Below are 71,470 nucleotides of genomic sequence, written 5' to 3' on the forward strand. Positions count from 1 at the left end.
TATATTGTCTCGTGTATTTACCACATTCAATTGACCTGGATGCTGGTGGTAGGCTGTTTGGTATTTCTGTTGAGATTAATATTTTACACAGATCTATGTTTAGATCCGGTATGTAGTACTATACAGTATAGTGGTGCATGTACGATTCATGGCTGCTGTAACATATGGTCATCTTTTTTTATGTAGGCCCAGAATTCTGCATCAGTTTTCAAAAGTTTTTTTTTTACTTGTGTGTTTGTTTATTTGCTCATTTGTCGGATTACAATAAATCTACAAAACTGATTTCAACTGAACTTTATGGAGAAAACAGATCTGGGAAGAATCCATTAACATGTTTGTGCACTATCCTTAATTTTATTTTATGACAGAATATATTTGAGTTATAGGAACACTTTTTTATTTTATATTTTAGCTTTAAAAAATTGACAACCATGAGTAGGATTGTTTGGCCTTGGTTTAATGTATGAGCTGTCCAGTAGGTGGCAGTGTAGGCTTAGAATTTGCTCTAAATTCCTCACTCAGCTCACAATAGACCTATAGCAGAAATCACCATTTAAACCAGACAAAGACACCATGTTCAACACACACACACACACACACACACACACACAAACACACAAACACACGCACGCACACAGATTTACAGTAAATTATTCATTGGAATACATGGAAATAAATTAACACAATCAAAGAGATTAGCGGCACAGTCAGATTACAGTTTCATTATCAGACACAGATGGATGAAAGCGTTCTCCATGGTGGATGTTTTTCTCTGAGAAACATCTTGCCAGCTGACGATGAATGATGTTGCTGCTCTGGACCCTGAGGATGATGATGGGTACATCTTCATCTCTGTCGTCTTTCATCCTCTTCCTTTTTGTCAAATAAATCAAAACCTACCTCTTTTTTATCCTTGGTTATTTTTTAACACCTAAAGTATCAGAGCTGTGTCACAGAGAAGACAATAACACAATTAACTTGTGACTCTCTTAAATCACAATGTGTTTAATCCATGACAGCAACAAAACAGTCAATTATTAGGAGTTATACAATTACAGAGATATATCATAAGGTCCAAATATGTGGACTTTTGAAGTATATTGACACCAGAACAAAACCACTGTTCACATTTGATTCATACCGCAGAAAATCTCCAGTTATACAGGATAGAAGGATTCTCTCTAGCCCCCGACCATAACCCTGCTCACCCGAACTCCAGAATTCTCTCCAGGCTCATGTCATTATATGTTGCAAAATAAAAAATATATAAATTTGTAAAATAAATGTTATCATACAATATAATTGAATATACAAATATGGTCTAATTCATGATCAATTCAAAAACGACTTCAGTCCTATTTGTCTTCTTCTTGAACTGGGTATACTCCATGGTTCTGAGTAGAAGTCGTCTTTGATTTAAAAGGAATTTGTAATATATTATTGATTGATTAATCTTATGTGTATTGTTATTGATGATTCTCAATAACTTAGTGATTACTCAGTAGGAACTTTTCCAGGCTTCCACTTGGCCTGATCACATTCTTAACCACACTAGCAGCGTGATTCATGATAAAATCAGGTCGTCCATTCACCTGTCACCTCCAATACTTTGGTTTATGACTAAGTTCCTTTCATTCGTTGCCTTCGTTAATAAAAAAATCCAGATCATTAAACGTCGCTCTAAACCGGGAAGCTGAGTCAGCAGCTGGGAAGGAAATGAATCACTTAACCTGCAGGCCACATAAATCAGCCAGACAGAGGATTAGATGCTGTAACATCACAGGCCTTCTCCTTCAAGGCCCCTGAGATCCTGTTCTTTCCTGTCGCATGCTCTCCCTTTTTTTCCTTCCATCCATCTTTTATCATCCTCCCCTTTTTCTGAAATCTCTGTTTTGTAGCCTGTCAGCGAGATGAGAGAACGGGCAGAGCAGGAAGCACGGAGCTCTCTGCAGGGACTGGGCTTCTCAGAGTGATCAAATATAGCTGTGATCTTTTTCTGCAGAATCAACACTCCCTCCTCTCTCTGCCCAGACCCGTGGCATTTTTGCTTTTATTGACGCTGTATTGCTCTTCCCATTTAGGACTTCACAGCGTGTGAAATGCCAGACCGACAGAATGAGACCCCATGGAGTCCTCCAGCCCACCCTCTGCTATTTTATCTGCCCTGTCAGAGGATGATTAAAGGTGTGTTGCAAATCTTTCCAATCATGTTTTCTCTCTGGCGGCGGAGGCCCCTTCATCAGGCACAATGATTGGTTTGCAAATGAAGGCAACTCAGATACAAGGGAGGAGGGAAATTGAAATATTACGAGGGAGAGTGCGGGTGAGCGGGATGATTACCACGATTCACACATTCCCAGTCATCCCCGCAGCAATTCGAGTTAGCGATGGGGTTTCTCGCTGCCATAGTGAGGAGGCAGAGACCTTAATGGGCGTCAGCAACTCCGTAATGACTCGTTAGAAGAGACATTTGAAGCTTTACTGATCCGTTTCCATACCAACTGTCTTTGCTCTGGGGAGGGGGGGGGGGGGGGGGGGTGTAATGGGATTTAAGGAAGCGCTTCTGGGTAGAAACTTAACCCAAATGCACACACAATGCATGACTGTATGTGTGTGTGTGTGTGTGAGTGGTTGTTTTAAGATAATCTTCAAAGCTCTTCCCTTTCCGCAGAAATCCACCATGACAGGCAGAGAGAGAGAGCAGCCTGCAGTGATTTCATTTTTTTGTGAATCTTTCAGAGACGGATTCCTGTCCTTTCCCATGTTTTTTATCCCCCCCCCCCCCCCCACACACACACACACACTCGTTTATTGTTTTCCGGTGCCTTTTGTTCTGGACACGTACACAAGGATGGGAGACGTGCTTGCATTGGGAGCTGGCGGTGGTGGTAAGTGCTGCTGATGCTGGGTTGCCATGACAACCAGGCCTTTGCAAAAAATGAGCGTAATGCCAACTCTGATGCAGTACATCACATGTGTGGCTTTCATTTGTGTGCGTGTATGTGCATGTGTGTATGTGGGGGGGGGGGATATTGGCAGAGGGAAGCGAGCACACATGCTGTATACTGTGTGTGTATAGGGCAGATATTACTTTGATATTGCACCAGTTTGTCCGTGTTGTTTACACACTGAAAGCAATAAATGTGAAATTGGCAACAAAAGAAATCACAAAAAAGGGTTAGGGTTAGGGGTGACACAGTGACAGAGAGGATGATGATGATGATGATGATGTTGATGATGATGATGATGATGATGATGATGATGATGATGGCGAGGATGAGGTAAGAATGAGGGTGTGGATGCGGATTATAATGCCAGTGAGGATGAGTGTAAGGATTAGAATGAAAATTATGCTCAGGATAAGGATTTATAGAAAGATGAGGACGACGAAGAGGAAGAGGAAGAGGAAGAGGAAGAGGAAGAGGGAGAGGGAGAGGGAGAGGGAGAGGGAGAGGGAGAGAAAGAGAAAGAGAAAGAGAAAGAGAAAGAGGAAGCGGAAGAGGACGAGGAAGAGGGAGAGGAAGAGGAAGAGGAAGACAATGACAATGATGCCGATAACGCTGATGGTGGTGACGAAGATGATGAAAATGAGACAAATTGGATCTGGGTTCTAAATAATAAACTGTTATCTCTTAACCGCAACATCAAAGACCTCGACTGGCTTTATAAACTATGAGGATTAAAAAAAAGAAGAAAGTTTAATTTCACAAGTAATCTCCAGCCCTTGGGGCTCGTGGGTAAAACAAAACTGTGCAAAGTATAAATTTGAGATAATCTCTGTTGAACAGCTTCGGGGAATCACAGGGATAAAATATTCACTCTCGTTCCGAGTCTGGTGCTAACATTTGATTCAACGGAGCAGATACACTGAGCATGAACGATGGTTTGTCCCCGCTCGAAAACACAAGAGGAAGAAAAACAACTTCTAATCAGGATCCAAGAGGAAATGAGTCGGAGAGGATGACAGGCTTCTGCATCTACAGGTTGTGAAGAGAAACTGACAGACTGACAGACTGACAGACTGACAGACTGACAGGTGTCCGCTGTTCAGATGATGTCTGTTGTGTGTGGATGAGAAGAGATGTGGCTGATGTTGCATCAAAATACACACACTGCTGATACAGCAGGCAGGAGAGGTGATGGATGGCGAGTGGATGCTTTATATACAATGTACATGGGGGGGGGGGGGGGGGTCTAAGAACTGGACACTATGTACATCATCATCATTCCAAACATCCATCCATGCGTCCATCCATCCATTCATCCATCCGTACATTCATCCATCCATTCATCCATCCATCCATCCATCCATTCATTCATCCATTCATCCATCCATCCATCCATACACACATCTGCTTGTTTTAGGCTCACAGGGGGAGCTGGAGACAATCCCTGCTGACATCCGTAGCATCAATGAGCCGACAAACAGAAACACACATTTACACTAACATTCAAACGTATTGGCCAGTTTCTAAGTACCGTATCAATCTAATCTGAATGTCTTTGGACTGTTCAAGGAAGCCGGGGGTACCCAGCGGAAACACCGGCATCAGTGTTGTGTGATGCCGCTTCCTCCACTGGGTCACCTGTTCGGTGTTGTGATGCCCTCTGCTCGGAGAGCTGTTGCATGTTGGGATGTTTGCAGTCTCCCTCGTCTGCCGGATGACGAATGGGGCGTCTCATGAAGGGCTTGGTCGGATGGATTGAAGCGATCCAGAGTTGAGGTGATCAACGGATGGAGGTGGGTCACTCATTGATTCCTGTCCTGACCTCACAGCTGAACGACAGGAGGGAGAACATTTTAAACGTTGACAGTTCGCAGGCGATTGGCTCAAGGCGAGCATCCAAGGGCGTCATTGGATGAAAACAGAGAATGACCTGAGCATCAAAGAAGTGACACTGATTATGACAATCAATGAAACAAACTTGAAATACTGACTCTAAGATCAACTAGTAAGTCGTATGTGATTATTATTATTTTAAGCCATAATGGCAATACTTGTTAGCTAGCAGCCACAATCGGGTTCATTTCCTGTATGTGTTTTCTGAGTGTGGCAACCGCACTGCGCCTCAGTGTGACTGCATTTCTGGACATCTGGTAAAGCTGGAGAAAAAAAAGCTGAGCCGACGACTTCTCACCAGAAGTTCAGTCCAACTGCTGAGTAGAGACAACCCGTCCTGGCAGCTGCCTCTGGTTTTTGTCTCGAATGAGCTCAAATGCTTCCTCCTGGATCAGCCTCAAACACGACACACACACACACACGCAACTTTGTCAAAAACTATAATCAAAATGTGTGTTTATTGGAAGAGTCTTTTTCATCGTCAGCCAAAATCTTTGCTGTGCTGATAGTGTTTCTCAGCCAAATTTTGTTTTGGACGTTTCCTCACAAAGCTGATTATGTTTTATCAGTTTTACGAACACGAGCTGCAGCAAAATATGGAAACAACTCCATAGTTAGGACAACCTCTTGTAGCTCAGTTTGTTGAAACACTGGACTTTCAAGTCAGAAGTCGGACCTTTGTGATTTAAGATTTAATGGTTTGATTCCATTTCAAACTACTATAAAGCAAATCTTTTAAAAATGTACTTTACATCATCTGCAATAGACACGATGTGGTGTGACTCAACGATAAAACCACTGACTGGGGGAAGTGACCAACATTGATTATCTTGTCACAATGGTACCAGTCAGGGGATCAGACGCAGCCATTAGGCAGCAAGTCAATAATCAGCTGAAGTGTTGGAAGCAGGTAAATTGGGCGAGTGTAGGAATGTGTGCGACTCTGACTAAGGCCAAATTGTGATAGTTAAACTCCAAAACTGTTGTGTGTGGGGTGTTTGTAACTGATGGAATCCAGAGGGTCCCGTGGTGGGGGTGTATGGGGGGGGGGGGGGGGGGGGGTCTCCACTGAGTCTCACGAAAACGGAAGCTGAGATTGACCCTCAAACGTGTCTGTTGAAATATACGTGAGGGAGTAAGACAACAGAGAACAGAAACTTCAGGGTTGTGTGGTGGAAAATCACAAGGTTAGCACACACACACAGTCCTTTCTTGTCCTGACCTAGAGCTACTTTCTTTCAAAGACAAGGTAATTAAACTTGTGACATTTTTTTAAATAGAAGACGACCGCACCCCCACCTCTCATCCGCCTAAAGCAAGATGGCGCCTGCTCCCACCTGGCTGCCGTCCACCTGGAGCATGAACACCTGACTGAACCACAGACTGCTTCAGACACTTTACCTTAACACAGGATTTTACCCACATATAGATTTACAATACATGGCTCCTGTAAAACACATTTTCCTATTCATTCATCTGTCATTTCCGTTTTCACAATCCTTTCTGACCCTGGACTGTACTGACGCTTCTGTGTGCAGTAAGGTATTTAGCCAGTTCAGTCTTTGAAATTAAATTTGTGTTGTTTTTACTCAAATTGTACTTGTAGCCTATAAGTAGAAAGAGGTTTCCCCTAGACAGTTGGGGTTAGGGTTAGGGACGGTAAAGGTTCGGGATGGTAAGGGTGGGGGGCAGGGGACCTCTCAGATATGTAAAGAATTCCAGCTCCCAAAATACATATTTTAGGTATAAAGACACAATCCACAATATATTGCATGCTGTCTTAGCTGGGATTTGAGCCATGGACTCTTATGTCGCAAGCCCGTTGCTGTATCACCCATCCACTCTCATCAGGCTGAGGACAGTGGTGAAAGGTGAGGACAACATTTTGCAGAGTGAAGCATTTAGTTGTGATGGTTAAGTTTAGGGTAAGGGGCTAGGGAATGCATTATGCCATTATGTCCTCACAATTATAGAGACAAGTATGTATGTGTGTGTTTCTGCACTTGTATTATAAAAATACTTGTATTTGAGCCTGGACTTTATGGATGATGCTTAAAATAAGGGTAAGGGGCTAGGGAATGCATGCATTATATGAATGTGTTTAATAGTCCGTATAAGAATGTGTGTGTGTGTGTGTGTGTGTGTGTGTGTGACGGGGAGAGAGGTCCTTGTGGCATCAGGTTTTTGCAGAGATCAACACAATTTCTCTCTCTCTCCCTCTCCCTCTCTCTCTCTCTCTCTCTCTCTCTCTCTCTCTCTCTCTCTCTCTCTCTCTCTCTCTCTCTCTCTCTCTCTCTGTGTTTTCAATCCTGTGTGAGGCGTTCACAGCCCCACCCTTTATCATCCTGTGCGTATACACCATCATCATCACACACCACGTTTCTCCCTCCTCCTCCTCCTCCAGCAGCAGCAGCAGCCTCAGCAGCAGCGGGAGGATAAGCCGCTTCACCTTCCCTCGGACAGTCTGGAGACAGAGATGGGAGCGGGGCTATGACACGGACACACCGGGCAGGAAGGATGGCTCTACGCGGCCGGGAAATGTTGTGCTTGATCGTAACCTGCCTCTGGCTGCCGCTGCTGGCGGAGGTACGTAGTCCTGGAGCCCGTCCTTAAATGCAACCTGATTTATTCTATTGATTTAACGCGTTCTCCCGTGCTGACATGTGCTGGGCTGCATTTCACAAAAATTCCGGTTAAAAATAATTAAATGTGATGATTAGATTGATTAGCCTATAGGCGGGAAACCAAGGCGATGGAGCCAAGCTTTATGGACTGTGCGCTTTTATGCGTTACAATAAATCTACAGCCAAACCTGTCAAACACGTTTAAAGGACGTGGTCCTGTAGCCTGCATTGGAAATGCACGACCATCTGCAGCCATGTCTCCTGAATGGTCTTGACTGGGATCCCTTCTTTATCCAGGACGCATTTGTAAAAAGCAGGTGCAGCTCGTGGGGGTTGGGGGGGAATATAAGGCATCGAACACCTGTAATGGCTCTTTTAAGCCAATCAATGGTGCCATCATTGCGCATTATCCACTTAGGACAACCACTGTCTTGCATGCATGTACACAATCGGGGCACGGATTCAATCACAACCCCTCAACCCCCCTCCTCGACCCCTCCCTCTGGTGGGTATCATGAGAGGAGCCCGTCGGAGGCTGTGTCCCCGCGGGTGCTGTGGGGAAATGAGCCCCTGCACGGGCGGATGAAACTTGTCACCCCGGCTCAGACTGTGGTGAGAGTGAAAAGCGGTGGAGCAGGCGGTTGTTTGTCAGAAACATGGAGCCTTGAGGCCGCCTCACACAAACGATCACCTGCTCCTGCTGACTCTGCATGGCAGACCTGCTGCTGGGTTACAGCAAACCAATCAATCCACAACCAATCAATCATCAGGACTCATTCCTGTTCACTTTTCATATCCTCCTTTGATGCAGTGTGTGTTGAGTTAATGTGCAGCAGATGAGCCTGTGTAGAAATCATTAGTGGAGAACAGTGTGCAGGATTTAATTAGAGCCACTAACACTGGGAGCAGCCGTGCATGCAGCACAAATAGCACCAGGCAGATATGAGTTTCGGCTTTTTTCATTTCAACTTCATTAGACAAATCTTTTCATTGGGAGCATCCTGATTGCAGCGGCTCTGCGTGTTGTCGGAACAAACGTATACAGAAGGTAAACAGGAAGGAGCAAAGCTGTGAGCGGCAATCCTCCATAACCTGCTTTACCAGACTCACATCATTAGTTCTTTTTCTGAGGTGAAGCTGCCAACAGGGCTGAGATTACTGGGAGGCCGACTCAGGCACCATGTGCACTGAAACATCTGTGATATGGCATAAATAGGAATATATCTAATATACCTACATATACCTAATATTCCCTAAAAGAATAATTTTTAGCTTCACCTGTCCATTGGTTAGTTTGTTGGTGAGCAGGATAGTGCAAGGACTAATGATAGGATGGAGCACAACACATGGTGGGGGGGGGGGGGTGGCACATGGGCAAAGAAAGAACCAGATAAACGTCTGTGTGGTTTCTGGATCCAATAATTTCACATTTTCATTATTTTCCCAGGGAGTAATCTGATATTTATGTGTGTCCGTCCTTGTATATCATGCATACACACTGAAAGGGCTTTTATTGGTTGTTTTACTTGTCACAAATTGTACAGAGAGGAAAACGTGATTTATTCCCAAAACCTTACCAGTGACAACCAGTTTGATAAATTCTTTTTTTGAGGATCACTTGGAGAATCTTCTATGTTTTGTTACCCAGTGCAAATCTTCAACACGTCTGTGTGTTTGAGTTTGTGTGAGTGTGTGTGTGTGTGTGTGTCTGGATGTGTTTGCATAGCGATGCACTGGAGGCAGGTGTGAGAGCATCATGAGTGATTAGTGCCGTAATGGAGGTGTGTGATTGATATGACTGGAGATATCAGGACTCATGTCGACCACCACAGGCCACCTGACCCTGGTCTAATATCATAATTACATTAGGTTGAGCAGTGCAATGCTTTCTGGGATGTGTGTGTGTGTGTGTGTGTGTGTGTGTATGTGTGTGTGTGTGTTTGTAGTTTGTGAGAAACAACCAGGCTCGCTTGTATCAAGGTGAAATGTGTTGTATTTCATTACCCTCACTACAGTTATTCCACAGTGGCAGCTGAAGGTGTGTGTGAGTGTGTGAGCGTGTGTGTGTCAGGTGAGTTTGTGTTTCCTCTCCTCTTCTGTCAGGTGCCACGCTGTGTAGAGGTGTGACCTGATTTCTGAAATTGAAACAAACATTCCTCTGTCAGATATCATCTGATGCTGTCAAGTACTATTTATTTATTTGTGTGTGTGTGTGTGTGTGTGTGTTTGTGTGTGTGTGTGTGCGTGTTTGTGTGTTTACTGTACACCTAGTACCTGGCTGGCTCATACTTGTCATTTTCCTTCTCTCTGATTGGTGATCCCTGCAAACAGTGAATGAATCTGGATGATCTTGTGCTGTTTTCTCACATTGGCTCATTCAACATTATCTCGATTTTCTAACAGCAGGAGAAAGTCTGGAGCCTCTCACTTGGACATTCTCACACACTGCCCTTGTGGAGGATGTCAGGAGAGTATCTGGAGTTCAGAGCATTTCTGAAAGCAGCTTGAGAGACTTGTCCCAAAGCCACTCCGGCATTGACTTTGCTGAATGCTTCAGGTGAATCTTAAAGGAGAATCGATGCTCCAGTCTCAAGTCACTTTACTGTGGAGCAATTGCTCTTGAAGGATTCCTCTGATTTCACACTCACCTCATTTCTGACCGGTCTCCCTCTCCCAGCCCCAGAGCACGATGGTGTTAGCCGGGTGATTCAGTACCTGGTGTTTGACAGTGCTTCCACGTCTGCCCACACAGTTAATGTGTGTCACATCAGACCAGAGAATTCTTCCCCTCATGCTTTTAGAGTTAAAAAGCAGTTTGGCAAACTCCAAGCAGGCTGTCACTTGCCTTTTAGTCAAAGTGGCTTCTGTCTACCTACTCAGCCGTAAAGGCCTGACCGAGGGAGTGCTACTGAGATAGTCTTCCTCTGGATAGCACCTCTGAAACTCTCCAGTGACTCCAGTTTGTCCAAACAAGAGTCAATGGTCCTGGTGGTTCCCACACTTCTCCCATTTCACATTTATTCAGGCCACTGTTCCCTGGGAACACTTGGAAACGGTTTTATCACCTTGCCCTGATTTCAGCAGAGGTTATTTTCGAAACCACGTCGAATCAATTCAGTTTGCAACAAGGACACTTGATTCAAGTTCTAGACACGTCTCAAGTATAATGAAAGCAAATGGGATGCAACTGACCAAGATGACCACGATGACCACGAGGCGGAGTGTCACAGGAAAGGTTATGGATTGCTGTATATTGATTGGTTTATCCATTTAAATTAAATGTCCAGGAACAATAACATGCGCAAAATGTGTAGGAGGCTGAATATTGTCTGAAATCACTGTAATGTCTCATTCATGTCACAAAGGATCACGCACCGTGACATTTAATTAAAACGCTGGCATTGACTAAATAACAACACATTCATTTGTTGATTTGTTTTCTCAGAGAAAATCTAGAGTTCCCAAGTCTTAATTATGATTTGGGTATTAACATGAATGCCACATTTTTGAGGTGGAAACTCAGACTTCTTGACACGACTGTGGCATTAACCATAAGTTGTCAGAGAAGAATACAGTCACATGAATAATTCATATCCATAACTGACAAATGATGTCCTGCTGAGGGGGGCCTCATATCAGGAAACACTCACATGGGTTATTTCTTCGGAGGAAAATGACAAACAATGTTTCTTATCATTCAGTGTGGAGGATCTGATTTGTGGCAGCTTGTGTCAAACAGCGACAGCAGTTTCAGAAAAACTGTTCAACACAGGTGACATTTCCTGGGCTTGTGTTAAAAAAATGCTTTTTGAAATGTAGCGATGGATTATAACAGAAACAGGCAAAGCCTATATGGACGTTAAAAGACAGATCTTAAACCAATCACAGGACAGGAGTTACAGTAAGAGCCTGATAATTAAACTGAATTACTGACATGATGATGGTGTAAGTATATTTCCTGTTTGAATGAAGGTTATTTTGGCCTCAGTTTAGCCGACAGAGTGCAAATAAAGTCTGACGCTATCGAGAAAGAATGACCTGAAACCATCTTTGAGAAAATTGTATATTTAAGACCTTTTTGTTTGTTCCATGTCCTATCTGCTAACTCGGAGATGGCAGGGTTTATGATTATCTATTCTGCAGCCAGCCACCAGGGGGCGATCAAGACACTGGCTGTCATGCCGTCCATCTTTACATATGGTCGATGGGTTAGCCCCGCTGCGCTATTAACCTAATGTAAAGGGAATATTGTACTGAACTGAATGTAGCGCCTTCGTCCAGAAGGCGACTGAATCTAGGCGGAGACAGAATGGGAAGTGATGTCCTCACCTACTGAGGAGCCTGTGGAGAGGGACTCGACCTCACGGCCTCAGAACAAAAGGGAACAAGCCACACGGAACGAAATGGCTTGAGTCTGCAGAGCGATTGGTGATTTCCACCCTCTGACAGATGGCTTAATGTGGCTGCTGTCTGCATCAGAGCCCGGCTCATGGGCCGTGCCCGCTGCTGAATCTCTATGAAGGCTGCTGTAGGATTCTGCCAATTAACAAAAGGATCAGATAAGGCAGCCTTCTTCTCTAGCCCTGACAGCAGATATATTTTGCTACAGCTTGTCTAACCCGGTGTGTCTTTGCCTGCAGGTGGTGGCTGAGGACAGTTACCTAAACGAGGTGCAGAACTCAGGTAGGTGGGAGGTGAAACTCCGAACACAGCACTCTCGCTTCCTCCCTCCATCTGTCTTCTCCTCCCACACCATCCCTCCCCTCCTCTCTTGCTCCCCCCCCCCCGCCCCGCTCCAGTTTAACCCACATTCTGATTAAGAAACTCATGAAACCCCCACCTCTTCTTCCCTCCAGTCTGCAACCCCCCTGCGTTTCATCTTCCTCCTCTTTCTTGGAGACCATGAAGATGATGATGATGATGATGATGGGGGGGGGGGTTGGGGTGAGGGACGAAATATCTGTTTTCACAGCCACAAACAAACACAATTACAAACACACCTCTCACCTATCAGCAAAAACAGCTCGTGTCATCACGAGAAACAACCTCGAGGCACTTTTTTTAAACCAGCATGGAGACAAGCATAATAAAAATCCAGCAAATGTTGCAAGAGATATATATGGTTCATCCTCTGTTGCAGAGAATTGCATCAAAATCAGTTTAAATCTAGAAATATCCCCTGATGTCCCTTATTTATATTAACATGTGTGTTTTGTGTAGAGGACGCCGCTCCCACACATCCACCCCCCATGCTGCCAGCCTCCGAGTGTGAACCGTGACAAATACTCATTGTGGCTGGGAAATGGATTATGGTAGCAGGGAGACTGAGCGTTCCCATGGCGATGGGCTGGAGTACCGTTGTCGTGGCAATGAGGAGGGTGTTAGAGGCAGCAAGGGTTTTTTGTGTGTATGGGTGTGTGTGTGTGTGTGCGTTCGCTGCGGGTGTTAAGATGAATTTAAGAACTTGAATGAGACATACAGGAGGCGGATGAGGGAGGAGAAATTTAAAGGTGGTGAAAATCAGACGTGCTGATTTGAAATTGAAATCATTCAAAAAAATTGAAAAGCTTTTTTTCATGAGGCCCTGAAATGATACATTGAAAATGTGGCCTGGCTTAGTTACATAATTCTCTTTTACTTTATTAAAAGTGTATCAAGCCGATATACATTTTTTGTCACCATTACGCAGCTATAAAGCACAAAACACATCACAGACCACAACGTAGTTGTGTAATATCATGAAAACAAAATTGTGAAAATCAGTTTTTAGTCTAGTTACTCTAATGATTCAGGAGTTAGTGTGACACTATTTATCAAGGCCTGGTTAAGTGAGAAATGTTGGTGTCGGGGGACTTTAAACCCAGATGACTGAAAAATAATAAACAGAAACTCAAATGTATGACAACACACCAATTTATTAAGAACACTCTCCCAAACTTAAGGTCACAGAAAATATTGAATGTCCACTTATTAAATGTCCATTAGGTAAATCTAACAAGAAAAAAAAAACTCCTTAGGCAGCTGTCTCAGGCCATGGAAAAGGTCCACACTTCAAAATGCAAATGTATATCTCAGGAAACGCAAAGCATTGCAAAAACAAAACAAAAAAAGAGGAACAAGGGAATATGAGTCCAACAAAGAAAAAAAGGAGTTTGAGAACATGAAACTAGTGGGATTTAAATATAACACGGATATTTTAGTGTCGTGTCTCACTACAGATATTTGCCTGAATACGAGTTCACATTGAACTTAGCTGCAAACATAAAGAGTAGTGTTTGCTTTTACATTTTAGGGCTGTTAAAGCTACTTTTAGATTCAGGTCATTGTTGTTTCCTCATCACTCATCTCAACTGATTCAATGAGTTGTTGAATCATAGTGTGATGGGCTGTGCATCATCACATTTTGATATGGATCCGGTTCAGGGATCGAACCAGTAATCTTTCTTTAACATTGTGTGATATTGACATTTTCACAGTTTTCCTGGGAAACATTTCATAGATCTAGATGAAAAAAAATCATCAAGTTATTTCTAGATATCTATTAGTGTGTAATTTGCTGCTGCTTGATTGGATTAAAGTTTGTAAAAAATATCAGTTCACTACACACACACACACACACACACACACACACACACACGCACACACACACACACACACGCTCAATGGGGAAATATTAGGATTTAAGGATCTAAACAAAATGCAAACAGAAATTTAAAGATGCTTGACAAGACAAAATGTCTTCATTTCATACAAGGTGCTTTTGAAATCTTTTGAAAAATTAACCCACAAATTGTGGTGTCCGTGAGGCCTCCGAACGAGTGACAGGGACGATGACCATCGGATCCAAGTTTGAACCATATTCATTATCACAGGGGTTCAAATATGGATAAAGCTCCTCGGTGAAGAGACAGTCACTAAATGAGTGGATAAGTGTCGCGGTCTGTACGTCATAGAACGATATTTGACCTTTGTCGTAATCCACGAACACGCCCACCCTCTCTACTTTCACCGGGTATACCGTCACACCGGGAGAACTGAAGGTTTCAAACCTGTCTTCCAGAAACCAGATGGCCCACAGTCCAGAGTCAGGACCCCGAGTGAGTACCCGTCTCCTCTGGATCGATGCCGTGGCCACACCCAGACACCACTCTGTCTTCTGACTCACGAGCACCTCGAAGTAAAACCTTTGAGACCAAAAGCCTGTTCGTCCCAGAACTGCGAGATGCGTCGAGAACGAGCTCGGCCTCAGGTCCAGGACGTTCAGCCGACCCGAGCCACGGTGAAATCTCACCTGTTTGCCATCGTCGGACAAGACGAGCAGGGGGTGAGCTGTGTCGGGGTCGAGCAGAACGTTCACTTCATACTGCTGCAGGTCCCTCAGCGTGACATCGTGGAACGCAGCTAGCCTTGTGGTTTCCGTCATCATTTTCTTCAGCAACGTTCGCAGGTGAGACACGGAGCTGCTCAGACATTTCTGCACGTGCCGTAGCTCCATGTGTCTGCTGAAGCTGAACGAGGACAGGTCCGTAGTCTGTGGTAGGAGGACGGATTCTGGGAAGGTTTGGAGGAAACAGAGCTGGTCTTCAGTCTGTTTTATGTCCATCAGCCTCATCTTCGTCCTCTGCAGCTCAGCGAGCTCCTGCTCCAAAACGACAATAAAAACACCCGCTCGTTCTTCTGCTGCTTTCTGCTTCTCCTCCATCACTTTCACGAGCTCCGTCTGGCTCCTCTGAACCTCAGACACCAGCGCCGTTAACTCCCGCACGCACTCAGCTGTCACCTCACTGGTTTCTCTCTTGCTTCCTTTCACCGACTCCTTCATTGCTTCCAGCTTCTGTTTCCTTTCCTGGATCATCTGCTGCACTCTGGCCTCTGTGTCTCCCAGCAGCTCCCTCATCTCTCCGTATGCCTGCTGCACAGGAACAACATCATGGTTCATGTGCTGAGAACGAAAGCAGATGTCACACAGCAGCACTTGATCGCTTAAACAAAACAATCTAAGAGTGTGGTTATGCTCCTTGCAGAGCCTGTCCTGCAGGTTCTCAAGAGGGTCGACCAGTGTGTGTCGCTTCAGTCCGGCAGCTCGGTGATGAGGCTCCAGATGAACGCTGCAGTACGAAGTCAGACACTCAAAGCAGGACTTGACAGCCTGTTGCTGGGCGTCAGCACAAACATCACACAGCACCGCACATTCAGCGCTATTCTTCAATGGGCCCGGGCTCCAGCTGTTAGCATTTGTGACCTGAAGCAACCTGAACTGCGACGCAAGCCCTGAGATGAAGGTGTTGACCTTGAGATCGGGTCTCCTCTCGAACATGTCCTTACAGACCGGGCACTGACAGACACGTTCGTTGTCCCAGTAGGATGAGAGACAGGATAGGCAGAAGTTGTGTCCACATGGTGTGGAGACTGGTTGAGTGAACGTGTCCAGGCAGATCGGACACAGAAGCTGATCCTCCGATAAGAGGCTGAAGCTGGACGCCATTTCTGAAAAAACATAAAACAAAGAAACAAATGTTCTGAAAAAAAATCTGAGTGACGGTCGGGTTCGGTTCATTTTCCCTCTGGCTCGGTCAGGTTCAGACAGGAAACTGAGTCCTGAGCTGCACTTTAACTCAGGGGTCATGCCTTATCTTGGTAACATGGCACATGGAAAACAAATCTCACAACAGGCTATAAGAGCCTCTTCAGTAGAATGAGTTTGCTAAGCTGTCATTAGATTGTATTAAAAAAAAAATCCCCCCTTGGTCTTTCTACCAAAGAAAGAAAGTCTCTGTTTACATCAACACCAACAGCACATTTACTGGTGTGTGTTCTTCAGGGATCTGATCATTTTAGTAAGTCTCCATATAGGGAACCTTTAAAATCAGATTACAGTAAAAGTTGAAGTTCAGCTGTTTAAAAAAACTAAATCGCCACGATGTGAGGAAATGGCTTCATGAGGACAGTGTAACAAAGCTCCAGAAAAACCTCAGAGTTCCTTAAAGTACATTCAGAGGAAAAAATACAATTTCACAACAACTGAGCAACCTCTGTCTGCTGATGATCATGTGATATAGAAGCTCATGCAATGCAGCTTTTATTTTGACAAAGAGACAAATGCATTTGTAACTGTCAGTGAGCTGCAGGGTTTTTAAACAAAGAGCAGCGGGGTGGGGTGAAAACACAACCCACACACTAACACAGATTCCACTCCTGGTTTGTGAGAATATTTTTTCTAAAAAAATCGGAAAGGAGTACTTACTGTGTGTTGGTGTGGATTCTGTGAAGCAGAAACAAAAACTGTGTGGAGGTAGTTTCCCAAGAACTAATTCAACTTTCACTTTCCGAGTGTGTCATGTTACTTAAAGAGACAGACCTGTTTCTGTAGCCGGAAGCTATTATTTAATTTTTTTTTCTTGTAGAGATACGTGAGTGTGTTCTGCATCATTCATGGTCTCAGGATAGATTTCTGTTTTAACTTAGTACATTTCTGCCTGATTTATTTCCTGTATCTCAGAGTTTCCAGGGGCTTGCAGCTCTTCGGCTCTTTCTCTTATCTTCCTCCAAACTTCCTCCAAAGCAGCCACTTGGCCTCAAGTGGCTACTTCTCGGCCCTAAACCTCGGTTAGGCCGAGAAACCTCGGCCTAACCGAGGTTTCTTTATTACCTCGGCCTAACCTTGGCCGAGGTAATAAAGAAATGATTACCTCGGCCAAGGTTAGGTTTTCATTGCTGTTTTTTTGTTTAATATTGAGTAAAAATTATATAACCTATTTCCATGAAACTTGGTGGAAGGTTGCCGAATAAGTCAGAGATACAATTTTATTTGTGGATTCGAATCAGGGGGTGGTTCCAGGACTTTTTTCTTTCACTTTCTTTAACATTACATGTGTGTGTGTGTGCGTTCGCTGCGGGTGTTAAGATGAATTTAAGAACTTGAATGAGACATACAGGAGGCGGATGAGGGAGGAGAAATGTAAAGATGATGAAAATCTGACGTGCTGATTGGAAATTGAAATCAAAACAACAAAATGTAAAGTCTTGTTTCACGAGGCCCTGAGAAGATATATTGAAAATGTGGCCTGGCTTAGTTACATAATTCTCTTTTACTTTATTAAAATTTCATCAAGTCGATATACACTTTTTATCACCATTACGTAGCTATAAAGCTTAAACAGATCACAGACCACAACGTAGTTGTGTAATATCATGAAAACAAAATTGTGAAAATCAGCTTAAGTTTTTAGTCTAGTTACTCTAACGATTCAGGAGCTAGTGTGACACTATTCATCAAGGCCTGGGTGAGAAAATGTTGGTGTCGGGGGACTTTAAACCCAGATGACTGAAAAATAATAAACAGAAACTCAAATGTATGACAACACACCAATTTATTACGAATACTCCCTGAAACTTAAGGTCACAGAAAATATTGAATGTCCACTTATTAAATGTTTATAAGGTAAATCGAACAAGAGAAAATAAACTCTGTAAGCTGCTGCATCAGGCCATCGAAAAGGTCCACAAAATGAAAGAAAAAAATCAGGAAAGGTCTTCCCTTAAAATTGCTAATTTATATCTCAGGAAATGCAAGCATTGCAAAAACAAAATCCCCAAAAAGATCAAACTCGAGGAACAGGTGACTATCAGTCCAACAAGAAGAAATAAACCTTCTGCTCAGTGGGTTTGGTCCTTCACTCGCACTGTATTCTCTTAATTCCTCGTGGGCGAGGTATCCCTATAAAAATGTTGTTCCCCATTCCTCCTCGCTAATGAAACTCCCGTCTCCACCAAACAATTCACCTCTTTGTTCTCCTAAGCCCCGCCCCTTACACCTGTTAACTGGCAGTAGAAATCACCTTTGAGAGGGATGACAGCAGGAAACTACACAGAACAGCCCAGTGACAGCACATGTGATGAGGACAGAGGTTTCACCTCGCAGGGATTCAGCAGCAAACCATCTAAAATACATCTAAACTGTCACAAAATGAACATGAGAACATGAAACTAGTGTGATTTAAGTATGAGGGATGGACCAATAATCTTTCCTTAACATTTTTAAGATATTGACATTTTCACAGTTTTCCTGTGAAACATTTCATAGATCTAGATGAAATTAAATTCGAGCGCATATCTGTATTTCTAGATATCTATTTTACTGTGTAATTTGGGGCTGCTAGATTGGATTAAAGGTTGTAAAAAATATAAATTTCATAAGCACACATACACACAATACGAAAATGTAAAAGATATAAGGATCCAAACCAAACCAGACAGAAATTTTAAGATGGTTCATCTCCATCAATCCTTGACAAGACAAAATGTCTTAATTTCATACAAAGTGCTTTTGAAATCTTTAAAAAATTTAAGCCACAAATTGTGGTGTCAGTTAAGCCTCCTTACGAGTGACAGGGACGATGACCATCGGATCCAAGTTTAAACCACATTCATTATCACAGGGATTTAAATATGGATAAAGCTCCTCGGTGAAGAGACAGTCACTAAATGAGTGGATAAGTGTCGCGGTCTGTACGTCATAGAACGATATTTGACCTTTGTCGTAATCCACGAACACGCCGACCCTCTCTACTTTCCCATTGTATACCGTCACACCGGGAGAACTGAAGGTTTCAAAACTTTTTACCCGAAACTTTATGGCCCACAGTCCGAAATCAGGACCCCGAGTGAGTACCCCTCTCCTCTGGATCGATGCCGTGGCCACACCCAGACACCACTCTGTCTTCTGACTCACAAGCACCTCAAAGTAAAACCTTTTTGACCAAAAGCCTGTTCGTCCCAGAACTGCGAGAAGCGACGTGAATGTGTTCGGCCCCAATGGTTGGCCTCTGCGGTTGGCCCTGGTGTATCTGACCTGTTTGCCATCGTCGGACAAAACGAGCTGACAGTGAGCGCTGTCGGGGTCGAGCAGAACGTTCACTTCATACTGCTGCAGGTCCCTCAGCGTGACATCGTGGAACGCAGCTAGCCTTGTGGTTTCCGTCATCATTTTCTTCAGCAACGTTCGCAGGTGAGACACGGAGCTGCTCAGACATTTCTGCACGTGCCGTAGCTCCATGTGTCTGCTGAAGCTGAACGAGGACAGGTCCGTAGTCTGTGGTAGGAGGACGGATTCTGGGAAGGTTTGGAGGAAACAGAGCTGGTCTTCAGTCTGTTTTATGTCCATCAGCCTCATCTTCGTCCTCTGCAGCTCAGCGAGCTCCTGCTCCAAAACGACAATAAAAACACCCGCTCGTTCTTCTGCTGCTTTCTGCTTCTCCTCCATCACTTTCACGAGCTCCGTCTGGCTCCTCTGAACCTCAGACACCAGCGCCGTTAACTCCCGCACGCACTCAGCTGTCACCTCACTGGTTTCTCTCTTGCTTTCTTTCACCGACTCCTTCATTGCTTCCAGCTTCTGTTTCCTTTCCTGGATCATCTGCTGCACTCTGGCCTCTGTGTCTCCCAGCAGCTCCCTCATCTCTCCGTATGCCTGCTGCACAGGAACAACATCATGGTTCATGTGCTGAGAACGAAAGCAGATGTCACACAGCAGCACTTGATCGCTTAAACAAAACAATCTAAGAGTGTGGTTATGCTCCTTGCAGAGCCTGTCCTGCAGGTTCTCCAGAGGGTCGACCAGTGTGTGTCGCTTCAGTCCGGCAGCTCGGTGATGAGGCTCCAGATGAACGCTGCAGTACGAAGTCAGACACTCAAAGCAGGACTTGACAGCCTGTTGCTGGGCGTCAGCACAAACATCACACAGCACCGCACATTCAGCGCTATTCTTCAATGGGCCCGGGCTCCAGCTGTTAGCATTTGTGACCTGAAGCAACCTGAACTGCGACGCAAGCCCTGAGATGAAGGTGTTGACCTTGAGATCGGGTCTCCTCTCGAACATGTCCTTACAGACCGGGCACTGACAGACACGTTCGTTGTCCCAGTAGGATGAGAGACAGGATAGGCAGAAGTTGTGTCCACAGGGTGTGGAGACTGGTTGAGTGAACGTGTCCAGGCAGATCGGACACAGAAGCTGATCCTCAGATAAGAGGCTGAAGCTGGACGCCATTTCTGAAAAAACATAAAACAAAGAAACAAATGTTCTGAAAAAAATCTGAATGACGGTCGGGTCCGGTTCATTTTCCCTCTGGCTCGGTCAGGTTCAGACAGGAAACTGAGTCCTGAGCTGCACTTTAACTCAGGGGTCATGCCTTATCTTGGTAACATGGCACATGGAAAACAAATCTCACAACAGGCTATAAGAGCCTCTTCAGTAGAATGAGTTTGCTAAGCTGTCATTAGATTGTATTAAAAAAAAAATCCCCCCTTGGTCTTTCTACCAAAGAAAGAAAGTCTCTGGTTACATCAACACCAACAGCACATTTACTGGTGTGTGTTCTTCAGGGATCTGATCATTTTAGTAAGTCTCCTTATAGGGAACCTTTAAAATCAGATTACAGTAAAAGTTGAAGTTCAGCTGTTTAAAAAAACTAAATCGCCACGATGTGAGGAAATGGCTTCATGAGGACAGTGTAACAAAGCTCCAGAAAAACCTCAGAGTTCCTTAAAGTACATTCAGAGGAAAAAATACAATTTCACAACAACTGAGCAACCTCTGTCTGCTGATGATCATGTGATATAGAAGCTCATGCAATGCAGCTTTTATTTTGACAAAGAGACAAATGCATTTGTAACTGTCAGTGAGCTGCAGGGTTTTTAAACAAAGAGCAGCGGGGTGGGGTGAAAACACAACCCACACACTAACACAGATTCCACTCCTGGTTTGTGAGAATATTTTTTCTAAAAAAATCGGAAAGGAGTACTTACTGTGTGTTGGTGTGGATTCTGTGAAGCAGAAACAAAAACTGTGTGGAGGTAGTTTCCCAAGAACTAATTCAACTTTCACTTTCCGAGTGTGTCATGTTACTTAAAGAGACAGACCTGTTTCTGTAGCCGGAAGCTATTATTTAATTTTTTTTTCTTGTAGAGATACGTGAGTGTGTTCTGCATCATTCATGGTCTCAGGATAGATTTCTGTTTTAGCTTAGTACATTTCTGCCTGATTGATTTCCTGTATCTCAGAGTTTCCCGGGGCTTTCAGCGCTTCGCCTCTTTCTCTTATCTTCCTACAAACTGGACCCAGTGTGTGTGTGTGGGTGTGTCTGTGTCTGTGAGTGTGTGTGTGTTTGTGTGTGTTTATTTGTGGGTTAGAGTGCGAGTTGGGCAAAAGGATTGCACTGCATGGATAATGTTCCAGTGTGTGTGTGTGTGTGTGTGAGTGTGTGTGTGTGTGTGTGTGTCTGTGTGTGTCTGTATGTGTGTGTGTGTGTGTGTGTGTGTGTGAGTTTGTGTGTGTGTTTCTGCATCTGACTGTGTGTTTATTTGTGGGTTAGAGTGCGAGTTCTAACCCACAAATGTTCCAGTGTGTGTGTGTGTGTGGTAATGTGTGTGCGTGTGCGTGTGTGTGTGTGTTTGGGGTGTGTGTGTTTGTGTGTGTTTGTGTTTGTGTGTGTGTGGAGAAGATAAGAGTTTTGCTGGCTACTGAAGCAGCTCCATCATTAATCATAGTTCAGCAGCCACTTGGCCTCAGAAACCCTAAAATAAATGATTACCTCAGCCAAGGTTAGGTTTTCATTGATGTTTTTTTTTTTTTAATATTGAGCAAAAATTATATAATCTATTTCCATGAAACTTGGTGGAAGGTTGCCGAATAAGTCAGAGATACAATTTTATTTGTGGATTCGAATCAGGGTCGGTTTTTTTCTTTCACTTCCTTTAACGCTAAGAGATGAAGCGTTAATAAGCCTGTTTGTTCATTTCTCAGAGAGTGGGACTGATATTTATGAGTTTGTGCAATTTGGTGCAGATCCACATAAAGAGGAGGGGGAGAGGGGCTAGAATCCAGATCTAGAGGATTTAACTGTTGGCCCTTGGTGTAGGGATGAGCTCTGCTGAGTTACATTTTGTTAAACTTAAAAAGATTTTTAAAAACACTGTGTAGTTCTCCTGTGATTCCCATGCTCCCAGAGCACATGATGCATGAAAGCAGGGAAATAAGACCGGAGCACCAAAAGAGGAGATTTGTGATATTCCCTGGGAATGTATTTCACGTTTTCATGTAAATGTAGTGTTCAGTGTCTAACAACAGTGGCCCTGAAGTGCAAATCAAATCAAATAAAATACAACAACAAATAATACCCCAGCAATAAATAAAGAATATATTTCCTATTCATTGCTGGGTTGCAATGACAAAAAGCAAAACACAACAGCAAATAAGGAAACACCACTACAAGTCTTTTCCTTCCTGTTTAAAAAGAGGGACAGTGCATCATTCCTATCAGCAAATAGCCTTTTAGATATAGCCTACTTTAAGCTTTTCCCATTATAAGTCAATGCCATTTTTTTTGTGATTTGCTGTTGTGTTCACTGCGTTGATATTGTGACTTTGCCCCTCAGGGCCACCGTACATAAGAGCTGATGATGTATTTCTCAAGTGAGTATTTCATCTTATCTGCCGTGCTCCTTCCATAAAGACCTCCCTATTAAGGTCCCCACAGTTTGCACTTTTACATTTGCAAAGCACCTGGGACCGTATGAGTCCACCTTTAGTTTGAAGGCACTCTGCTGTGCCTGTTCTGATCTGCAGTGTGATTCCTGCTCATTAATGTGTGATGTAAGTTTTGCGGCCACAGTGTGTGAGCTCCTCTGTTCTGTGGCCTCATTTTACGACAGTTTGATGTGAGCAGTCTCCCTCTCGGTGTGTCCGAGCTCCACTCACACACGATCACTGCAGAGCCCCATGGTCACCGCCTTGTTAAATAAGGCCGCTTTAAAGGTTTAAAGTGGAGGGAATGTTTCCGGTCCAGCACGGATCAGTGAGGGTGAGGGTGCATTAGGAAGGATCCTGCCCCGGCAGCGGACAGCTCATGAAAATCCTCCATGTAAGCGTTTATGTTCAGATAGAATACAGTCATGGGGATAATGTTATTTCAATAAGAGCTAGTCCACTCGTCCATCCGCCTCCAAACTTTCCCCATTTCACTTCCTTTTTATTCCCATTGTCGTCTCTGACCCAAATCCTCCTCCTCCTCGTCCTGCTTTCATCCAGAACATCTTATTCTCCCTTCTCTCCTTCACGTTCCCTCACGCTCTCCCTCCGTCTGTCTGTGCAGTGCCTCTGTCCTGCTCTGAGGGATTCACAGAGTTGGGCTACTACAACGGCACAGTGTCCCAGACGGACTCTGGCGCCCCCTGTCTGAAATGGACCGAGTTTCCGGACTACGTTATGCAGTACCCGGGCCGAGGACTGGGCGACCACAGCTACTGCAGGAACCCGGACCGAGAGTCCAACCCCTGGTGTTTCTTCAGACAGAACTCTGGAGCCATTGGATGGGCGTACTGCGACTGCCACCAGGGTGCGGCCGCACACCATTTGTTAAAATCCTGAACTTTATTTATTATAACACTAACTTAAAACAGAGTTAAAATGAAGAAGAGTTGGTTATATTAAATCAAGAACAATCTAGTTCTTCCAATATTGGACTGTTTGGTTATAACACAGGTACAAAACCTACCTACAGCTATTATTAAATAATATGTGCACTTTTTAAAATCAATTGATAGGGCTAAGTAAATCCGAGGTGTCGTGAGATGAACAGAGGAATAAAGAAAAAAGACATAAGAAAGGAAAATCACTCTTTTGTTTGGCTGCTCATTAAAGTTAAATCTTTCATTGGGGTCAAAGATGTTTCGTCTTTAAAATGTCAGTAAATTCTGAAAAGGCTCATCACAGTTTATTCCAGGTGAGCAGTAAACTCTACTCTCTCTGTTGTCTGTACCCAACAGCCACAGTTAGCATCTAGCTGATGAATGTGGTGCAGCGTTTAGCATCTACTCAGCAAAGTATTTCCTTCAGCAGCTGGTGGAGAACAAAACTGAGCTAAAAGAGAGTGAATAATGATCTTATCTGTTAGGATTGTACGCATTAAAATAACACCATATACCACAAACAGACTGTTCTTGTTGAGTACTGACATGTTTTCTGAGCATTAAAACTCCTCATCTCCGTCCTCGGGGCTTTTAGGTGCCGCTCGTCTGGTCGGCAGCTTGTTGTCTGGCACTGGGCGGGTTGAGGTGTACCTGAACGGCCAGTGGGGGGCAGTGTGTGACTCTCACTGGTCGGACCGAGACGCCAGCGTGATCTGCAAGCAGCTGGGTCTGGGGTAGGCTAATACTATAGTACTTACCAAACGCTAAAGAGTAAAAGTACTTGAGTCCTGCATTGAAAGTGTTATTGAATTTTTTTTTGTAAACTATATAATACTGTAAAGAAAGCAAAAAATATTTTACAATTTCTTATTTTATATTACTTTAAAGCAGCATTTTAATTTATTTTATATTAGAAATATAGTAGTAGTATAAATAAGAAATAAAAAGAAATGTAAAAGGTGTAAATCTGTTTATTTTTATATTAAAACATGTTTTCTAACAGTGACATCGGCACAGCGCTGCAGCACTCTCAGTTCGGCTCGGGCTCCGGCCTCTTTCACTACGAGCGTCTGGGTTGCCGCGGGGACGAGGACACCCTGAGCCGGTGCCGGAGCAGGACGTTCGTCACCGGTGACTGTAGCCATGGCAACGAGGCGGCTGTGCTGTGCGCGCCACCAGAAGGTCAGTGTGACTTCTACAGCGTCATGGCAACCTCTCCTCCGCGAACCTGAGAAAGACAGATTCATGACAGACGTCGTTTTCCTGTTATAAAATACTTTGTGGTTATATTCAATGCATCCTAACTTTGTCAACTTCAATCATACTAATAAGGGACATTTTAAAAATTCCAAATAAACTGGATTAAAAGGAGACAGAGGCTTTATGAGGCCGATATGAAGATGCTGCTGGATTCCAGGTGAATTCCTACATCCACTGTGTTTTGCAGGCAGTGGTCCTCCGCTGCGTTTGGTCGGAGGCGAGGAAGACTTCGAAGGTCGAGTGGAGGTGTTCCACACTGGAAGGTGGGGCTCGGTCTGCGATGACCAATGGGACGACAGAGATGCTGAGGTGGTGTGCAGGCAGCTGGGTTTCGGGTATGTTGAGTTTCTTTTTTTCCTCTACGCCAAGTTAATACACAGCATGTGCCAATAGATTGAGTCCTTTCTCGTCTGTCCTGACCCTTAAATGCAAGGTTAACATGTTAAATGATACTTCAATGTGTGTGTCTGTGCATTGAAGGATGAAAAAGGGGTTATCATTTTCTTACCCTTAACAAATTAAACAAAAACACCCCCCCAAAAAAAACGAGTATCAATGATTTTGCCTTTTGTCTTGATCAAAAAACAACTTGTGTGTGTGTGTGTCTGTGTGTGTGTGTGTGTGTGTGTGTCACAGGGGCGTAGCGAAGGCCTGGTCGTGGGCTCACTTCGGTCAGGGCTCAGGCCCGATCCAGCTTGACGCCGTGAAGTGCACAGGAAACGAGCTGTTCCTGGATCAGTGTCCCCACGGCGACTGGGAGCAACACAACTGTGACCACATGGAGGATGCTGGGGTCTCCTGCAGCCCTTACACTGGTACGCACACACACATACACACACACTCAAACACACAGATAGGCTTATAAAGCTGCTATTCATAGCCCTGGAGCATCAATAAATCATTACCACATGAAGCCGCAACATCCTCTGTGTGACAAGTAGAAACAGGATTAATGGGAAGTAAGACATAACACATAAAAGTATCGACCGGCACGAACCAGCTGCTGTCGTTCATCTGACTAATCGAAGATGATTAATGAATCTGAAAACGATGCATTAGGCTTAATGTTAATGCCGCGTCTGTAAAATGACATCTTGGCTCATGGTTGCGGAGTCGAGTGAAGTGTATCTGCTTTTAATCACTTTCACGTCTCCAGAAGGATTTAACAATCAATATGAAACTGTTGCAGACGGCGTGGTGCGTCTGGTGGGAGGAGACAGTCCCTGGGAGGGGCGAGTCGAAGTGTTACACAACGGCGACTGGGGGACGGTGTGCGACGACCACTGGAGCCAGCAGCACGCGGAGGTGGTCTGCAGACAGCTGGGCTACAGGTACTGGGATCCTGTGGAGTTAAAGCCCCTGGGAACCTACTTCTACTGTTTATTCTAAGGCTCTAGCAGGTTTTTTGGTTCCGTCAGACACTTTCTTAACCACCCACTGATGACAGGTCTGTTTGCTCATCATTAATCTGCTATGATTACCTGAGGTGTGGCCCGGCAAGAGCAAAATAAAGCCCAGCCGCTGATAAACGTCGGGTACACAGAGGAAAAAGCAGGAGAGAGAAATGACTTGTCGCCTCATACAGCCGCTCACATGATGAATTAAATATAAAGCACATTTACAAAGGCACTAATCCTGTCATCACTGCGGCAGAGTCCTGCTGCTCTCATCCCTCTGCAGATCCACGTCCCCGTTTTAAAAGTAAATTACAGTTTTTTTTCTTTGCCTTAAAAAAGAAACTATTTCTTTCTGCTTTAAACTCAAGTCTTAAAAAGTTTCGCTGCACGTAATTAAATGTGCAGATGCTTGAGAGCGTGTGGAGTTTCATTCACGGTACATTAACGTTGTTCGGGGGTGGGGGGGTGCAGAATGGAACATCTGGCACGCCTCTAACTGCACTGATGCCATTAGTGCTGTGCAAATGAACGCTGTGCGGGATTTATTAAGACAACAGGTAAAATGGAGGAAGTTTGGATGAAGTGGGGAACAGGGGAAATTAAAGTTTAAGGCCTGGAGTTGCTTTCTAATGTAATTACACTTTATTGGATCACAGCCACACAGACCGGAGGCCGAATGAGCTGAACGTGTGAAGCTCTAGAGGAATCTATTTAAAAATAAACGTAGCACTCGTGTTTTTTTTTGACCTCCATGATAGAGGGCGTATTTTAGTGGATAAAACAAAAAAATGAAACTTATATTTTGAACTCGCCCGCAGACTATGGGTCCAGCATGGCAGCTTTAAAATATAACATAGAGTTTCATAATAAATGAAAAGCTTAACTTAATTTAACTTTAAATAAAAATAACTCAAATGTACCAGTTACAATATTCATATTTAATGAACTCATAGATGTTCTGTGTTACATTACGTATTTCAACCCTGGAGTAATTTCACATTATTATATTTGGACTCATGCAGGGAGAAGTTCTATTATTGCCCCGGCTGATATCGTTTCATTATGTTTGCATTGTGATCACAGTAATATAAGTGCAGCGTCATTCTTAATTCCACATGCTGGTACGTATGGTGCACAGTTGGGACAGAGAGCTGCTTGGTTTTTGTCGTCCTCTGATGCTATTGGTTAAAGTCTGTGTTTCTTTTCAGGAGCACTGTCGCCTGCTTATTTCCCCGGAGTGTCTGTGTTATATTATCATCAAGTATTCAGAGTTACGGAGGAAAAATTCACATCAATAACATCCCTGCTGCTGCAGTCGTCTGAACTGTTCCACTTTCACTTGCAGAGCATTTGGACCCAAACTGTCCTGCACAATCTGCATGATGTGAAAGTGAAAGGACAACGTGTTGACCACAGTAACGTCTTCTCCGCCCGCAGGGGTCACGCGGAGGTCGTGTCCGACGGCACCTTCGGGGAGGGTGTGGGTCTGATCCTGCTGGACGACGTGCACTGTGAGGGATCCGAGACCTCCCTGCTCGACTGCCCGCACGGGATCTGGGGGCGGACCGACTGCTCTCACGGCGAGGACGTCGGGGTTCGATGCCGGGGCCGATTCGGCCTCGAGACCAACGAGGTGCCGGTTATCTCCCCTTCCACAGGTATGAGCTGAGAGATGAATGAAGCTCGTAGACATGTTTCTGAAACCTGTCTCGAGCGACTCAATTACTATAATTTTTATTAAACTTAATTCATTCAGTGTCTGAACACATTCACACCTCGGAGCTGCTGAGTACAACCTCAGGCTGTAGTTGTAGCAGGTGCAGATGTGCTTCCCCAGTGACTAAGTAGATTACATTAAGACTTGACCCCATCTGTCAAGGGGGGGGGGCACCTGGTCCTGAACCACATCTGGACGATCGCCTGCTCAGCTGACATCCTCTCAAAAGCCACATTCATACATTCAGCCCCTCGTGGCCTCTCTCTACCTCGGCCTCTCTCTCGATCGTGCCAACACACACCAACACGTTGTCATCAGACACAGAAGCTCAGACTGGATAAAAACAAGATCTTTTGGTCTTCGCCAAAAGTTATTTCTTCAGAGTTTGATTGATTGAAGAACTTCTGTGTTTAATTTGACAGCTTTTGATAAAGACGGGTTCTGCTTAATAAATCAATCAATCCAATTATATATCCACGAATCCCAATTTGCGTCATAGGGCTCCACACGCTGCTGCATGACCTTTACATCTTAGAGTTAGGGACAAATACTGGGGAATGCAGAGCAGAGCACATCCACAAAATAATCACAATAAATTCCAATTTTCAGAGAAAATGCCGGTGACGAAATGCTCCACATTGGTAATGAGAGCAAGGGAAGGGAGGAAGAAAGGAAAATAACAATACTGGCAAACCCTGCACTGCACTGCAGAAGTTAGGTGACTGTGCAACTGCAATTAATTTTTCCACCTAAAGGGCAATCAGTCCCTGCAGAGGCCTGGTCCAACGCCAGGCTCTGAGCTACTCACATCACCCCAGTAAACCCCCCCGCAGATAAGGCATCAGAATTAACTTTGTATCGACGATCTACACAAGATGCAAACATTGATCCCTTCCGTCCAAGAAAGAATCAAACCTGTCTCCTTTTGTGTCACTGCATCGTCCCTTCATTGTGAACACGCAGGTGTGTGTCAGTCCAAAGACTTTAAATGCCACACGCCGACAGCAGAGAGGATAAAGCGCTGTCTCAGTGCTCCTGAGGTGCTGCGCCTCCTGTCCACACACGGGCCATTAGCATGAGAATAGAGGCAGAATAAAAAACACACCGGGGTGCGGGTGACATTTAATTCTGTCAGGAGACATATATCTCGAGGCTGGAGTGTGTAGATGCTGAGACCTGAATAACAATGAGAGTTTTGTGTTGTTGTTTGTGTCTTTCCTGTCTGTCAGGTCCCCTGGTACGTCTCGTGGGGGGCAGCAGCCGAAAGGAGGGTCGAGTGGAGGTGTACCTCCATGGTGACTGGGGGAGTATCTGCGACTCGGGCTGGAATGACCTGAACGCAGCTGTGGTGTGCAGGCAGCTGGGACACAGGTGAATGTTAATGTCCATGAAAGAAGAACAGTGTGATAGCATGAACTAAAAAAAGGAGCATATTCATAATATTCTCTCCCTTATTGTGTTCAGTGGTGGAGCCGTCGCAACAGGAGGGTTCGGTCAGGGGAAAGGCCCCATTCACCTGGACCGGGTGAGGTGCACGGGGAAGGAGGAGTTCCTGGGAGAGTGTCCCTCCCTGGGTCAGAGCTTCCAGGGCTGCAGACGCAGGGACGACGCCGGGGTGAGCTGTGACGTGGCGCCGCGGGAGGCGCCAGCGCAGCCCAAGCCTCAGGAGCCGAGCTGTGGGCTGAGGAAGCTGGTGGAGGAGGAGAGCAAGAGGAGGAGCCGAGGAGAGGAGAACATGCACACGTAAGACAGAACACGTTCAAGTGTGTGAAAATACTGTACACACAATACAAAATACAAAAGAGTCTGTGCAGTAGGGATCCGTGGATGAAGCCGCGGTGGCGAGGTCCAGTCGATCCTGATGATTCAACCCATTTTTATATCATCAGATAAATAATTAAAACAAAACTTAGAATATGAACATTTAAACCGATATCGATGGGATGAGAACTACCGACAATGTCAGAAACTTTCTTACCGAAAAATGTATTTGACCCTTACTTAGACTTTTAAATTCAGTCCATGTCCCATAGAATGGAAGAGGCAGGATTTATGACCTATACTGCAGCCGGCCACCAGGGGGCAATCAGGACACTTTGGCTTTACTTCATGTCGGCCATCTTTACAGTCTATGGCTTTTATGGTATATTTTATTCAAATACATTTTTACATGCAAGTGAAATAATTGAATATTTGAACTAATTTTGATGGTTCGATACTGCCACCATCTGTCCATTCAAAGAACACATTTCAAAGATCCTTTTTCAGTTCACTTACAATTTTTGTTTTCTTCTTTATTATCCATATTTACATTTGAATAAAACATCCCATTTATTTCTAAGTGTGAATTCAGTTTTGAACAATGCTTTGTGCCCAAGCTTCAGAGACTCAACCACAGAAGATTGAAGGGATTTTGTGTTGTCTCTCTCTCCCAGGACCACGTGGCCATGGCAGGTGTCCGTGTGGCTTCAGTCCCAAGAGAAAGATGGCGGTCCTCTCTGCAGCGGCACTCTGATCAGCCCCTGCTGGGCGCTGACCTCTGCTCACTGTGTCAGCAGGTGAATCTGACCCCGAGCTGTATATTCATTCCTACGCTGGAGGCATCTTCAACAAAAACACTGAGAAGACTCCAGCTAAAGTTCCTTCTCTCTCTCTCTCTCTCTCTCTCTCCTCCAGGTTCGGCAGCGACCCCTCCCAGTACGTGGTGCGTGTCGGGGCGTCCAAGCAGACCCTCACGCCGGAGCAGGTGGTCGTTCACCGGAAGTACAAGGGTCAGAGCGGGGGTCATGACCTGGCTTTGTTGAAGCTACCCAGCGCCAAGGGTCACTGTCTGACCTTTGACACTGACACGAACGCCGCGTGCCTTCCTGCCGCTGATTCGGGTTCAGGGGGAAACGGTCCATCCTCTTGTGTCGTCATGGTCACCGCTGGATGGACAGGGCCAGGTATGGTATGCTCTATGCAGCCGAGAGGACGATGTTGCTGTTGAAGTTGTTGATGGTGAAGGAAGGAATCCGAGGACCCAGTACTTTCAGTATAACAAAGTTTATTACAAGAAATTACAGGTCGGGACGGGCATCTAGATACCCGGAGACACACAGGCCAATAGGGAAATCTGACTTGCAGGGGTTGAACACACAATATATATAGGGAGGTTGGTTCCGTCCATGACAACCACCATTGGATTTCTGACTAAAGAAGGGCATGTTTTTGTGTCTGAAGATGAAGACACATTGGTCAAGAACATTCCTTCTACACCCATCCATTAGCTGGTCAGAGACAATTCCCTAAGTCAAAGGTCCTTCCAAAGAGGCTAGAGAACTACTAAGATAAACATCTGGAGGAATCTCTGAGAATGTCTGAGAGTCCAGAAGATAGACATCACAAATGAAAGCCTGACATTATGTTTTAAACACGTGCCAACATGGTTTACTCTAGCAAATACACAACACAGGTTTGTGTGTCTTCTGTGAAATGATGAACGTGGTGAATGCTGCAGCTAAGCATTAGCATGTTAGCATGAATATCTTACATATTCTTCTTCTTCAATCATCTTCCCTGTCGTGTCTCCCAGACTCCGTGCTCGCATCCTGGGTCCCTCTGATGTCGTCCTGGCAATGTAAGAAGCGCTATGGCGACAGTTTCTCCAGCCACGGCACGCTGTGCGCTGGCAGCCCTCCAGACACCAGCCTCCTCCACGGCAGCAGTTGTCAGGGCAACTCCGGAGGCGGGCTGGTGTGTCAGCGCGAGGCCGGGCGCTGGGTCCTCACCGGGGTCGTGGCCGGGGGCTTCAGCTGCGCCGAGCCTTCCTCCCCGGCGCTCTACACTCGGGTCAGCCGCTTCAGGGGCTGGATCGACGAGGTCCTCAACGTGACGCAGCATCCGGAGGAGCCGCAGACACACACGCAGACGCACACGCAGACACAAGAAGATCAGACACACAACGATGTAACGCACACAGCACATGAAGGACACACAAAGGGCGAGGGCGAAGACATATACCTACACATGCACGATCAACAGCAGACAAATGAAATCGGTGAGATCAAGCAGAAACACGCACACGCTCATTCGCACACCGGTCAGCACGGTAACACACACGCCAAGAGCCCACACGCCCGCCATGAAGCAGACACAAACACACAAATCCTGGTCTGATTGAGGCCGCGCCATTGGCTTACCATCTGTGCCATGTGACCGCCTGAGGAGGAGGAGGAGGAGGAGGAGAAGGAGGAGGGTTAAAGGAAGATGATGTAGAAAGATGCTCTTAACTTAAAAAGTAAAAAAAACGGCCTTGTCTGTTCTAATTTCAGATTTGACCTCAGTGTTTGCCGCTGCTTGTCGTCAAACGGTCACAGCGACCTCTCAAAGCGCTTCACAGTCTCTTGACATTCGGTGTGAACAGACACAAAATGATGACGGCAGTGTGTGTGGGTGACGTCTGGTGTTTAACATCGTCAGAACAGCGGCTGTTCTGCCCGCAGCGTGCTGATGAGGGCTAACACTGATACTGAAAATCAAAAAATCAGCATGGCATGTATTTTAAGGACTCTAGCGCTGGCATAAGAACGTCCGAGGGACATTTCTGAGATGGTCATTCAAGAATCTCTGCTAAAATTAACCTCTTACTGTGCGTCTTCATCGGTGAACTGATTTCCACAGACTAACTAACCATCAGAGCATCTATAGCATAAAAGGCTAACTGCATATCACCAGTGTCCCTCTGAGATCATTCATGTAGATAAACTCCTGCAGCAGATGAGGATTGTCCTGATGGAGAAAAAATAATCCGGCGTGGAAGATTTTGTGTATCATAAAGAGGGCTCCTCTCTTCAGGCTGATGTCTTTTACCTTTACTGGTGCAAGTGCTGTTGTTTATTTAGACCCACGACTAAGCTACTGTATTTAACCAGGGACCACACCAGTGATTCGGCAGGTTTGTGTGTTTTTATTATCAGTGATTTAGATTTAACACTGCTTCTGACAGTCCTGAAAGCCAAGCAGCAGATAATAGTGACATGAAATAGCTCATTCCTCTGGTTTTTATTTTGAAAACTGTTGTTCCCAATTCCAATTTTTATTGGAAATTAAAACCCTGAGGGTAAATCAATACAGGAAGCAACTGGGAGATCAAGAATAATGAAAACACATTTCAGAGGTAATAGAAGGGAATGAAACCTTAAGGTGAGGTAGTTCATATCCAAAGTCAATTATTGTGCCAGATATTCCTGCAAAGTTACGACAACGAAGAAGAAAGGTATTTTAAAAAGTCACAAGTCACAAAACTACTCAAAACTCACCTTGTTAGAACTGATTTAAATATTAACTTCTTATTTCAGATTTTCTTATATATTTTCTGAACATTTATCTTAAAACACACACTCAAATTATAACTATTATTATTATTATTATTAATAATAACAGTACATCTACTACTAATAAAAATGGAGGGTACTTTTTAAGCCAAATTTCACAGTAGATAATAAATGAGAAAAATCTCAAAGAAGAAAGCACCCTTAAGTATTTTCATTGTTATGATTATTATTGTTATTAGTAGTAGTAGTAGTAGTGGTGGTATTAGTACTAGTAGTTGTACCTCTTGCCCTCAAACACACAGTAAACAAGTTTTATAATAGTGTAAAATGGGTACCACTTTCTTATAAGGGCCCTATTGTTAAGGGTTTATATAATTGTATTTAATGAATTTATTTGTGGTTGATAAATAGTTTACTTCCACTTTATGAACCATTTAAGTGCGTGAGACAACTTTCGTGTTACATTTCATAATCACAGATGACTCACTAACTTTTCGAAAGAGCCCTTGTGACTTGTGAATGATAATAACGCGTTGATGTTAATAAAAGCAGCCTGGACAAAGGAAAGTTCTCACCTCTCTGCAAAACCTAAAATCAGCAATAAAATCGTATTAACCATTCAAAAAAAGTCATCACTTGCAGGAAACTCTTTAGTCGTGTTTTCTGTGAGAATTAATTTTTTCTTGCACTTTTGCTTCAAATCGTAAGTGCAACAATCTTCTCCAAAGTATATTCACCACTTTCCCAGTAGCTGTTGGCTGCCGTTGATTGTCTTGCATTATGAAAATCAATGAGCAGACTCCTGCAGCATCGTAAAACGTGAAGAAATACATTTTTTTTCCAAAGTTTCATAATTGTTGCGAGGCGATGCAGCGCAGATCAATCAAACTGCATTACCTCAACAGTAATGGACTTTCTTTTGAAAATACTCTTGCAGGATCTGATTTATTTCTATGCTAAAAGGGAAAGAAAGGAAACAGTGGCTGCCTGGAAATCAGGAAAAATGTACTGCACACAATAATAATAAAAAAACCTGAAACACTGCAGATATGCTTTTCTACAGCAGTAACACCCCCCCCCCCCCCCACTGGTGTGGTCCTTTAAACTTGTACAGGACATTTGTCTCCTCTCTAAGCCATCGGAAGCCGAGTGTCGCGTCACGACTGGCTCTAGTTAGATAAACGAGTAGGCAGATAGACGGGTGGATAGCTGCTGCTACTACCAGAGATTAGATAGTGTGTGTTCTGCATTTTTAGGTAGCTGAACTGTGGACGTGTAATGTTGTCTGCCCAGTTGTTGGCTGAGCAGACGTGTGATCCGTCCAGAAGAGGGCGACGTTGCTCTATTTCCACGGGGGTCCCTGGGTAAAGCTTAGGCCCTGGTGGATCTCTTTTTTTATACTCTCGCTGTAAGTGTGCAGACTTGTGCTTTGTTGTACTGTGAACCATTGTGTCGTGAAGCATCTTGTAATGCCCCCCCCCCCCCCCCCCAGGCCTGTTGTTATGACCCCTGTACATACACCCTGCTCCCGTGGGGACTCGACGTGTGGCCCTGCAGATCCTGTGGGTTCGTGTAAATACTGTTCGTGTCTGTGGCTGGACGGAGTGGGAGCAGAGAGGAAGTGGTAAAGATGGAGGCCCTACTTTGAACTGTGCTACACCCATCGGCTGTTCCTCAGTGTAATGTGCTGAATCATGGTTGAGTATTAAAAACATGTACCTGCAAAGGAAGAAGTCTGCGTCGGTGGTTGTGTTGTCTCCTCTTTCTTCTCACGAGCACGTCCTCAGAATGTGGTTTGCAAAAGATGCCCAATAACAGTGATTATGCAAAGCTCCATTTCATTCTGGTCTCTATGAGTTGCATATTGTCTTTGATCAAATCCAACTTGTCAAGGCCCTTCAGAGATTATCGGACATTTACTCATCCCAAATACACATGGATCTTATTAATAAGGGGGGGGGGGGGGGGGGGAATCCTGACATGTATTGCTGTGTGTAATTGAAAAGTAAATCTCCTTAGCTGCTGCCCTCAGTCACTCGTGAGCCCTGGTAATCTTTCCTTTGTTCTGACGGTTTCTCTCTGAATAAGAGGAAGCCCTTGTTGCTGTGGATTTAATAATATTTATTCAAAACTGTAGAAAAACTGATTGATAATAAGCACTAATGAGACAGCAGCTGGGAAACGGCTGAATATGCGAAATATTATTGAGAATGTGAAGTTTTCTCCATGACGAGTTTCTTTTACTGGAATAAAAAGGAGCGTGGATGGTGGGGCAGAGACTTCTCGTCTGGACCAGTAGCCTCTTGTGTGTTTAATAGTGAAACCAGAGTGGCACTCAAAGGGCACACATAACTCCACCGAGGCTCAACGGTCCCCTGATGAAGCCGCATTTAAATTCACTAGATCCAGATTTAGAAAAGTACAAGATTCCTCTGCAATATTTAGTGGAAAAATGGAAAAAGAAATTGGAAACACTCCAAAAACAAAGTACAAGGATCTGGGTGATACTGAACAAAGATACTCAGCCTACCATATAGCCTATTTTTATATATATGTGTAAATGTGTTAGATTCTGGATGTGTGAATCAACCTTATTGAATAATTATAAATTATTATATTAGATATAGAAACATTTATGAAACAAATAATCAGTCCTTCAAAGGGTTAAGTCACATCTGTCTCAAACTGGATGTGCAGCATAGCAACATAAGGGGTGGCAAGAGCAAGAGAGGTAAGATGGTGGACCACAAACAAACATAATAAAGATTTGTACATGGAGAAGAGCTGTGTCATTCACTCGTTTAAGATGCAGTGCACTAGTTTGAACTGTGTCACACCCTCCAGTCACGGGTTCACCCTGTGCATGTGGTACTTCAGCATGATGACGGGGAGAAAGCGTCTGGTCACCTTCACCCAAAAGTCTGGAGTCCAAAGTGACCGATTCAAGTTGTACAGTTAGTCGGAGTCGTTCCACATGCTGCAGTAGCCGAGGAAAGAAAAAAACAAGCTCATTGGTTTGAGATGAAAAACAAAAGCCGATGTTTTCCAGGAAGTAACACTGTGGTTTGACGTAACGCTGCAGGCGAGGCTTCCTGTCTGTGTCCACAACCTCTGTGAGGTTCTGTGTCGCCTCATACTGCGAGGAGATATTCACCAATCACTAAAAACACCAATCGCAGAAGAGGCGTCGGTGGACCTGCTGCGGACGACGGGGACGAATGTTGAGAAGCTCGGATGTTTGGCATCGTTGTGCAGAATTCACCTGGAGCCTCATCACAGGCCTGAACAGACTCCGCTCAGCCCTGACGTGGAAATGAAGTTGTAAATTAAAAAAGAAACACAACGTATTGCCTTGAGAACAAAAGAAGAAAAGACACCTGAGATAAATGTGGGTCCACTTGGCGCTTAGACCCCTTTTGATGTCATCAGGGGTTGAAAGAGGGTGAATATGCGTAGTATAGGACCCCCCCCCCCCCCCCCACACACACACACACACCCCCGTCCCTCACCCCGGGGTCTATACACTGCTGGTGGTTGATGGGATGTAGAGGGTGAACTGACAAGCTGATGGCAACAGAGAGGAGAGACAGATTTAAAGTTTGGCAGCGACATACGATTGGCTGATTGAGATAGTGGCAAAATCTGATTGGATTACTGTAAACACTTGACAGTTACCTGATTAGAAAAGGAGGGGAGAGAGAGAGGGAAACAGTGAATGAATGGGACATAGAGAAAGTGTTCCTGATTGAAATTACGCAGAGAATCATGAAGAGCAAGAAGTAAAACGTGGTGCAGGACAGAGAGAGGGCGTTGGACTGATCCTGCATCAGCAAAGATCACAATCGAGGGAAAAAAAACATCAATAAAAAAATATATAGACATCACTCCTAACATTGTCCTTGTCAAGCTAAAGCCTCAGATGATGCAGGAGGAGCCCTGCAGAAGGTCCAGGAAGTCAAACGTCTCGCCCACAAGGACAGACCATGCAGGTGTTCACCACCATCGTGACCTCGATTGAGAGGAGCCAATCAGAGCTCATTAGTGTGATTAAGAAGAAGCAGGGGGCAATCAGGAGGAGAACCGGAGGAGTCATTACAGCTCTTGAGAAGACTTAAAAAATTAAATAAAGGGCACCACGGCAAAGATGAACAGAGCTGCAGCAGCATTTCTGTGACCGTCTGAGATCAACTTCTCTCTCGATGGCCGTCGGGAATTTGACATCCAGACGAGCAGAACTTAAATTCAAAGAAATGGGAAATTGAAAGATCAGAGATTGAAGTGGATTGAGGAACAGGCTATGGATGTAAGTATGCAGCCGCACTCCATTCCATGATGGGATGGAGGTGAAGCCAACCAATGGGTTCCCAGGGTTCATCTGTGGGAGGGCGCAGATTTGTGGAGCTCTCACTTTGGCAATGATGAGGTCTGTGAATGATTCATCACAAGGGGCCATGAAAACAAGCATCAGGGTTCAATTTAATCGTTAGGCAGAGATATAAAATAAATGTAATTATAAAATAAACAAAATTTCACCACTTTCTAATTTTCTGCAATATGTTGGTAAGAATTTGAGCAATGTTAAAGCTGGTCTATACTGTGAATCTTGGAATAATGAAGCATTTAGTTAAAATGTTTATGGAGCACATGTCACACAAGGCACAGGCCTTAAGGTTCTACTCTTCCTGCCTCACGTAAGACAATTCATAATTACCTGTCAGAGGATTGGATGCATGTTTTAACGAAACACTACCGTTATTTGCAAATTGTGTCAAAAACATATTACAATTATTAGAATTGTGTTTAAAAAGAAACAGTTACAGCTAGAGGTTAGTTAATCCTACACATGGACAGATTACCAGGAGACATTGAATGATTTGGTTTCGATCAGAAAATAACCCATCAACGTTTGGTGGATCCAGATCACTGGGTGGAACCAGGAATATATTTTTTTTCACTATACTTAACATTTTAGATGTATTTTGCCGTTTTAACTAACTTTTCGTTGATTTCTCAGAAGACAAAATCATGGCTATGGATGAAACAGATAAATCAACGCTTGACCAAATACAAATCTGGATCCAGTGAATTTTAATGTGGTTTTATTAGGGGAGAGTGAGACCTTGGGGGAGGTTTGCACTCTACTGAATGGGATTCTAGTTTGCAGTTGTATTGTGTCACCAATGTTGAGAAAGTAATATAATAAAGAACTCTTAACAGAGTTTCCACATAAATCTAAATAACTGATTTTTCATTGCCAAAAATATATTTTCATATTCTTTAAATGATCATGTTAGACCGAGGCTGTTATACATTAGTATGAATGATCCAAAACATCTGCATGAACTGTGAGAAGAAAACAGGTTCATCGCCCCTCCACAAAGTCAAAAGTAATTTAGACTGAGAGCCTGGTTAGGGGTCAATACAACTTTCCTTCCTAATTTCATTAACACTGAAAAGTCGGGGGTCAGATAGAGCGAGACACGCCCCCTTAACAGTTTCCCCCTTTTCCCTGCGTCTTTGAGAAAGTAAATGAGCTTCTGCTGCTGTGCTTTCCTCATAAATCACACAGGGCAGCGCAACCAGGGGGGAGCTGTCCTACATCTGGCGCGCGCGCACGCACGCACACACACACACACACACACACACACACACACACACACACACACACACACACACACACACACACACACACACACACACACACACACACACACACACACACACACACACACACACACACACACACACACACACACACACACACACACACACACACACACACACACACACACACACACACACACACACACACACACACCTTAAAATAACTGGGACCATCATAAATAACAGCAGAAACCCTTTTTAAATAAGGCTGTGGCATTACTCAACTCTTGGCTGTGTGCACTGCGGCTACAATAAGAGCAGTGGAAGACAGAAGAGTCAGAGGTGGAGGGAGGGAAGGTTGCACAGGCTGGTGGTCGGACAGCAGTGATGAGTTTTCCTCTGCAGTTTGTCCATCGGGGTTAATGTGACGTGGTTATGTGAGGACAAATGAGCGCGGAGGGCAAGTCACGACAGCTGCAGTGCTGGGTGGTGTCGACACAGCCGGGGCCAGCCACACAAACACGTTGTGGTTTTGTTTTAACTTCCTTCTGAACGTCACCCAACGCAGAATAGTTTCCTCTCCTAAAATTGGACACTGAGCGGATATTCAGCATGACTAATCAATGTTGCAGTGTTACATAATCTGTAACGTCTCTACCGGCTCCAAATTTGGCGATTTCAGGGCGAGTCTTCCGAAGAAACACGCTAACAAATCCAGGCTGAGGAAGTAAAAAAAAATAAATGCACAGAGAATCAAACAGCTATGAGGCTGCAGACAAGTGGGAAAGACCATTGGTTCAGAGGCCGTGGTGTGAAAAAGCACCTTGGGTAAGCATAGATCTGTGATTAGATACCTTTCCAATAAGATATTTGCTGGGGAAGGAAAACAAATTTTACGGCGTGACAACACGTGGGGATTGGACTCTTACAGAAATGAACGAGTCGAAGGAGACAAACCAGTGCTGAAATAGTATTTTTATTAAATACTTTCAAGATCCAAGTTCGAAGAATAACAAAGCTATGATGAAGACCAACTAACACTCAGACAAACACTTGATAGTCGTCAATTCATGGTTGTATTTCATTGTACATCATGATCATGCAAAAAAACTCCAGCATCCATGTGAAGGCTGGGGGAGAAAGCGCAGCCCAATAGTATATCATTACAACGCAGGGAAAACGCTAACATCAAGGGCCTCATACCAAGCTACGGCTCCTGAATCCGTTTGTTTTAATATATTTTTTTGTAATTTTGCCTTTTTTTTTTGTTTGTTTTTCATGTCACCTATTCAACATTCTGGATGGAGGAAATTCTTGTTTCAAAAGATGCAAATATCATATATTAACACTAGCTCTCCATCCTTATTCAGGTAGGTACATGGTAGAAATGCGTAACTGAAACATGCATATAACTAGGTCTCCCGCTCCGGTTCGACAGTGGAGGTCACAGAAACCTGCACACCCACACCAACGCTTTCTCTCTCTCTCTGGCTTTCAACACTCCTCTCAACTGAGCAGGCACGATTTAAAACCACCGAGGGTAGAATACATTAATAAATAATTTAGTCCTGATCAATCAAGGATCCTTCAAATCTGTAAAATTTTGTGTTGTCTATGTTTTCTCCCTCTTTTCCCTTTTTCTAAAATGTTTTGTTTATCCTAAAATTCCGGTGTTTGAGGGAGAGTGCAGAACTCCAGCTTGGCAGATCGGCAAATTACCAAAACGACAAGTCAACAGCAACAGCGACGACAACGACATAATCATAGTAATAAAATTAAAAATTTGAAAAGAAAAGTCAAACCAGTAACACGGGAAACAGAGAAACAACAGAGAGGTACAACTAAACATCTCAAGAGCAGGGACTTGTGGGTACAACGGGGATGTAGATATCAGGTGGAGGGAGAAAAGAGAGGGAGGGATTTAAGATACAAGTGTCGCTGATGGATGGAGACAATAAAGCAGCACAGCAAGGGTGGTGCCCTGGTCGCACAGTAGTGGTGCAGATATGTTACAAAGCCTAGACACACCACCAGGCGTGTGTGTGTGACTGTCTGAGTGTGTGTGCGTGCATATGATATGAAGAGACGGCTCACAGCATTGTGGGATCAGAGAGTTAAGAAAGCTATGATGCAGGTTTTCATCTTTAAACCTTTTGGGCAGAGGGGGTCAAACTAATCTCATTCTTCTTTTATTCCCCATCTTTAAAAAACAGTCTCAGCGTCTTGGGACTCGAGCCGGTCCCTTAAAGGAGTGTGTGTTTCATGTTTATCGTTAAAAACATCCAGAGCTACTGATTTCTTAAGGAAGTATTTTTAGGGAAAAAAAATAACAGAGATTTGAAATCTGTGAGTTAAATGGAGCTCGGGGGTCACAGAGGTCATGAGTGATTCCTACACCCAGATGCACAGGATGAGTGTCTCATAGATGTACATATATTACACTTTTCTACATATATCTATACATACACTGTATTTACACAGTGATTATAAACACACCAGGCCCTTGCAGAAAGCAGAGAAAAAGAGCAGGAGGGAAGGTGGTTTAAGAGCGGGGAAAAGGGGGAGAGAGCAGGAGGGGGGGAGCGAGGGAGAGGCGGCAAATGTGCAAAACGCAGACGCCTTCGCTGGCCCACGCTCTCCCTCCACGATGCAAACGGACACAACAGAACGCACAGGTTAGCATTAAACTTGCACAGTAAAATCCCTCTTTTTAAAAAAGGAGCCTCGAATGTCAGATCAATCAAGACCAAGACAACAAAACAAAACAAAACAAAAAAAAAAAGGCTCTGGTTACTCACAGGAACGAAAAGAGAACAAGACGTTAAAAACACAACAAAAACACGGAACCTCAAATCAGACGCCCCCGCCCCGATCCCACGACAACACGTGTTTTTTTTTCCCGTTCTGTCGGAAAAAAAACAATCACACAAAAAACGAAAACACATAAAAAGCCTAAAGTTCTACACTTTGGTGCTTCTTGTTTTTGATATCAAGTTTCCCTCGTCACCAAGTTCTCTGACTGAGACAACTTGATTCTTTTCCCCTTCTTTAATTCAGTTGGGGAAAATTGCCCTACATCTTTACATCAACGTCCGGGTGACGAGCACAACACTTTCTACCCGGTTATCCCTAGAATGCCAAAAAATGTGTCCAATATCTCAGCTGCTAACTTCCCAGTCCTCTCTGTTCCTCCCTTATTAGATAGTGAATATAAATGCTTGGTTGGGTTTTGGTGGTTTCTGGTACATCTAGTCATAATTTACACAGTATATTCATAACTCATACTCATAAACTGTCACAAGTTCAACTGTAAATCCTCTCCTCCCCCGGGACGTCTCATCTCGCGCGGGCAGAAAAAAGATGGCTGCCAGGGGAGGGATAGAGGGCAAAGACGCGCCCTCCAATCAGGCGCCAGATGCATGCATCATCCCATGGGGGCGGTGTCTTGTGTTCAGCCGGCCCCCAGCAGGTCAAAGGAGGGACAGGATTGGTTGGTATCGTGGAGAGGGGTGCGTTCTCGCCCGGCCGGGCTCCTGGCACAAGCCAATCCACGCAGAGGACGTGCCTCATAAACACGCTCGCTGAAAAAAACTGCCCCCCAAAACACACACTCCAGTAGACTGGAGGCTCAGGACCACTGGGGGTGGGGGGGAGGTGGGGGTGAAGAAGAGGAATAAATGAGTTGTTATTTTTTGGCAAGACAATGCCTCTGAAATTCTTTTAATATGAATCTGATAGCAAAATGATTTTACTTTTGTGTGTGTGTTTGTGTACCTGATCACTGGAGTGGTGCAGCAGGTGCTCCTGAGCAGTGGAAGTGGACATTGAGCCACTTGCCCTCGCGACGATGCCACACCCGGGTCTCCTCTGATTGGCTGGAGCGGGGGTGGCCCGTGGTGTCCACAAACTGTGTGAGCCGGATGTAGGCGATGCACGCCGCGTCCTCGCCGATCAGGTGCACGTGCGGGTTGAGCAGGGTGGTGTGCACGGGCTTGCTGTTCTTGCTCAGCACTGGAGATAACAAACAGACAAATGGAGAGAAAAAATTTGATTAAAGTCAAATTTATTACTTTAAGAATTTGAACAGATACCAGTTTCAAGTGATGAATAACTTCAAAATGCATCAATGGCTGCCAAGGAGAGACATTTGGGATGATAACTGAATATCTTTGGGTTTGGAACTACAAGATGTTTTTTCACAAACTTCTGATATTTCAGAGATGAAACAATGACTCAACAAAGATGAATCCATAATGAAAATAATAATATGTACCTTCACTAGCTTTTTCCAAAACATATCCCATATCAATTTACCACACTGGAATATTTCTAACCGAATATACAAATGACAAATACACAGAAAAGTGAATCCATTTTTCCATTCTTCTTTTCACCTGAGAGCAAACCCAACCCTGCAGTTATTTCATCCTCATTAAAATGTTTTCATGCGGCTGAACTGTTTGTGTGCAACAGACTCACAGTTTTCAAAATAGAACTTGTGAAAGTCCATCCCTTCCACCAGGTTCCCCAGGGCCTCGGGTTCAAAAGAGGTGAGTCCAGGGTCACAGATCCTCCTGAGAAACAAAAGAAAAGAGGATGAGAAAGTGCAAGAGCAGAAAAGAGGAAGCAGTAAAATAAATTATGAGAAAAGCATGTTGCAGTGGTACTGACGTGTAGGCATCGAAATCTCCATTGTTGATCGCTTCAATCAGCTGCTCGGTTATCTTGATGATCTCCTGTTTACGGGCTACAGACAGAACAGGGAGGAGACAGATGGTGAACGACGAGGAGCCATTTCGAAGGTGAAAGAACAATTAACTATGTGGTGGTTTTGCTTGATGACATTTTCTCTCATCACTTCAGCTCCTGCCTTCCCTCGGGCTCTCTCTCCATCTGTGGCTACGGCTCCACACTCGTCTTTAACCTCATCAGTGGAACCATAACAGCTCCCTCACTGCGACTTGACCCCGTCTGTCACTGAGCTTCTCACCTTCTGATCGACACAGAAACTGACGGAACACTGCACTCTGTTGTGTGAACACACAGACTGCCTTCAAAACAAAAACAAGAAATCCTCTCATTTGGACCCTGGGCTCAGTTTGAGCAACAACAACCTTGTAAATCAAGGTCGACCTTCAAGCTTTATCCAGAAATTTCAACCTCATCTCCTGTTTCGACCAACTGTTAGAACACGAGGAAAGTTTCATACATATTGACAAGGGGCTTATTTTCATGAGCAAACATGTCTTATCTTGTCCACTGAGGAAGACCACAAGTTGCGATTGAAAGCTTGTTCATGTCTTGCTGCAAGTTTAAATTAACCGTTTCAACACCTGAACGTGTATGAACCATAGACTGTAACTAAAGATGGATGACCCAGCGCCGCTTCCTCCAGAAAATGAATCTGAAATATCCTGGACACAAACACTGCCATATTGTGCATTTGGCACGGGATCAAAGTGCAGCCGACACACAGACTCGACCAATCGTGAGTCAGTCTCGGCTGTTTCGTCTGATGTTTTTATGACATTTCATAATTTAAACCGAAGGTTCTGGAAAAATGAACACCTGGAGATACCGCAGTGTATTACGAAATACCTAAAATAGCAAATCTTCAATCATTTGAAATGTATTTGAAACAAACGTCTCTGTCAAGCCCAACTGATTCTGAGTGACAGGTACATAGAGTAAAAACTGACATGAGAGATATTCACATGAGAGAGAAATGCATCCTATGCTACTTGGTAGGCACACAACTGCAGCTGAAACTATGTGTGGATGGTAACAACTTGATGGATGATAGCAAAAGCACATCAGTGAATAGTGAGGTAGATAGTGCTTAAGAGATCTCTACATTATCATGAGAAGTGTAACGGAAGGGCCACCAGTCTAGATAAGAAATAGGAAACTGCAGCCAGCCCCCAAGTGGTGATCGAGATGCTTTGGCTTCACTTTTAGGGAGCCGTCATGTCGTCCATCTTTTATACAGTCTATGGTGTGAACCCCACTGTGTGATACATGACGTGATCTGCTTCATCTCTAATTAAACCGGAGAACACAAGCTGAAATTAAGCGTCTCTGTTCTTTCTTCCTCAGAAGATCCTTCACCTGACTAGATGACATTTAAAGATCGCCGTCATCGCCACTGCCTGCTTTCTTACTGAGAAAATTGCCATTTGAAAAATGTGAGTTTTTGGCGTGCAACAGCTTCAGCGAGTAGAGGGCAGGGAAAGCTGAGGTCGGTTAGTTCAGATGTGCTCTTACTCTGCTTATTGTTGCTTTTAGCAGAGACAGTCATGCTCCCTATTGGAGCGGCAGGCATGGAGGACTGTGAGAGCTCAGACTCGGGGCAGGAGCTGTTGCCTGTGCTGTTCCATGCCATGCGCTTTACGTCATGCGGAGGAACTGAAACACACAATGGATGGTCAACAAAACACAAAACAACATGGATGGATTGGATGGGCAAGGAGTCAGAAATGCACATGTGATCATCTGCACACGGGAACATGCACACAGCTCATGCAGCAAAACAGAAGCTGAAGAGGAGACTATGCTGACGTGTGGTTAGTCCTAAGTTAAATGAGTGAAAAATGAACACGCAGAGTTGGAGTTATGGCAGACATGCAGACGGGGAGGAGGAGGACGGTATGGCAGCCGGGAGCAAAATCAGTGCAGCTCTGATCGTGATGCTGTGTGATGTGGAAGTCATTTAACTGCCTGCCCTGCTCACGTCTACGCAACTCTTAATGCTCCAATACATTAACAAAGCCTCCTCTGACAAACTGCGGCACCCGGCAACGAAATGGATCGAAGCCATTGCTTGTTATTAGCTCATGTTATGCCAGTGAGGGAACTTAGCATGTGGGAAGGAAGGAGGGAGAGTGGAGATTAGGAAAAAAAAAAGGAGATCAGACTGTCCTTAAGCACAGGTGTGTCTGAGGAGAGCGGCAGCGCGAAGACAAGAGGTCAAGAGACGAGAGGAAAAGATTAGAGAGTAGAGGGAGGAAGATCTGTGAGGGGAGACATAAGGGCGAGAGAAGTGGGATCAAGAGGGAAATGGAGAATAAAACAGAGAGAGGATTAAAGAACGTGACGGAGAGTAGAGGGTTGGAGGAGGAGAATGGTGGAGAAACGTGGGGACAAAGAGAAACATGGCGCTCTATGGTTGTGCATGGTTCCAGGGTCGTGTCAAGAGGCCAGTTTAGGACAGACAGCTGCAAGGTACGCAAGGCTTTCACCAGCTGGAGCTGTCTCATTAGGAGGACAAGGGGATAGATGCCATAATCACCAAGAGACACACTCTCTCACACACACACACACACTTGCATATAATTTCAGGGTTCCCACAGTGGGGGGGGGGGGGGGGGGGGGGGGGATCACAAGTTTTTGTATGACTTTCAATAGTTAGGTCAGAGTGACTGTGACCTGAAAGTCCCTTCTGTCTTTTTAAAGTTTTGTTGTGAGAAGAGAAATGAGACATTGAAGGTGCAGTCTTGAACTGCAGAGGTGAGCAGACAACGTACAGAACAATAGACAAACACAGCAGGAAATTACTACACCCAGTCGTCAAATGTATTCCAATAAAACCTCCCTGGTAAAGGAAAATTCTGGTTCATTAAAACTTGTACGACGATTAGGTGTGATAACACTGCAGTCAAAGAAAGTCATATGTATCTTAAAATGGGTTCAAATATGCACCTATTCCTTTGAAAACCAAAAATAAATTAAAGACACTTCTGAAGAAATGAATAGTTATCAATTAACAGAGTGAATCAAATGTTATTGTTATAATATGAACTATCTAAAAAGATAGTATAATATATATATATATATATATATATATATAAATCTAAGTTTAAATAAACCAGAACGATCCTTTAAATAAATCAACAAGAATATCAAAATATATCTAAAGAATTTCCTGGATTAGTGTTAGTGTAGTAAATAAAATATAAAATCAGAAGAAAAAAACAGTGTTACAAAACCCGTGGGAACCCTAAAAAAAAGCTTGGTGGATCAGAGTGAGGAAGTTCAGAGATGTGAGACGTTATTGCCAGTACACAAAGCCAAGGGTGGGGGGGAGTTGGGGGGTTGGTGTTAGGTCCTTGCCAGGGGCAACCACACAGCTTCTGGTTGCCATTGATTAACTTACTGGCAGGTGAGCTTTGAGGTGAGGGCAGAAGTGGGGGCATCTCATCTGTGGCACTGCTCTGACTCAGCGCCGAACTGTCCGCTAGAACACACACACAGAACGCAGCCAGACACACGGTAAATACACACATACACACACCACAAGCACACGGTCAAGACTGTGAGAGACACGCGTTGCATCTCTGCACACCTGCCAGTCACTACAGTCAAATACACACACTTCAATAGATGGGAGACAGAGAAAGAGAGAGCGGATAAGAACAGGGAAAGGGAACTAAAACACTTGAGCACCTTTCCTACCTTTCATTTCCTCCTCGTCGTTGGTGGCGTTGCTCTCTGTTGATCCCTGAAGAGCGGAGATGAACACAAAGTTAGCGAAATTGAAATCACACAGCTGGGTGACACTGTTGTGTTTCATGCACACAGAGCACATGTCTCACCTTAACTCCATCGGGAGGATTGTGCACCACTGTGCTCTGCGATTCCTGTGATGCAGAACAGAACAGTTAGTCCGGCACATTAGAAGCTGGAACGAGTGCCTCTCAACTGGCTACAGCCTGGGCCCCTGATCTTACCTCAGCAATGGCATCACAGCCCAACACTGCTATCTAGTAGTAGATTTAGCCATTAAACATTAAAGCACTGTCAAGGCAAGGCCTGAGAATGGAATCGATATCATAATTTATGGCGGCAACTAATGATTATTTCAACCACAGCTATTTCCTCAATGAATATATTTATTGTTTAGTCTAGAAAATGCCAGAAAAAGTGGAAATATTAAATTTCTGAAGCCATAGTTGATATATTACATTTGCGCATCTTTACTGATTAGAAGCCCCAAAAGAGCATTAAGAGTACTGGCGGATATTTACATTCCAGAAGCTGATTATAATGAATTGCTTATCAAGATTGGTGCTGATCACTTTTCTGTTGATTGACTTGATTGTCTCACTGGAATTAGGATCATAAAGGTAAAATTGTTTTACATAATTGTTTTAGCTAAATTACAGGATTGGTTATCTTGGAATACCATCAGCCCTCTCTTCAGTACTATGCCACCAAAACTCATGAACGTGCCTGACAACCGCGAGAAGTCGACTTTTCCGTATCTCGCTCCCTAATATTTGTCAATTGTCTCCCTGGTTTTATAGACCAGTCATGTGCAGTGAGACACAAAGGTGGGGTGTGCGCAAGCAGGCAGGTCAGTTAGTGACAGACGGGTACACAAGCCAACCATTTAATTTGACCCAAACTTAACAGGGCTGCGACTGCCTGACAATAGCTTTTTTATCAGGTGACTATCTATTGACGGCTATCGAGACGTGAAGAGAAATTAAATAAATAAAAGGTGTTTCAGATGCAAATTACCAACCCTCACTTTAATGAGATTATAATTAAATTCAGTTACTTTTCAGCTATGTTTTTTTATCCTGGGCTGGACCGAACAGGTATTTTAAATCAGCAACTGATCTATGGGATGTTTAATAATTACACAATTATTTCATATAGTGCAAACTCATATTCCTAGTTTCTGAGACACCAATGTGACGTCTTCAGTCCAAATCATCCCTCCTCCCCAATCTCTAGCCATGGCCTACTTTTGGGGTCCAGCACCACCCAGTGAGAGGCAAACGAAACCAGCAATGTGTTACCCAACCACATCACTACGAGATGTCATACATTACACATGCTCCTAAAACATCTTAAAAGCAAAACATGCTGGAACTGGGTGTGAGAACAATGGTAAAGATTTGGCGGCATGATAAGTTTGTTAATGATGGCAAGATAAAACCGATGAGGGTGCGTAAGTGGATTAAAGAAACTGGATGACAAAGCAAGATGTTAGGATGGGGGGTTGCAAAGCGGTGTTGACTTCAGTGAGAAAGTTAGAGGATAGCTGGTTAATCAGGGTAGGTAGAGATTATATACAGATAACAGCAAAGAAGATGTTAAACAATGAAACTAAACTCTACGACGATATCAGTGTTCACTCTCCGATCCAGGACTCTACAGTTCTCTGTGCTGCCACACTACAGGTCATGCTCCTTAGGAATCTGAAAGGTGCACATGTGAAGATAAAACCTAATAACAAGCATTTAGAATAATTTCCCAATAAGTGTATTTTCTGCTTGATTTAAAACTCCGGACCACATGTGCACCTTGGCGGGGGGTATAACAGGCAGAGGCTGGCTACTGCCGGGATGTCATTGTGCAACACCTCCTGGATGGTAGATGAAGGATGACAAGCAGCGACTATGACAAAGGAGGATGCGGCACAACGGGCTACTATGAAACTACTGCGTGGGGAGTGAGGTGAAACGGCAGGAAGCCGACTCTGAGGCGGCCTACTGTACCATTGTAGCGTTGGTTGCCATGTTGGAGTCTTTCAGGGCATTGATGGCGCTCACTATACTGTTCTTACTGTTGTTGGTAGAAGGCTGGGACGAGAACGCAAAGTGAACACATACGTTACACACACGCCCTCATGCACACACACAAAGATGAGCATTATACGCCTTTTAGGGACTGTCAGCTAATGTTGGTCGAGGCTCGCAGGCTGTTGAGAGCTAACAGGGTAAATGAGAGGGTGAGTGCCAGAGAATGGCCTCTAGATCATCCTTTTTACTGCCTCACTAACCCTCTATGCCTCCGCCACTTAACTGCACAGAGAGACCCCTGGGGCAGGGGAGAACGAGAGGGAGGCAGGGGGCAGGGAGGAGGGTAGGGGAGAGAGATGCTTAATAGTAGCAGAGAATGATGGAGCCTGCTCGGAAAGGAGGGCAGCAAACCTCTGACCCTTTAAAGGTGAGACAATAAAACAAATACAGGAATAATTACCTCCACAGAGGAGGTTATGTTTCTATGTGTATTTGTTTGATTGTCAGCCAGATTACCAAAACAAATTATAAACCAATTTATATGAAATTTTGTGGCAATAATGAACCAAAGAACAACCCACCAAAATGTTGGGGCTGATCTGGATGGTATGGATCAGGTAATGTTAAAGGGACTGACTTCTAGTGTGTAAAATTTGGTGCAGATCCAAATAAAATGCTAGTTAATTTAAATATGGTTTCATAAGGGGACAGTCTAGTGACGATACCTTCTAGTAACACACACAAAATGACAGCAAATATGGTTTTCAAAGTTGTGGTTGGGACTACAAGAATTGTGGGATCTAAGAAGATGCCACAAAAACCCTGAGTGAATGGAATGAACAGGAAATTTGAAGGATAAAATAACAGTTTTATCAAACAAAATAAAAAACAGCACCAATGTGCAAACACGATATTGCACTAAGGCTGGTATGGTGGCCAAAAATGTTAAGATAGTGTCGATATCAGTCAATATAGATAATCAATGAGGATTTATGTTTTTCCTTTAAGTTTAAAGACTCACTAGATAAAACGTTTAAAAAACAATTAAAAAAATCTGAGGTAAACGAATTATGTTCAACAACCCTGCACTGTGTTTCCGCAATGCATAAGCAATAAAGCTATATATATATTGGACTTTTATTATATTAATATTGACTAAAATGATATTGCAATAATTAATGGTTGTTTTATCGCCAGCTTTATGTTGCACAGAATAAATAATACAAAGACAAGAGAGAGAAAGAACAGAAGGTAGAAAAAGGGGGTCAGCTAACCAAGGAGACAGAGGACACAATGTATCAGAACAAACAAGGGCAGAGAGCTAGAGAGACAACCTTACCTTAGCAGAATCTGACTTCTTGTTCAGTAAACTCTTGCATGCTGTAAAGAAAGAGATGATAGCCAGGAGAGAGATGGGTAGACAATTGAGTTTTAGTGCTGATGACAGAATTTCACCCGGTTCTTATAGAAACCCAGAAAGATGAGGAAAAATCTGCATTGACATTTCGTCAAATCTATGAAACCCCAATAGCTGAATCTCGAAGACAAGTCTAGATGCTTGTTGAGAATAACACGCATTTAATGGATTTATTTTCCTTGGCCGTACAGGTTGCTACACTCTGCAGAACCCATTCACATCATAATCAATTCATTGCCATCTGGGGACAAAACAGAAACCTGAGAGCAAAGTTAACTTCCTCAATCCATTTCCTGTCTGGAGGACCCCTAGCAGATGTAAAAAAGAGAGTGATGGTCAGACTCAAACTGCCGCCAGGACTGACAGTGATGAGCTGGGTTAATGTAAATCATTGATTTCCTTTAAGGGCCCCAGTCACTTTCCTCTTGGCCTAGAGCTTTCAACTCAGCGTTGCTTCCTTTTCGGTTAATTTTCTACTGACACGCATGTTCCAAAAATCGCGTCTTGTGTTTCTTACCTTCCAATAAGACATATGAGAGGTGGAAAAGGGGGGGGGGGGGGGGGGGGGGGTTGAAAGAGGCAGCTCTGTATTACAGTATAAGAGAGTGGAGAAGAGGGGGACAGCATTTACAGCAGCAAGCAATATCAAGAGACAACTCATGCTCCTTAATCTCGGTTGTTGTGTTGATATGAAGCTTCTATCTTGGCCTGGCCATGCAGCATCCAGCAGGGGGAAAAAAAATTATAAGATAAAAAATATTTCATTCAAAAACCAGGGAAAGGAGAGCCGATTGTTTCATTTGGCTAAATCTTATCCCAACCAGTCATCAGGGTAATAATCGTGACAGCATGGGACCACGACGTTCATATGCTCTCTAAACATCACCCTCCCCCCTCTATTAGAGGGAATGATCATCAGTGTCACATGACAGGGCGGATAAAGTCAAGATGACCCACATCAGGGAGGGATGTGCCGCTCAAGCAATGTGACAGCTATACAATGATCTGGGAAGGATGAGTTAGACAGCAACTGAAGGTGCATCTCCGGATAATATTTTTTTTATATAGGATATAACCACACAGGACACCCACATGCGAGGCACAGCAAGGCAGACACCTTTCTGGAGACATACAGGAATGCTTTTAACGCACACTTCTGTCACATTTAGCTATAATAACATCATGAGCACACTGCCAAGCCTTGCCTTAGCCATACTCTATACAGATAAAGTGCAGGGAAGCAGTTATATTGAAAAGTGCCAGGATTTTTTGCAATGATGAGGTACATCATCAGAAGATTAAACAAATTAATTTAAAACAAAACGAACAAAAGCTGGACGATTAGGAAGGAGTTGAGCTGAGGAGTCCAGTTTGGAGTGATGATGATCAAACACGATATTCACAGAAACTTACAAATAGGCCAGTTGGTCCAGTGTCACTGAGGAAGCCCGCATTTGGAGGGCTCCAGCTGACAGTCAAACCGCCACAGACACCCTGATTCTCAGCGCACCAATCACACACTGCATGAGCAACCACATTTTACCTTTATCCTGCCTACACATAGATCCTAGTTACCTATTTAGAGATCCACTACAGAGCAAAGAAGATCCTCTTGTCTGGAAAAGTGACCAAGAAACTTGTCTGCTCTGCACTGTTTCTGAAGTTACTCAATCCATGGAGCCACCAGCGGAATCGTCGACCTTCACCACCTGTTCCCACCCAGCAGCTTGGGAGCTAAGCCCTGTTTTAGTACTTTCAAAACAGAGATATCCATCCCTCTCTGGTGAAAGACCTGATGGAATCTGTCACCTACAACATGACAAAGGTGGCGGCATATCTACCGCCATGTTGGCTTACCTTTGAGACATTTTTGAAAGTACTAAAACAGACCTCAGGAGGGGTAGATGAGACGGGGGATGCCTTTAAGCTCAAGGGATTGAACAGGAAGGCTGCACAACAGTGATGGTTTAAACAGTCGGCTCCGCTAACAGCAACAAATGCAGCCCTCCCATCCTCCGTCTCAGTCTGAACCTCTCCCACAGCTCCTCAACATCCGCATTTCCCCTTCCCTCCCACCAGACCCAGGTCTGACGATGGCAGCACGCCAACCCAGCTCTTGCCGGCCCCCTGCGTTGTCAGTTCCCGCCCCCAGGATACATGCCTCTCCTCATCCCCTGCCCCAGTCCGCCCTGTGCCGTCGCAGCCCCGGCCGGGGAGAGAGCACAGAGCAAACGGGGTCAGCTGGAAGTCAGGATGGAGCTAGCTAAGAGTGATGACATGAGTAATTTGGGGGATGAGGTTGAGGGGTTACAAGGTTGAGTGGTGGTGAGGTGTGAATGTATAAAGCACTTTGAAGTGCAAGATAAACTAAACGAATTACCATTAAGTGATGGTGATGTTAACGACTATGTGCATAAAATCTATCTTTGCATTACAGCAAAGCCTCAGAATAACTTATATTAACAGATTTGTGAGACTATGCATGTATGTGTGAATGTCGATGGGGATGATGGAAAAGGCTGCATGCAGGAGTCATGAGGGGGTAATGAGGGCCCACCCTGTACTATGAATCAAAGAAGTGGTTGTGTGTGGAGAGGAAGTGGATGGGCGTGTCTCTGGGACGTACCTTCCTGAGCCAGTGAGGCCGTGGAGGAGGCGGCAGCAGCAGAGTTGGTATGCTGCCGGCCCACTATTGGACAGAAATGCTACAGTTGGGAGGAGCTATGCAAATTAGGCAGGTCTATCTCATGCTGTTCAATCAGGGGCCTAGAAACCTACAGGCTGTGCGGGTTGCAGCGCAGATGTATCATACACTTGGATAGATAAACGCTGAAGCATAAATGGGCACGCCTGAAGTTTCCTAGGCCCAGGCTTGAAACCTTTTAGCCATTGACTGACCAATTACTGTGGAGCTGAGAACAAGGTTTCAACGAAAACAAGTCCCCCTCTGCAAATTGAGATTAAAAACATAGAATATTGGCTGTCGTCTGTTTTTATAACACTACACCTGCACCCAACATAAAATTCTCATAAAGTCTACGTTTCCCTCTCTCATGCAAATGCTCCACAGGCAGCAGAAGAAAAGGGACACACACATACACACACACACACACACACACACACTCTCCCACACACAAACACACAAGGAGAGATACATTAGCATTGACAAGGACAAAACTCGCATATAATCTGGAACATTACAGAATATCATATACGTCAGGAATCAAGGCACTCATAATCCATCATTTTTAACACATTATTACTATCATGATTTGCAGGAACTTCATGTTTTTCAATTCAGTATAATGTTGTAAGCAAGTAAATTACTGAGCACACAAAAACACAATGTTATTTTGAGGATGAGTGGGTGAGTGCATGTGTGTGCGCGTGTGTGGTGAGGGGGTTAAAATAGGTGCAGAGGACTCTATCCACTCTCCTTCCATCTCTCCCTCAGCATGTGCTGCGTGGGAGGCGGAGGGCTAAGGGCACACCCACCTGAGAAGTTTCTGGACACCAGCATGGTGGTGAGAATGGCTCCCTGGAGGATGAGATGGAGGAGGAGAAAGAAGTGAGGGAAGTATAATCAGAGCCAAGACTATGGTTTATTTTAACAGGATTTTAGTTTCCCTCACTATTCGTTTCTAATGGGACAGTAACATCATTAATCGCCGTTTATACAGCAGCACCAGAGAGATGATGTTTTCAACAGCTCGATCCAGTCAAATCTGAGTTTGTCATACAATATAAAATCACCTATGTAACAAATGACTGGAGAGTGGCACAAGAGTCCCTTAATGTATTCCTCTATGCATTTCTCTGAAGTGACGCATGACGCCTGAAGAATTTTTTTTGCAGCTCTCTGAAACTTAACCTCCGAGCAGAAATGCATTCCAACAGGATTGTATTTTTTCCTCATTGTCTAATTGGATTAATTGATAGGAGGGTGTTCTTTGGTGGTGATGACAAAGTTAGCAGTTACTTGGAAACAAAAATCATTGAAAAAAAAAAAAACACAACAGCAGCTCTGGAAGCAACTGAGAATGTGCTGTGATTGAATGAGGCTTAAATCTTAAAACTGGCTTTGGAGAAGAATTGAGCGGAACCAGTAAAATAATCAAGGCGGAGGAAGGAAGGTCACAAAACAGATTTACTGAGTACCTTGAGTTTTCGGCGAGCATTGAACTTGCGGAGACACTCCACAGTTTCCTGTCTGTGCATCATGGATGCCACTGTAGAACGGTGCTGTAGGAAGAAAAGGAAATAATTCTTGTGAGTGTGTTTTAATGCCCAGATTCATTTATGCAACCGCCAACACCTTCTTGTGTAATTCCAATAATCTTCTTGGGTGGGTTTGGTCAGCGAGTGAATACTTACGCAGACCCATGGGTGTTTGAGGGCCTGTTCGGCAGTGATTCTCTTGGCTGGGTTGATGGTCAACATCTGGTTGATCAGGTTCTTTGCCTCTGGGGTCACTGTGTCCCACTCTGGGGAGGGGAACTGAGGAGACAGGAGAAATAGCAACAGTTGGAAAGAATGGAAGGATAGAAGATTTGAAACAGCACACGTTTCCTGGTTAACAGCTCGTATCGACATGTTTCATTGCTAATCCACACCATCTGGGCTCCGGGTGTCAAAATTAATTCGTCAAAATTATGCCGATATGACAACAGAACTGCAGAATTACTTTTTGGATCAACAAAACACATGCTTCTGTTCCAGGTCTTTAAATCATTCAAATTAAGTTAATTCCCTTCAAACAGCCCCCCCCACACACACACACAGTCTCTCAGGCAACTGCAACGTGACTTGCTTTTTTGGAGACGGAGAGAGGAGGATACCTCTTCTCTGATGCTGTCTCTTCCCCCCCCCCCCCCTCTCACACACGCATGCACGGACACTCACACACAAACAAACAGATATACACATATACACACCTCTGCAATGCGTCAGGGAGGCCCTGATAGGATCAATACTTTTGGACCAACTCTAAATTGGACACTACTAAACATTCAAACACTGCTTAGCAAAGTCCTGCAGTGCACCACATACAAATATTCACCTCTGGAATGAACGCAAACGGTCACACACACACACACACACACTTACATCATATGCCCCAGCTTTGATCTGCTGATAAAGTTTGTGCTGATCTTCATCCCAGAATGGAGGATATCCAACTAACAAGATATAGAGAATAACACCTGACAGAAAACAAGAGAGCAAGTGAATGTGAGAGATCATGGTACAACACTTAAATAATTTGTCATTAAATAAGAGAATTGTTATTTTGTTTCTATTGTACATTTCATAACAATCTTAAGCACATTGGATTGCATCATTAATAATATAATATATATAAGATGCAAGCATTTTTTTATTGCCACAGGTTAAATTACCAAAAGTTGAGGCTCTTGACTTACCACAAGCCCATATGTCCACAGGTTTGCCATAGGGGTCCTTCCTCAGGACTTCAGGCGAGAGATAACCAGGGGTGCCCGCAAACCCTGCCCGAAAAAATAAATATAATTAAGAGATTCCTCTTATTAAATCTCTGGTATAAGCTGTTTTTGTGTGGTTATGTGAATGGCTCAGTTTATAGTGACCTGCTGGACTCAAATGCAAGACCAGATTATGTAGAGTCACAAGCAAATGCCCATTAATCATCTCGTCCCTGCTAGAGAGTCGGCCAAAAGCTGGCAGCTCGGCTGTTAGCCAAGACACAATGACCTTAGTATGAACTGGAAAATGTCTGTGAGCCTCTTAAGTAATGTTTGCACAAATATTCTTTGGCTTCCAAGCAGGCAGATGTATATAAACCTACTGTATATGAAAGAGGACCTGCTCAGCACTATGCTTAAGAGTCAAAACGGTCTGGTGCTAATCACAGAGACGGATTAACAGATCCAACACATTTGATGTGTGTGTGTGTGTGTGTGTGTGTGTGTGTGTGTGTCACTGTTTGTGTTTTCTTACCAAACCAAGCCTGCTGGTCTCCCTGTACTTCAATAGCCAGGCCAAAGTCTGCCAGCTTCACTGCAGCTCCCTTCATCTTACTGGCCAACAACAGGTTCTCAGGCTGAGAGGGAGACACAGACACACATGGGGAAGCAGAATGTAGGACAAGGGATCGAGACAGTGACAGACAGATAGTGACTGGCAGTATTCAGCAGAGGTTCTTCGAAATATTTATATTTGATGTGTTCGAAACAGCTTGTGCGGGGGTGGAGTAAAGGTGTGAGAAAGCGATGGAGAAACGGAGGCGGAAGGGAGATGATGGGTGGTTGAGAATCTCCACAATGCCTTATATGGGCATGGGTTCGTAGCCATAGAAACCACTCGGGAGTCATTTAGGCAGCACTGCAGACTGCATGCTAAATGGAAAGTGTACTTAGCGAGAGGCAGCGTGTGTGGCAGCCTTCTAAATGGCCGTTGTTTGGGCAGCAGGACATAAAGGGCCGCAGTAAAAGCCCACTCAGGATAAAAGGCCAACAAATCAGACAGGCAGCGCTCGAGGAAATAACGTTATTCTCTCACACGAAGCGCGCAAACACACACGAAACCCGCCCACACGTCTGAGACATCCCTCGAGACTGATTTCTTTTCACACTTCTCAGCGTTTCCTTAAAAAGCGTTTCCTTAAAAGGTACATTTTGATACATATTATTATTACTGTCCTTAATACCAATATTATCATCATCACTTAAAAGTGGGTTACGGAGAAAATGACTCACTACTTCTACTCTTTGCATTTGAGCCTATCGGCAAGTTGGAACATCGCAAGCCCATCCCCCGCTGCTCCATGGGCGGTTTGATATTACATGGGTTGTCGTGGCAACTCCTGAGGTTCACCTATGTCTTCACCTCCTCTCGGATAATAGACGACCCCCCCCTTCACAAAAGTACAAGGTGTGCATGCATGCACGTATGCGCTGTTCCAAGTCCTTGTCGTTTCCTTGCCAGTGGTGAGAGACAACCCCTCCACGTGACCATGACTCACCATCTCTGTGGTCCGCATGAACACGCAAGTACGCGTGTACACACAGACACACAAAGAGTTGCGGTCAAGGACAGACAGGCTGACAGATCTCGGCACAGATAGGAGGAATAGACGGTACAAACAGTAGATGGGAGAGAGAGAGACGCAAGGGAAAAATAAAAGGGATGGAAGCAGAAATGCAGAGAGAGAGCTACAGAGAGCCATCTGTGTGTTGCCATGGCCACGAACAGAGGTGTGTGTGCGCATTTGAGTGTGTGGTTGTCATGGTAACGGGCAGCCACTCACCTTGAGGTCTCTGTGCACAATATCATGCTGGTGGATATGATTGACACTCTCCAAGATCTGACTAATGCAATGACTACATTGAGAGAAGAGGGGACAAACAGAGAAAGACATGTCACTCACTGGCCATCATTACAAAAAATAACATGCACATGATTTGTCCGTCATGTATTTTATTGAAGCCAGGTGGATATGGTCTGGTTTAAAAACGAATGCATTTCAATGCAACACTTTTAAAGGAATCGCTAGGAAGATGAAGCACGTCACTCTTGATCAACTGATAGCGGGAAACGAGAGCTGCTGTACATTTTAAGGTTGAGCTGACCAAATGCTTTTTCAATCTTATTTCACAGACTGAAATTTGAACTTTATGGACAAATTATGTGTGAACAAATAAACCTTTAGATGTGGTTTGTGGAGCTGAAACCATTAGGGAACAATATTTTGGGACTTCCAGTGTCGACGGCGGATATCTGGGCTCGACTCTGTACTCGGTCTGCAGGGCACTGACTTCTTTCTTTTATCCAACGAATCGAGCATTTCTCAAAACAAACAAAACCTTGTCCCTCTCCCACAAATTCTGCATATTCACATGTGGAATCTGTTGGTAGAGGTTACTGTTTTGTACCTTCTGTACCTCGTCACAGCTTCTTCGATGTGAGGATATGGTCATTTCTAAATCTATAGACTTGTAAATTCAAAATCTTTTGGTTGTTGAATGTGGGTTGAACAACAAAAGCATTATAAAATGCTACAGTGGCTCTAGGAAAATGTGATAGGCTTGTGAAATTTTGTACCTGTATCTATTGAGTGAGAACACATTGCAATCATTTGATCAATTTACAAAGAAAGAAGGATGCATAACAATACAAAACACCTGTTACATTCTAAACAAGAGGAAGTCAATGATATATTGCACAACAAACATATATTATACCAACCGCTATATTTTTCAAAACATTATCCAGGTTCTGTAGTTTAAACAATCAATACAAAGAAACTTGTGTGGTAAGCCTTCCACCACACAGTCGATAAATCTCTATCCCAGTAGCAATTTAACTAATGTGGGCGTCAATTCAGCTGCCACTAATACCATTGCCATGATTTCTAAATTCTGAATAGCCAGCGTGTTTTCACACCAGTGTGTGTTAGCTCACGATGGGCCTTTTGATGAGCTGACCAGCTTATTACTGTGGCGTAAGGCTCAACAATCCCAGTACTTGGGGCTCGTGTCCATGTCTCTGCAAAGGTTAATGGTTCAAAGGTAACGCCCAGCTTGAGAAATTGTGGCCACATGGATCTTAAGCTTTGGTATTAGTGCATGTGTCTCCAAAAGCCCCCTGTGACTAGGAACAAATGAAGACCCCTAATCCAATTGTACAACAGACTTCATAATCTGCAGACTACACAGCCAGAGGAAAGAAAGAAGGATGCCACAGAGGAGGAGGAAGTAGAGAGGGAGGAGAAAATGCATAAATGTCAATGTCAACCAATTTTCAGCAAATGAACTAAAAAAATGGCCAGGACGATTTTAAATGAGCCAAGGTGTCCTCTTCGAAATATTTTGTCCATTCAATAGAACAAATCCCAATAAATATTTAATATGTCATAAAAAACTATTTAAAATCAGACATTTTGTGGTGGCTATGCCTGATAATAAATGGAGGAGTGACGCATGACGCCAAATAGAAAAGCAAGACAAGTATATTGATGCACCTGTTGACAAGCGCATTTGCTGACAAGAATACAGGAAAACCAATAACATCCACCAGCGTGTGTCTGTGTGTTCACATTCATAAACAGAGTGAGAATTCATACATTTAAAAGGATTAAGCTGCATGTTTGCAACAGAGTGTGTGTACATGTAAATGTGAGCAGCAGCTTCCATATGAGACGCTCACCTGGCGTCAGCCTCGCTGTAGTACTCCCTGGCTACAATGTCTTCAAAAAGCTCTCCTCCTGTCACCCTGGGAGGGGAGGGAAGGAAGGAAAGGAAAGGTTAAAGAAAACAAGTTGAGGGGAAGAGAGAGAGAGAGAGAGAGAGAGAGAGAGAGAGAGAGATAGAGAGAGAGATGGGGAGGCAAGAGAGAGGGAGGTTGTTAGCATACACAAACAGAAACGCTGTCCCATGCAGGGACAAAATGTCACTGTGCGTTTGTGTTTGTGTGCAGAATATACTCACAGGTCAAAGACTAGGTAATGAAAGCCTTCCTCTGAAATGCTGTCATGGAGTCTCACTGCAACAGACGGGGGGGCAGTTAGACAGAACGAAAGACAGGACTACGGGAATATAAATGAAGAATTGCTGTTTTGTTTCACTGTTAAACCTCCTCATGAACCTTAAGAGAAAATGCAAAATCTAGATTTTTTGAAGAAATGAATGGACGAGGAAAATAAATTACAGTGAACTACGGATGTGACATATTGATTTTCTTCCCCCTCACCGGTGTGATTTAATGTTGCCTTCAGTGGTCAGGGGAATAACCACTAATTACTTAAATTGCACAATCCGATTACTGTCATTAAGTGATGTAAACATTTTGTTTGGGGCAGGATTAACAGTAAAAAAAAACGAAAAAACAATACAACATCCATCATACGTCAAATGTCTATACCTTTGGGATGTATGTCTGACAGCCAAAAATTAGCAACAGTGATTGTAAGCGGTCATTTTGCTTTTGGTATTTAAAACACAAGCAATGCGTTTGATGCTCTTTAAACAGAAGTAGCTGTCTGTCACAGGCTCATATTCACCATGATCAACTTAGTATGACAGTTTCTTCTTTAACCATCCCTCCCTGCATTCTTCCAAACTTAACGGGTCACAGGAAAGAGCAGCACATGGATAACTGGGAGACAGAGAGGGGTGCAATGTGCATTGAACGCCGCAGGCCTGAATCAGACCAGGTTATAATGGTATGTCCCACAAACATGCAGCTCCGGCATCATCCTACATCTAGGTATTTGTGCAAACGTATGCATTTTTGTATAATATCCCATTTATTTTATTAGTTTAAAGGCTTTATAAGAAGTTTTAAGCTTGGAACCAGGCTACACAGCTAAGAGATTAATCATGACCATAAAACATTAAAAAACCTATGCAAATCGCACATGAAAAACTGTAGATTAGGGCAGTGGAGATAAACGAGAGTTTGTTACCAGAATTATCTATTAATTACTAAAGGAGACAAGTAAGTTCTTGGTCAAAGACTGAACAAACTAAATGGCGATTACAGGGATGAGCTCACATTTCTAGTTAGACGGATACTATCCCAGCCCTCCTGTCAATGCAACTCCACAGCAGCAGAATGACAATGCAGAAACCAGACAGCAGGATCCAGGCGTTAGAAGATAGGGCTGAGATACAGCGTAGGTTTAGTGTCAGGGGAGCCACAGTTATCGTTATGTAAAATGAATATCAGTTGTATAATAAGATGAAGTAGGATGGCCCTCCAGCAAGAAACAAGAGCAACTGCTCTTTCCTCCTCCTTCCATCTTTTCACTCTCCCTCCATCTGTCTCCCACTCCTCCTGCGTTCTTCTCTCCATCTGTCTCTTTTTTGTGCCCTCTTTTGTCCAAACTTTGAATGCATATGAAGCCAAATATGTCAAAAAAATCTATTGGGGTAACCAATAGAGAATAGGGAAACTAGGCAAGAGGCGAATATGCGCCTGGGGTGACGGATGGAAAACTAGGACAGGAGGAAAAGAGAAATAAGAGCATGCAGGAAAGGTGTCATTCATTCGGTCAGTTTTCCCCCTTTTGTGCCCTTTTACCCCCATCTCCTCAGGACACCTATAAATTAGGACACTTGTAGGCAGAGTAATCCGAAAGGGTCCTTTAACCAGGAAGTGAAGAAAGCATTGGGCATTCCTTATAAATCTCACGATCTCAGCACAGTCCGCAAACGACAAGCTCAACCAACCACTCACTTATTTTGTGTCTCAAGACAAGATAGGTGATGTCATATCGCTTTGTCATGATAACTCAAAATTGTTTAACCAAAGCTAGTAGTATCGAGCTGTTCAACCAAGATGAAGCCAGGCATCACTTTTGCATCACAAAAGATTCTGAGCCTGTTCTTCGGAGTGCGGTATCTCAATCTTTACGAAGCTGGCTCACATAATACCATTGGTAAACTTATCCTGCACAGCTAGCAGGTTTACTTCAGAGGATGAGAACAACAGTATAGACCAATACAGGTGATGTACAGGTACAGTACTTATTCTTTAAGCATGACCTACACGGTGTACACACAAAATCACACCTTGCACATTTAGCCTTGTGAACAAAGACTCACCGATGTTGGGGTGCTTCAGGAGACGGCAGATACGAGCCTCTCTCTCAAGCTTCTGATGGTCTGAGGAGAGAAAAGTCACTGTTTAGACGAGTTGCAATCAGAGCAACAAAGCATGCTTACACTGGTACATGGTAAAACAAGACTTGATACATTAGTTGAGATTCCTGCTATAGGCGGGCAGACAAAATAACTTATTAAAAAGTTTCTTCAAAAATATCTATGCATGCATGATGCCATTTCATTCAGTAATGTATCTATTAACATTTAGATTTCATTTGATAGGTAAGAGTAGGCATAGACGGGAAAGGTTGGGCAAGGAGAAAGAAGAAACTGAAAAGAGAACATGGTACAGATCTTAACAAAGAGGCCACCAGATGCCATAAATGCACGAACTTAGAAAACTGATTGTACAGTTAAATGTCGACAGACAAAATGTCTTTCAGTCAGTGATCACAGTCTACCTGTGACCCACCATCAACATTTTACACAGCTATAAGTGTGTCATATCTTCAGGATTTCTAAAGATTCCCGATGCCATTTTCCCTTCCTAACTGGTAATCAACGTAACATGACTAACTTGTGTAATTTTCTTTGAACTTGTTATTTACTTGAGCATCAGTCACCAACAAAGTAAACATTTGTATTTAAATACTTGCACTACCAGTATTTAAATAGGAATTTTTTGGTGTACATCAATGCAAATATTTTACACCATGGTGCTAACCTTTCGGAGATACAGTACTTGGAAGCTGAGCAGCTGCATTTAGTCCTGAACTGTAACAGTCACAAGCATAGCTTGAGCAGACAATGTGTGGTTTTAGTTAAGGTTATTAACCAGTGAGGTAAAATTAATGAGGCTGTGTAGTAATGGGGGCATTCGTTTGCATGTATGTAAAGGTGTTTGTGTGAAGACCGGATCGGTTATTGAGCGTTGCAGTGTTTGCACTCCTGGCTGGGAGGCGATGCTAGCAAGAACACACATGCCCAGTGTCTAAACCAACATCCGTGTATGAAGATTTGACTGAATCCTGTAGCTGTGAATGTGCTCGCATGAGTTTGTGCGAGTTGTAAGCACATAAACCACATGACAGTGTGACGCTCCTCCCTCCCACAGTAGCCACAACCGTGCTGTTGAGGTCAGAGGTCGCTTGGGGTAACTTGTGAAGATCCAGATGTGTGTGTGTGTGTTTTGACTGTAGTATAGCTAACTAAATCCCATAGCTCAACGGGGAGTGCAGCACACAAACTGTGATACAGACGCAAACAATGAGGCAGCCTCGCTCAGATTTGCATTCATTTCCCCAGTGCAGCAACAGCCTCACATATATTTCACATGCTGTTGCTGTGCAATCAAATACCATCTCGACCAACTGTTCCCCTATATATGCAATAAAGAATGTACAGACATAATATAAGATGCGTTTAGAAGCTGACGTCAGCGGTTTTGAAGATCTGTCGTCTGCACTATAGCATGGTGCTACACTCTTCACATCTACCGTCCTCCACCCTCCCTGTCATTTTGCTGCAGGTATAGATTTCCCTCATCTTAGAGAGAGACCTGAACCTCCTACTTATACCAGTGACACAGAAAGCACGGACACACAGCGCAAAAGGAGGGAGGATTACATGGAACGTCCATTTGCTGGAAGAGGATAACACCTCCCCTGTGTACGTATGTGTGTTTGTGAATAGCTGACTACCCTGGTGCAGTGTCACTGCAGCACTCACTAATTCATTCAATCTCCTTATTTGTTGGTGCGAGAGTGTGTGGTAGAAGAAGACAGGAAAGAGAGGGCTGGAGGGTAATTACTGGCACTTCCTGCTGCTCTCTAATTGGCCATCTGCCTTGCCGTGGGGCGGGCCCACAGCCATCTTACATCAGCTGAAGAGGATGGAGTGGACCCAACACACGTGCCCGTCTCTCTGCCACACATAGAAAGTCAAATTTCGCAGAGGATTCCGTTCAATCCGTTTCAGGCAAGTTTACATCCAAACTGGTATATACTGATTCATTCGAACACCTATTTAATTTGGACAGAATACATAGTCATTGATATCGTGACAGTACTTTGGGGGGTTTGTACATTTTCAGTGGGCATTTAAAAAAGATGTACAATATCACGCAATTTATTACCTGATAAACAGCACTAAATATAGGGATGCAATACCTTGTTTTACCTCTGCAATAGTTATTGTAAAACCGTTCGTATGCACTTTGCCTAAGACACCTATTGAACGAATATGTTTTTATTGTTTTGCGTTTGCCAGCAGGTAGCTGCTTTCACATACTTGAGGAATAAAATGCTTCCAAATGCCTTGATTAAACAAAATAAAATTCTTATTGACAATACATGAAAGTTCAATTTTGTCTTAATACAAAACAACCCTCATAAAAATCATGAAATATGTAAGAAAATCAATAAGTAAGTAATCTCTGCCTCTCTCTCTGAGTCCTCTCTTCTCAATCCAGCTGTTATTACAGACCTGCTGAGCCATCAACATCCCCCCCCACCGGCTCTTTTGTAAAGTCATGACCTTTAGGCCATGAACATCAAGGGCTTGTGAGAAATTGGATTGATTTAAGGCGGCTAAAAATGTTGAAGAAAAAAAACAGAAAAAAACCATAACATTAAATTATTTTATAAATACCATATTTATATAGACATATGTGGTCTAAACTGTCAGAAGCTCTGTCCCAAGGATGTATACGATTAAGATACAGAAACTGAATTTATTACTGAATGAGGTACTCTTGCTTCTGTAACAGAACCCAGAAGGGTTTGGTTGAATAGGTTTTACTTTGGCTCTCTAGAGTAAAAAAGAAAGCTCATCTAAATTATACTTGTAAACTTCCGCGACACACCACCAATTCAGACAAAGCCCCAAGCCCCCCTTTTCTGATCAATGGCAGGAAACACACAGAGGGTAGTGTGACAATTAGACTGAAGCGCAATTCTGTTTCACTTCATTACTCAGACTGACAATCTTACTCATGTTGGCTGATATCAGTCGCAGTGGGAAGGTGGTATCTGTTGTTAGAACAATTTGAATTAACGTTTTACAAGATGTTTTAAGAAACATGTTGATATCTCTTAAGGTGGACTTACAACTACACATTTTCATTGTTTTTCATGCATGTCTCGGTAGCTAGCTACGTTAAAAAGGGCCCCCCCCCCAATCCTAATCTGGATGACAAAAGTCTCCAAATCAGCTGCTTTTGTATTCAGGGAAAAATCCACCATCAAATCTTATATCACTGCACAAATCACAGACGCAGGCAGTGAGTCAGAGGTCTGAACCGTGGCATCGCTCAGGGGAGATGATGGCTGAGTCTTTGTGATTTGACCACAGTAATTATGAAACAGAGTTTAGCTGCGGGAGGTGAGCTTAGACCTAACAGGCAGGAGTTGGGGAAACTGCTGAACAATAAATAATATTAGTAGAGGAGCACAACTTAAATTATTCTCACTGGGACAATCATACCGCCCCAGGACACTGAATGTAGGACACTACGACGTTGTTGAGGAGGAAAAGTACAAGGGCAGCACATCAAAGTGGATAGTCTGTCTCAGTCTGACACACACACACACACACACACACACACACACACACACACACACACACACACACACACACACACACACACACACACACACACACACACACACACACACACACACACACACACACACACACACACACACACACACACACACACACACACACACACACACACACACACACACACACACACACACACAATGCAGTAGCCATCTACTTTCCAGTCTTTGACATCTACAAAGAAATAAAACAGAGCACCCATCTACGCAGTGAAAGTCGTAACACACCCAGCGTGGCAATATCTGCACTTTCGTATGCAACTAATAGCATGTGGAGTTTTACTGAATATGAACTAAAATATATAATGGAGACAAACAAATTATAATCAACATCCTCTATTCTCTGGGTGAAAGTCAGGTGCATGTTTGTCGTGAGCGTGGGAGTGTCTTGAGCACACGGCTGCCCACCTGATCCACCTCCAACTGCTTGTAGGCTTGACTATCCCAGCGCCAACTGCCTACATCCATCCCTGACCTCCCTTTCTTCCTCTCTCGCTTCCTTCCTTCTTTCATGTCCTTCCTTCTTTCCTTAGACTCCCTCCCTACACCCCCACCTCCTCCCCCCCTCCTCAGATTACTGCAGTGTTTACCAGAGCTTTGAGAGACTTACCCACCAGGCCACGCGTGAGGTCAGACTCGCCCCATCGGGCTAAAAAAAAACACCCAAATCCTACCGGGCAAGCTGCCTGCTCACGCACTGGATGGGTCCATGTGTGGACAATGTTGTGTTTTGTGTGTGTAGTTGCATGTTTGCGTCAGACGCACGGCCTACAGTAATTCTTCTCTTCGCCACTTGTTTCCTCCTTCTCTCGGCCTATAGTGTCTCGCTCTCTATCTCTCATTTCACCTTTCTTCCTTGGTGCAGAGTGTCACTGACCTCCTTGCAAGACTATACTGTTAAAAATCTCCTCCTCTTTGTATCCTGGACAGGCTTTTCTTTCTACCCTAGCAAAAACACACACACATATATACACAGGCCTACATTGTGCTTCGCACCTCAGTAAAGAGCCAACAGTTTTCTGCTAAGCCCTTACTTTTCCTTGGTGGGACATTAATACCAGTATCTGCCCTATGTGCACACTTGGATGGCCGGGATAGAACAATAACAGCATTACAACACACTCACTAACGCCTCACTGACATGCTCTATTAGCTTACTATTAGTTTTCACTCAAACACACACATCGGAAAAAAACTGAGCAAACAGGGAGGCGCCTATAGAATCCATGAGGTCTTAGTGGTTGATGAGATACATTTAGCATAAGTGGATTAGCCTCAATACGAACCAATCCCCCATCGCAGAAAGACAAAAGAAAGGCAGTGAGGGCGATTGGCACAGAGGTAATGAGGTAGTGTGCAGGTAAGGAGACAAAATCAATCCAGGTATGTGTGTGAATGTCAGGAAAGTGTGTAGCTCTTATTTGTCAGATTAAAAAAAAAAGGAGAAAGCAATTAAACATTCGAGTCTGGAGACAGGGGAGGTTCTGACACACTGAAATGAGCTTTCATCATTGATACGAAATGGCACGCCACACCGGGCGAGTGCACGTGGGCATGAATCTACACAGGATTGCGCAGGGTTATGTGAATACACCAAGGCAACAATTAATAAGATAACATTATCGAGAGATCATTCATGTGTTGCCAATACTTATTGCTTTATTTCAGTCCTGTGTGTGTGTGGGTGTGTGTGTGTGTGTCCAAGTCATGAGGAGCTTCTCAGGACTTTGGATCTATTAGTTGTCCAGCAGCTGCATAATGATACCTCAGAGGAGTGATTGAGAGTTATTCAATACAGTGTTTATGGGCGGTCATTAAACCACGAAGAAGTTGCTGATTTATACTCCCAACAGACGATGATTGGATAAAATGTTTTACCTGCTACTGGAATTATGGGATTCTGGTTCATATGTAAACTTTACCAATTAAGGATGAGCGATCAGTGAGATGAATTGCTTCATAGCAATATTGAAATTATAGGATTTCTGTATTAATAGGATGAGGCACCTTGATCTAGCTCATTGGATTACTCCCAACACACTTATGTCATCCACGGAATGTTACTCAATAAATTTCCAGAACCTTTATTGAATACCAAGAAAGAGCAATGTTGCAATTTGAAAATGTACAGAGCTCCTTCGCAATATGCATCACGAACAAAGAACAAGCATATAACTGCGTGTGTGTGTGAGCGTGCGTGGTGTGTTACCATACCTCTGGCAGACAGCTTCTTAGTGTTGATGATTTTTGCAGCATACTCCTGTCCTGATGACTTCTTTACACACCTACGCACCACTGAAAAAGCTCCCCTAAGAAGAAAGAACATCAAGATCCAAAAATCAATTCCATTTCAGATGCTCTCTCTCTCTCTCTCTCTCTCACACTCTCTCTCATAAACACAGACACACTGTGACATTTGAAACTGCATCCATGCGTTAGGCAGTAGTTTGTTTGTGTATGCTAACAATCTTCGACTTTCTCTCTCTTACACACACACGGACAGAGACACACAAACAGGATTATCACAGCATCCGCATATACAATATGAAAACCTGAGCAACACTTTAAATGACTTCATCTCCAGCACGAGTGGGTTGATGAATGACCACGCACTTTTGTTAATCTCTGATAGACACTCAATACAATGCAACCTATTGCTCTGACGGAAATTCAATTTCAACCAGCCATCTCCAAAAATGAATGGGCATTATCACGCACAATAGGCAACATTTAACGCATTCATAAGGTAACAATGTTCCGTTATAAAATCAGCTCAAGCAGAAAGGAAAGTGCTTAACACGGTCATATTGACCTAAATGCTCCACGTTTTCACTGCTTGCTTCTATGGTGATGGTTCAATTTTGAGCATCAGAGGAGAAGTCATTACCTCTGCAAAGGAGGTTGTGTTTATATGTTTTTGTTTGTTTGTTACAAAGCAGAAATACACAAAACCTACTGGATGGATTACCATGGAACTTGATGGAAGGGTGCAGTATGGATCAGGGAAGCTAATCCATGTGCCTCTTTTCACTTTTCTTTAGCATTTCCAGATTTTTAAACATTTTCATTGATTCTCAAAAAAATACATGTGAATCTTGATTAAAAGATTCAGATGAGCATGTGCAATTCTGTGCAGATTCAAATAATACGTAGATTTAAGTGTTTTTTTTCAGCTACCAATGAGTAGCGGAGAAACGTACTGCGCCTTAGCAATAAGGCTTGTTTCAATCTGAGTGGACTGGTGGGCCTTGGCAGAGTCATGCAATTCTAGCAGTGCAAGATTTTTTTGGGTGCCGAAATCAGAGCCTGTACTAAGCTGCAGTATCTGGCCCTCTTCACAGCTTTCCTGAAAAGGGAAGGCTGCTTTTTACCGAATGCCCTACTCCTGATCACACACGGCGGGTTGCTTCTGACTGCTGCACTCCGACCACTCTGCTCTCGGTTTCAATTATTTATCAGTAAATGAGAGGTGACAGCAGTGCAAGTCAGTGCTCTGACGTTAATAACCTATGACAGAGCAAAATGCATTAACAAGCGGGCAGAGGAACATAAGCCGAGGCGAGCTGTCAGCGTGGAGGAGAGAATCAAGAGCAGTGAAGCCCTGATACACTGTGATCGTGTGGGTGTATCTGCATGTGTGCGTGTGCAAGTGCACTGGCTGTGCAATCAGCGCTGTGGATTATTAGGCAGATAGTGAAGATGGCAGCTGGAAATTGAGGCTGGTGCATCTTTATGGAGCCGCCCAGCCACCGCTGCTTTGGGCACAACCCGGGGGCGGGGGCGCTTCACCGGCCAAGAACAACAGATGCTGCCGCTGCTGCTGCTGCTGATTATGATGATGAAACACAGTAGGCAGTGGCCCGGTTTTCTTGCCGTCATCAAAATACCGAGAAAACACGTCACTGCCTCCTGCACGGTAAATCACCAAATGTGCCATTGGATTAAAAAAGCATGAGCTGTTCGATCAGCGGCCACAGCTTCTATACATTTATTGATAACATCGCGATCGGGGGCCGGCGGCTGTGCGGAGCTTCTCAGTGCGTATTACGGCGCAAACACAACGCAGCCAATAACTTCCTCGTGAAATGATCCAGGGGTACGTGACGTTACTCAACGCGGTTACACAAATCATCTGCAGCTGCTCGGGGGGGAGGAAGAAAAAAAAAAGGGTGATCGGCCTAGTTCGCTGCCGACCACAGCCTCTGGTCTGAGCCCGCACGGAGCTGTCAGAACCCCGGGGGCCGGTGACATGTCAACGGGGCTGCGTCTCCTTCCTGCGTCTCCCGCGGGCCCCGCTGACGGCTCCACCGGACTAGGCTGGCGAACACCAGAGTGCCGCTGCATGCATCGATATTTTTACATTCGTCACCATTAGCACCGGGGGAGGCGGGGGGGGGAGAGAAAAAAAAAGACGCAACGCTGCTGGGCTAACGCAGCTAGTATATCAATATTGGCGTGGTAGCTAGGTGGCTAGTCGCTCTCTCCCTTAATGCGGCGGGGCAAACTAGTTAGCCGTTAGCAGCGGTAAATTTAGCCGGACTGCACCAACAACTAACGCCGCTTCACGCCCGCTGACACACATCATTCAAAGCGCTGCGACGCGACAGGGCTAGTTCGTCTAGCTAGCGCCGTGCTAGGTGGCTAGCGAGGAGTGCAGTGAGTGAGGCGAGGTTGCGGGGGTGGGCGTTGGGGAGGGGGGACACACACAAAACGACAAGGCAGACACGGTGCACACTGGGCTGGCTGCTTACTTCCCGAGCTCCTCGTACAGCTGGTACTCGTCGGTGAACCTGGTGGAAGTCACGGGGGTCGCCATGGTCGTGGCTGTGAGAGAGGCGGCGGAGCCCGAGCCTTGGGGTACGACGGCGGCTGGCTCTCTCGTAACGGGGTCCGGGGAGGAGAAGGTGGAGGAGAAGAAGAAGAAGAAGGAGAAGAAGAGAAGAAGAAGAAGAAACAGAAGGAGGAGGGTAGCCTAGCCTCCGACACTGGAGCACCGATCTGACAGGCAGGCAAGACTGGAGAGGAGAGAGGCGAGCAGGGGACGGAAAGGGAGGGGCTGGGGAGAGGAGGAGGAGGAGGAGTGATGATGATGATGGTGCGTGT

General features: G+C 44.2%; 4 protein-coding genes across 8 annotated transcripts; 1 reads left to right on the forward strand and 3 right to left on the reverse strand.

Moving 5' to 3' along the window:
* Nucleotides 1–7,232: 7,232 nt before the first annotated feature.
* LOC133975971 (neurotrypsin-like) lies at nucleotides 7,233–33,626 on the forward strand. Its single transcript, XM_062414018.1, has 14 exons — nucleotides 7,233–7,427; nucleotides 12,106–12,148; nucleotides 23,614–23,856; nucleotides 24,525–24,663; nucleotides 24,933–25,111; nucleotides 25,377–25,524; nucleotides 25,826–26,004; nucleotides 26,379–26,520; nucleotides 28,024–28,244; nucleotides 29,533–29,674; nucleotides 29,768–30,046; nucleotides 30,739–30,861; nucleotides 30,980–31,248; nucleotides 31,878–33,626. The coding sequence occupies exons 1-14, from the start codon at nucleotides 7,332–7,334 to the stop codon at nucleotides 32,459–32,461; spliced, it is 2,787 nt and encodes a 928-aa protein (XP_062270002.1). The 5' UTR covers nucleotides 7,233–7,331; the 3' UTR covers nucleotides 32,462–33,626.
* On the reverse strand, nucleotides 13,363–16,913 carry LOC133975980 (zinc-binding protein A33-like). The gene is made up of 2 exons (XM_062414038.1): nucleotides 16,710–16,913; nucleotides 13,363–15,952 (listed from the first exon to the last, which is right to left on the reverse strand). Exon 2 carries the CDS (start codon nucleotides 15,948–15,950, stop codon nucleotides 14,244–14,246), a length of 1,707 nt encoding a protein of 568 aa, XP_062270022.1. The 5' UTR covers nucleotides 15,951–15,952; nucleotides 16,710–16,913; the 3' UTR covers nucleotides 13,363–14,243.
* On the reverse strand, nucleotides 18,834–21,575 carry LOC133975981 (zinc-binding protein A33-like). Its single transcript, XM_062414039.1, has 2 exons — nucleotides 21,269–21,575; nucleotides 18,834–20,512 (listed from the first exon to the last, which is right to left on the reverse strand). Exon 2 carries the CDS (start codon nucleotides 20,508–20,510, stop codon nucleotides 18,834–18,836), a length of 1,677 nt encoding a protein of 558 aa, XP_062270023.1. The 5' UTR covers nucleotides 20,511–20,512; nucleotides 21,269–21,575.
* Nucleotides 33,627–40,179: 6,553 nt separating the features above from the next.
* Nucleotides 40,180–71,415, reverse strand: LOC133975976 (calcium/calmodulin-dependent protein kinase type II subunit gamma-like). Of its 5 annotated transcripts, XM_062414030.1 has the most exons (23): nucleotides 71,119–71,414; nucleotides 68,582–68,676; nucleotides 62,748–62,807; nucleotides 60,630–60,684; nucleotides 60,349–60,414; nucleotides 58,451–58,523; nucleotides 57,142–57,244; nucleotides 56,589–56,672; nucleotides 56,275–56,369; nucleotides 55,543–55,665; nucleotides 55,327–55,410; nucleotides 54,664–54,706; nucleotides 53,795–53,857; nucleotides 51,091–51,131; nucleotides 49,728–49,811; nucleotides 47,814–47,858; nucleotides 47,674–47,719; nucleotides 47,375–47,455; nucleotides 45,487–45,627; nucleotides 43,894–43,969; nucleotides 43,702–43,796; nucleotides 42,997–43,233; nucleotides 40,180–42,859 (listed from the first exon to the last, which is right to left on the reverse strand). In XM_062414030.1, exons 1-22 carry the CDS (start codon nucleotides 71,181–71,183, stop codon nucleotides 43,001–43,003), a joined length of 1,851 nt encoding a protein of 616 aa, XP_062270014.1. In that variant the 5' UTR covers nucleotides 71,184–71,414; the 3' UTR covers nucleotides 40,180–42,859; nucleotides 42,997–43,000. The 5 variants fall into 5 exon arrangements, with proteins under 5 accessions (XP_062270014.1, XP_062270016.1, XP_062270015.1 ...); XM_062414032.1 differs by lacking the exon at nucleotides 45,487–45,627 and having other exon boundaries at nucleotides 71,119–71,415; XM_062414031.1 differs by lacking the exon at nucleotides 49,728–49,811 and having other exon boundaries at nucleotides 71,119–71,413.
* Between the last annotated feature and the right edge of the window lie 55 nt (nucleotides 71,416–71,470).

The sequence above is a fragment of the Platichthys flesus genome, chromosome 20 (genome assembly GCF_949316205.1).
Source record: "Platichthys flesus chromosome 20, fPlaFle2.1, whole genome shotgun sequence".
NCBI lineage: Eukaryota > Metazoa > Chordata > Actinopteri > Pleuronectiformes > Pleuronectidae > Platichthys > Platichthys flesus.

Bases quoted from the DNA above. Each gene is read 5' to 3' on its own strand.
- LOC133975981 (XM_062414039.1), bottom strand. From the start codon at position 20,510: ATGGCGTCCAGCTTCAGCCTCTTATCTGAGGATCAGCTTCTGTGTCCG.
- LOC133975980 (XM_062414038.1), bottom strand. From the start codon at position 15,950: ATGGCGTCCAGCTTCAGCCTCTTATCGGAGGATCAGCTTCTGTGTCCG.
- LOC133975976 (XM_062414030.1), bottom strand. From the start codon at position 71,183: ATGGCGACCCCCGTGACTTCCACCAGGTTCACCGACGAGTACCAGCTG. The intron at 58,524-60,348 runs GTGAGCGTCTCA...CTCTCAATGTAG, and splicing joins TACAGCGAGGCTGACGCCAG to TCATTGCATTAGTCAGATCT. The intron at 45,628-47,374 runs GTAAGTTAATCA...TGTGTGTTTCAG, and splicing joins ACCTCAAAGCTCACCTGCCA to TTCCTCCGCATGACGTAAAG.
- LOC133975971 (XM_062414018.1), top strand. From the start codon at position 7,332: ATGACACGGACACACCGGGCAGGAAGGATGGCTCTACGCGGCCGGGAA. The intron at 24,664-24,932 runs GTAGGCTAATAC...GTTTTCTAACAG, and splicing joins TGCAAGCAGCTGGGTCTGGG to TGACATCGGCACAGCGCTGC. The intron at 30,047-30,738 runs GTAAGACAGAAC...TCTCTCTCCCAG, and splicing joins GGAGAGGAGAACATGCACAC to GACCACGTGGCCATGGCAGG.